General features: G+C 39.7%; 1 protein-coding gene across 1 annotated transcript; it reads left to right on the top strand.

Annotated features, from left to right (window-relative positions):
* The first annotated feature begins 32,964 nt into the window (after positions 1–32,964).
* Positions 32,965–48,968, top strand: sp6 (Sp6 transcription factor). The gene is made up of 2 exons (XM_061232447.1): positions 32,965–33,182; positions 44,770–48,968. Exon 2 carries the CDS (start codon positions 44,988–44,990, stop codon positions 45,882–45,884), a length of 897 nt encoding a protein of 298 aa, XP_061088431.1. The 5' UTR covers positions 32,965–33,182; positions 44,770–44,987; the 3' UTR covers positions 45,885–48,968.
* The last annotated feature ends 23,121 nt before the right edge of the window (positions 48,969–72,089 follow it).

The raw sequence follows: 72,089 nt of genomic DNA, 5'->3' as shown, positions 1-72,089 counted from the left end.
GGACATCGAATACCAGATTTGCATCACACCCTTCACTTCGAGACTGGGCTGGAAGTTCAGTAGAACTTACCAGGGCTCCAGGACGTTCGGAGTACTTGAGTTCGTCCCCGAGACACCTCCTCGTGGGGTACTGCTCGTGGGAACGTGAGGTCTGAGCTCGGCAAGGGGTCCGTGGCTCACGACACAGTGATGAGACAAAATACTAAAGAAAGAGAGGGGCTCTTAATCCCAGAGACAGACAGCGGGGTCTGTGGTATCTTGTCTGTGAGTGAAGGACCAATATTCACAGAAAAATTGTTAAATTCATTTGCTATTTCAAAAGAATCAGAGATTGATTTATTAACTCCTTTGAATTCACTCTGCACAATGCAATCCATTTTTTTATTAATTATTTCATTGATAATCTTCCATGTGTTTTTCATATTATTCTGAGAATCAGAGAATTTAATTTCATAAAACTTGCGTTTGGATGACAGGTTATTCAATTTATTTCTGTAAATTCAAAAATAATGGAGTGGGTTTAGTGAGGTAATCTCGATAGAATTTATGCTTCTTGGCAATAGAAGTTTCAGGCCATTAGTTAACCAAGATTTGCTTAGGTTAGTTGAATTATTTATCTTTCTTTGAAGTGGAAAAGCCTCATCAAAGATCTTGAAATATTTGGTGTGAAAGATATCATATGCCATTTGAGTGTCATTTTCAACTTCAACAGTAGAAGCAGCAGTCTATCAGTGAATTTACTCATATTGCTATTATTAAAATTTTGGAGGAAGACCTCATTAATAGAAGAATTTGCTTTAGCATTTGGGGACGCAAGATAAAACACAGGAAGATGGTCAGATAAGTCACAGAGGAGAATACCAGGTATCCCCACAACACAATAGGAATTGGTAAAAATATTGCCTATCAGTGTTTCATTTATAGTAGTAATTCTTGTAGCCCTTGTTATGAGGGGGAAGAAAGACAAGGTATTAATATCGTTCATAAATTGAGATGACTGATTGTTTAGGAGATTAATGTTGAAGTCACCCCATAATATAGCAGGTCTTTTTTTCTTTTTGTAATCTTACCGAGATTGGTATAAAAACAGTCAATGAAGCAATTGATATTAGAATTTGGTGGTCTATAAATACAGCCAACAATAATCTTATTAGAGAAAGGCTCAACAAGTTCTAGATAAACAGCCTCGGCTTCATCTCCCACTAAAGCAACAAGATTATTTTGAAGGGAGGATTTAATGTTCTCCTCAAAGAGAGACACACCCCCTCACAACGTTCTGATCTAAAACAGGGAAAGTGATTATAGCTACTGATGGAAAACATAGATAGTTTCTGGCTATTCAGCCAAGTTTCAGTCAAACCAATTACTGAAACATTAATAGGGAGCATACCAAGATAAGATTATCAAATTGTTTTGGTAGACTGCGAATATTAAGGTAAAACAAAGAAAAAGAATGATCATTTGCAATCTTTCTGAAACGAGGGAGCTTTACCACCACAGATCTAGGTCGACCTTCCGCATTGAACTTACTCGTCCTGTGGGCTCTCTCCAGCTTGATGAATGTGGGGTCCATCTTTAAATGTTTTGATATTAGTTTTTTCACCTTGGTCTCAGATACGTGCCATGTTTCAGTTTTGGTGTCAGGGATGCCGTCAATCAGAAGGTTGTTACGTCTGGTTTGGTTTTCTAAATAATCAATTTTGGATGTCAGGTTATCTAGAGAGGATTGAATGTTAGCCAGTTCACTGCTCGCCGCTTTGTGGCAATCCAGAGAGGTTTAATATCCAATCTTTAAATCCTGCAATTCCGCTTGAGAATATTCCAGGCTCTGAGTAATCCTACCAATGTCACTGCTTAAACTGTCCATTTGTTTGTTTGTGGTGTCCAGGATCAGCATGATAGCGTTTAATGATAGCCTTTGATAAGTGTCAGTGATAAGTTTCAGTGTAACCCTTGTCCGTGCACTGAGTACGCAAAACTGCTAAAGCGTCCCAGTTAACTGCAGGATTGGATTGTACTTTTGGGTGCTGTAACATCCAGCTAGCGGGTAAATGAAATGCAACAGTTTGAGTTAGCTACCCAAATGTGCACATATAGTATTCTTAGCAACCGCTAAGTCTTTTGTTTATGTGGAAACAAACCCACAAACCCATACTATCATTTACTGAAATTCTCTGTTTCAATACTTTTTCTCACCTAAAAATTGGGTGATCTGATACCAAAGGTGCTATGTTCTAAGCAGTTTAACATGTCTAAATACCAGGAAATAAAAACCGAGATTCTTAATTCTTGTCTTGTATTCACCTTTTCATCTCCCCAAATGCATTCAGCGTGTTGCAAAAACAAAGGAATTGGCCTTGCCTTTTCAATACTTTTGGTAGGTACAGTCGTATGCAGATATTTGAGCACCAGTGGTCAAAAAGCCTTTTACAATTAATATTCGTGAACAGAAGTGAACCTGACCTCTAAATGGTGCAAAGTTAAACATTATACATTTCTTCCTTTTTATTGAAATTTTTTTAAGTTAAAAAAAAAATTAAAAAAGGAAAAAGGCCCTGTGCAAAAGTTTGGGAACCCTATCAGTTATTACTTTGAAACTCCTCCTCGGGAAACTATTACAGTTTCAATTCTCACTTTTGGAATTTTCCCCCATTCTTCCTGGCAGAACACCTCTATCTCAGAAATATTATTTGGCCTCCTTGCATGTACGGCATGTTTGAGATCCCTCCACAGATTTTCAATAATATTCAAGTCTGGGGTCTGTAGTGGCTATTCCAAAACCTTCAGCTCTCTTTTCTGATTTTGAGGTATGCTTGGGATCACTGTCTTGATTGAATACCCAACCTCTCTTCAACTTCAATATCTGGACTGACCTTTGAACATTAGCCTCTTCCTTAATATTTGGTAGAATCCATTCTTCCTTCCACTCACACAATATTTCCTGTGCCCCCAGCTGGTACACAAACCCAGAGGAGATTGGATCCACCTCTGCTTAACAGTTGGCAAGGTGTTCTTCTCTACAAAGACTTCACCCTTTTTTCTCCAAAAGATAGCTTATTTGGTGGTGGCCAAAAAGTTACATTTTGGTTTTGTCAGTCCAAAACACATTGTTCCAAAAGGCTTCAGGCTTCTCAGTGTTTTCTGTTGCTGTTAATTTTGTGTTGAGGTCATAGAAAAGGCTTCTTTCTGGCATGTAGGTATTTGTTGTTTGAAGTATGTTGTATTGTTGTTGTGCTCCTGCTTCCCCTTTTTGCAGCTCTTTTACAGTGATGTGTGGATTCTTTTAAGCATTTCTGAGCAGATCTCGAGCATTCTATCTGAACATTTTCTGTCTTCCAGATTTTTCCTTGACTTCAACTGTTTCATTTATCTTCCATTTTCTAATTATGTTTCTGACAGTGGAAATGGGAAGTTTGAAACATTGAGTTTTCTGTAGCGTTCTCCTTCTTGGTGGAAATTACGGGTCATGAGTCAAGCGAACAGGGTACTGGAGATCAGGCATGCAGACAAAGGAGGACAGGCGAAGGTCGAAGCTGGGGGCTGGAGAAGGCTGAAGAAGGGTGCTGGAGGAGGGTCTGGGGCAGAGGAGGTCCAGGACGAGCAAGGGTCAGATGCAGGGCAAGGCAGAGGAGCAGGCAGGTGGCTGGACGGAAAACTAGAACAAGGGGAACAAGCATAGCAAGAAACAAAGCCAACTAGCAAAGAAATACGGAGCACGAACACAGAACCCAAATAGAAAATGGGGAAACAAGGAAAAAAGTTCATGACATTGACAAATTATGATTTGTTCTAGCAGAACCACTGGCTCATGACACCTGGTTATGGTTGCATGACAAACAATCTAAGGGTTGTGGGTAATCTTGTTACTAATGACTGCTGTTGGCGGGTGAAAAAAAATAAAGGAAGTCAACTGGGAATTTCATTTAAGGTACCATTTAAATTGTCATAACAATGATTATAAATCAAGAGGTGTGACAACTAATATTTTCCCAGCTGCAAAAGAACAAAGGTTTTTTCCCCAAATACAAATGATATCCCCGTTCCCCAGTATGTGGCGGGTCACTCCAAAATGCAATGCGGCTTCCCACTCCTGTCGGAACCTTGCAAACACTTCACTGTAAATAAAATAAATTAATAAAATAAGTGTCTACCTTCATCAGATTTTTTCAAGTCTCTGTGATGCTCACCTCAAGTTATTAAGCCTCAAAGTAGAACACTACAAAAATTGGGGAGGGTTTCCAGATTGGGAATCAGCATGAAGGGGTTAAACAAGTTCTGCAAGGTTTCAGGAAATTTTATCTCAAGGTATTATATCTATTGGGAATCCATTGTGAAATCTATCCACCTGGTAGGGCATCATGCCAAGCTTTAGTTTTGCTGAAATTATTTTTGTACCCAATACACCCAATTTATAATAAAAAAGTCACAACAGAATTCTAACATTATATAAAATAATAATTTTGCGAAGCCACAGTCTACAGAATGAAATGTGAAAATATAAATGTCATGTGTGCTGTCAGAATGAATTAAACATATTTTCAGAATTTGTAAAATGTCCCTTGTAATTTATGTGAATGTACAGTAATTAAATGTTATTTCAAGTTCTGTTTTGGTGTTTCAGATATTGTATCCACAAGGAAATATACCTGGCTTTTTAAAAGAGGTGGGTAAACATTATTTAGACTGTGTGTGGTCCTGACTCAGTAGCTTGATCCTTATTATGTGTATGCAGAACTGGGCAAGCAGAAATGCAAACACAGAATGGAACAATTCCTTGTGTCTCTCAGCACATTTACATGTAAATGTCATATGTTATCAGGGTTTTCTCTCATCTTGATCTCAATTAATTATATGCTCAATATAACTAACTTCAAACAACCAAACAGTAATCTCAAAGAATGTTTTATTCAAATTAACCTTTGAACCAAAGCTTGAGTAAAGCTTTTTATGCCAAGGGATGTTAATTTGCATTATATTATGGAGGGTCAAGCTCAAGAACATGCTTTTCTTTGGGGTTATTAAAAATCTTCTAGTTATTACTGTTTTATCCCTCAGCTTAATATCAACACAACATATTAAGTGTAACATATAGACACCTGTAGGTGGCACCAGTTAGAATGTGACCAAAATAGTAAAGGTGTATACATTTAGATACTTATTTCTACATTAAAATGAGGTTATTCTCTTGAGTTTGTGTTTGAAATTTCTGTATAATGTTATCTAATGTATGCACAAAGCAAAAAAAATAATGTAATGTGGGGTCTGTAAAAGAAATAAAATATCACATTTTCAAGTTCAGATTTAAAAACCACCAATAAACCCAGTAAAACTTCAGTTACCTTCCAGATACCTCTGTCCTCATGTTTCTCTGCTTTCTCTTTGAAAGGAAGTTTAAAGATGGATCCCCTAGCATGTTGTGACAAGCAAAGACTTAAAGGAGACAGGAAGAAAAAAACCAACTGTTTAGGAAACACAACTGGGCTGCACAGCAAATGCACTGACAATTACATTTCCTAACAAGGCTGAGATGAACAGTGGCACCAGAAATACTGTCATACCTCTCAATTTTACTGTGAGCAGAACCACATAAAATGTTATTTAAGAAGTTGTAGAAGGAATTTTATACAGTGACTACATCTAAATTCACTGTATTCTAGATGTTGGTCCTTATTGTAGTTGCAATCATATTATACAATTTATTCCAATAAGATGCACCATGAATTACAAGGTTCACTAATATTTCTACATAGTATATGGTCATCAGAATATCTTAAATAAGATCTGTAGAGGGAAAGCATGACATTACTTGTTAAATACATTGTTTGGGAGTTGGGCATACACTCATAAACATATCTTGCAGTCATTTCAAAGATTACATTTTTTCATATATGCCATAATGGCAAGCTAGGGTGTGAATTATGACAATTCTGTGAAAATTAAACTGTACAGGTCCATGTGACTTAATTTGGTACTGGTACCAAACTGGTACCAACAGTTATACCTCTTGTATTATATTTGTGTAATTGCGTTTTACACCCAGCCAAACAGTACAAAATGAGAATGCTAGTCTCTTCCCAGACACAATGTAAACCTGTTGTAAAGACTTGCTCCAATGTAGTGATCCTCAAAATCCTAAATTGACTACAAAGTGATGTCCAATTGGCAGATGATGGAATAGTCATGTTGTCAGGAGCTCTGCTCTGCCCACTATTAAAATCATCTGATTTGTACAAGTATGAACTTGATAGTTTGAACAACAAACAGCATAAAAAATATGGAGCCTAACAAGAACAAGCAAACTGACAGGCAACTGCCAATGATGAGGTCCTTACACCGAGGGTTTGCGAACTATATACATTTTTTTTGTTGTTATTTAAAAATAAATGTTAAGATAAAACACATTTGTGGTTCTTATTTTTATTAAGCCACTACATTCCACGGCATTGCAAAAAATCCTTCAAGTATTTCAGTTATGAGTATTCGGTTGATGAACAAGTCATTTTACAATTTGAGCAAAGCAGGAGCACAGTCATGCACCACTCTCCCCCTCTTAAAAAAACAATGTGCCGACAGTGATTGTAATAAAGTTATCAGTTTTTCTTGGTCAGAGCTCAGTGCTTATACCAAAATAGGCTATAGTTGTATAATTACCCCTTCTCTGTCATAATTTACATCTCTGTCATAAATTACAGACATGCAGGGCCATAGACATCCACTTTGCAGTTGGGAATGTGTAGCAGTGATGGTTGAATGACAATGCATTCAAGACATTCCCTATCTACCCGGCTATGAGCATCCCCCCATAGCCAGGTTTCTTTCGAGGTTTCTTCCCATCTGGGACTTTTTTTTCGCCACTAGGGAGTTTTTTCTTTTCCTTTATCCCTTCTGTTGCTCTGTGGGGTGTCTTTGTGAAATTGAATTGATGGGTTTTTATATTATATATTTATACTATTTATACGACTGTTTTTTTTTGTCTCTATTTTGTCATTTCAATTGTATGTTTTATCATTTTATTGATTTTATACTTTTATTTGATCAAAAGTAGTAACATGGTGGTTGGTCACACTTTCTAGGTTTGTATATGCAATTTGCACAAGAGAGCATTGAAGAAACATGATGAAATTATTAAATATGTCCATTCTTTAGTTTTGGAGAAGTAAGCTATTTAAATGTCAGGTTCTGTGTTTTTCTTTTCTGTTCTATGTCTAAGTCCATTTTTGCCTTTTGTTAACCCTTCCCTTAGTCTGTCTGTCTCCCCATTTATTCCTGTCATTCATTTCACCTGTGTTCCACTCCCTGATTATTACTCACCTGATTCTTGTTGCCTCTCGTTATCTCCCTATATATACGTGTCTGATTTGTTTGTTCAGGGCTAGTTTGTCTTTCTGTTATTCTGGTCCCTACCCTGGTTCTAGCTTCCTCAACCCCTTGCCTGTGCCCCCATTATTTTCTGTCTGGTTCTGCTCTGCTCTTGGATTTTCTGATGTTTGTATTCTCTGCCTGTTTTTGGACTCTATTTTGTATTTTTGTATTTGTACCTTTGCCTGTTTGGACTTTCTCCTGGTTTCGACCATTGCTTGTTTCTGGATTGCGTTTTGGATTTGCACCCTGTCAATAAAACCTGCCTTTCACATTACCCCTGAGTCTGCTCTTGGTTCCTCTGTCCTGAGTCCTGAAAAATGTATCTTCCTATTTTCAACTGGTTGATTGAGAATGTTCTCCTCGTAATGCGTCACACTCATCCCTCCCCCATAACTTGTGACCTGCAGTTTGCGCCGCTGGTCTACAGGAAAGTGGGGGCACGTCATAGCTAATTGACAGTTCTCATTACCATGCCCAGACAGTTTGGGTGGACTTTTATAGTGGGAAATTTAGGCTTAGAAAAATAAGTTTTTAAATATATTTAAATGACTGAATAATAAATAAATTAAAATGCACACTTGTTTTATTGTTGCCTAAAGACAACTGGCAAGTGTCACATTCAATCACCATGTTACTCCTTTAGGTATTCTATTGTTCTCTAAACGCAAGCTTCATTGCTAGCTTCAGAGAGACGAAATTACCTTTTTCTCTCCGGCATCCAGACTGTTAAAATAGAAAAATGTGTCTATTTGCGCCTGGGCTGGGGAACAATAATCTTTTTTGACCGTGTAACACTGTCATGAAGCTGTAGAAGCCATAACATGTTATAGCACATGTTAACATAACAGCTTATATTGCTTTCCATATTTAATTCCATATTAAAAAAGGCAGCGAGAGAAGCAAGCCAGTCCATTTGTTCCCATTTGTTTGTGCCTGAATAAATACTACACAAGTCACATGGTAATGAATTTTCACATTGTTAAGGGAAAGGCATCAGAATTCCAGAAGTTGCAATTCATTCACAAGTAAATACAACCTTGCTTCCTCTCGCATTTTTGACAGTTCTGTGTGTCGTTGTCAGGGTCAGCTAATTTGTAAGTGGCAGAAAACAAGCAATAATGTTCAAAAGTAGATTTACTATTGAAGAGCTAAAGAGGCTTCATTTGTCCATTTCAAGTCACTTCAGCGATATGCAGGAAGGCAATTGTTTGTTTTAGGCAAGCAGCTCCTAGCTTGCTAAAATGTTGAATTTGTTCACAATTTTGTCACAAAGTTGACTGAAATTAACACTTGACAGATTCACCTGTCACAGTGATTATCGCTTTGATTGCTATTTCTGTCACCTTAGGCAAGGTAACTAGCTAGCTGATTGTCGTTGTTGCACTTGAAAGTAAGCATAGCTTATAGATAAATGGTAACATTTCCAAGTCTACCAGTGCCTTGTGCTCGATTTCCAGAGCTGTTTCAGCTGAATCTACTCGCACATGTAAGCTACCTGTGTTCTGTTAACTAATCAGCCGAGTGCTAAATGTGTGCTCTGCCCAGCGCCAGCTCTAGAGTAAAATCATAAGAATCAGTCCACATCCACTACGGTGAGTGGCAATAATATCTCTCACGCGCATTCTCCCTTAACTCACTCAGAAATAAATAATACAGCAGATACCTTCCACAATAAGTTCTCTAGATAGAACAGAATTGAACACAAAAACTATGTTTAAAGTGAGAGATAATGTCATAATGGTTGGCAAAAGCCGAAAAAGACAGGAAATTCAACCCAAAAACTATGTTTATTATTAACTTATCATTATCTTGACCTATGCACTGACAAGGCTTCCAACTCACAATGCATTAATACCTGCTATGGGTACTGTAACTATGGTGGTCTACTTCAAACAACATGTACCACTGGGCAGGCTGCTGAGGATTCAATCAAATATTCTCTTTGAATCAATAACCAAATAGATTATTTTAAAGTTTGTTTTAAACCAGCTCTTCTTAATATTTTATATTGTTGGTTGGTTTAATACTGTTGCCAATGAAAAGTCGTTGTCCTACACCATGGGTCTCCAACACGTTGCTCTCAAGCTACCAGTCGCTTGCCACCCCCTTCTAAGTAGCTTGCCAAAGACTGAAGCAGTACACGTTTAAACACAATTGTTTGCCGCGAGGCATTCCAGCCTACGAATTTAATAAAAAGTAAATCAGGCAAAATAAAAAATGAACTCAATTTAGGCTACTTGGCTACGCAATAAGGTTTCCATGTATTTACAGCACAGCACACGTTCAATGAATGAATGAAAGCGCCTGCCTTGACTCGCAATAAACAGACGGGTGGAAATCCAGACACTCTTTCAACTACATAAAACTTAACAGTGAACCATCAAATACCCCCCAGATTTCAGTGCCCATCAGTCCGAACATTTAGCAATAGAATCAAACAGTCCAAAAGTAAATTAAATCCCAAACCAAAGCGAAAATCTTTTGATAGCCTACCGGTATGCTGCTCCAAACAAAACGCATGTCTCACAATAAAACGCACTTTAGGAAAAAAGATCCTTAACTTGCTGTTATCTACGCTAATTTGTTATTGTTCATGAAGGCGTGTCTGGCAAGTTGTTATTTTATGAAGACACATCTGTTCATTCATGGTTTAGCTATTCAAGTTGCGTTTCTGAATGGTTACAGGAAGTGTTGAACAGTGTTGGCCCACTTTAAGTGTAGCCTTTTACTTTATTTCTAACAATAAAATTCTACAACAGAAGCCTAATAAGAAATAAAGGCCTGCCTCGAATACAAGCCTGCCCCAAATAAAGGCCTGTGCTTTGTGCAGCCTAAGTAAATAAAAGACCCCGGCCACAATTTGAGGATTTATTGTCATGACACGTATTATGTTAGTCTAGTCTCGCCATGTTTTTATGTTTTATTTCTTGTTACTTTTCATTTTCATTTCATGTTACGTTTCATGTTTAGTTCTTGTTACGATGTATTTTCTAGTCTTGTCATGTGACGTTATATAGTTTATTCATGTCACAGTTTTGCAAACTTGTTATGTTATGTTTGTTTCATGTTATGTTGTTCTGTTCACTGATTAGCAAACACTTTTTTGTGTCTTTTCTTTTTGTGCCATTGTTTACCCGTTATGATCCAAGCCTGTTTACTGACCAAAGTTATTGACGTCTGTTTTGTTGAGCACTGCCTGCCTGTACCACAAACTTTCGCCTGCTGTCTTTGTGCTTTTGCCCCGCGGAGCAGACTTTGGTCTTGACTCTTGCACCGCCTTCGACTATAAGCCTACCTGCGTCCATCTGCATTACTGCCCCGCTGACAACTTTCCTGGTTACTGGACTATTTGCATGGTGTACCAATTACCAGACTGCCTTCTCCCTCGGTACTGTACTTTCTACTACGCTCATTGGACATTCCCTGAATAAAGCCCTGACAGGACTTTATTACATCTCTTGTCTGAGTCGTGCATTTTGGGTCCAACCCCCCACACACCCATCTCACATTGGGCCGGGGGGGTGCATTGTTTTGTTATTTAAATGCGTTGGTACGTAGTGGTTTTCATGATCATGTCTTAACAGGTGCTCCAGGACAATCTTAAAAAAATTAAAACCACCCACCATATTTAAAAATGCATCCATCTAATCCTACATCAGTTCACCCTTCTTCCCTCCATTGGAATTACATGGCACTGCATGTGGTGATGAACTTATGTAGGGTTGCGTGACCATATTAAGTTTTTTTTCTTTCCAGCTTGCCATAGCAACATTGAAATAAATAAAAAAACAGGGATAAAAACAAGAAAGTAAGACTTCTTCTCATTGTGATCGAAGGTCTGTTGTTTTCTTCATTTACTAACAGTTATGGTTAAGATTTGGGGAGCTCCATCACAAGATCATTTCAATAGCTGTTGACTACCCCGGATAGCTAAATATATGTTTGCTAGTTAGCCACGTGACCAACCAACCATAGGTGACAAATCTTGGCTAACTCTACTGTTCAAACTAGCTAACATTACAGCATGATCGAAGACAGTTGCCTCCAAACTGCGGAGAATCCGAGAGATGGTCCAGTTATCACCACTGCTGATGTTTCCTCTTAGACGAGAAACCTCAAACTCGGATTCTAGAGCATCAGTTCCAGATAAAGCCAAGATTGGCTGTAACTGCATGGCATCCAGAAAATGTTCACTACATGGATCAAGTGCTGATATAGCTTTGATCAGTTCACCATTCCTCTCTGAGGAATGCCTGCCTCAACTATAGATTTTTGTTCTGAATCTTTCTCTGTGTTTGTGACCTTTCAGCATTGCTCGCATGGCACTGTTCTAGAATGGTGGTGAACTCTGCCGCACTTCGAATGAGTCCAAGACCAGAGAGAAGATCAGTGTTATCTGCTTGTAATATTTTGTTGGGAGGATCACGCAACAAAAGGATGTTTTGCAGCATTCGTGCAATGAACTCAAAGCTGTGGTCAGTAATGGCCTTAATTAAATCCGTTTCCTCAATGCGCAAATCAGCTCCGTATTTGTAGCTGCTGTCAACTTCAGTCAATAATGAACACATATCCTCATATGATCGGAGTACAGCGGTTAATGTGGCCAAATGTCTTGTCCAACGCTGTTCAAGAAGTTGAGAAAGTTGTACATGTATTAGATTCTGCATTGTGTAATCTGTGTGATATTAAAGGAGAGACTGGACCATCGCTGAATGACTGCTCATTTATTCTGAATGGAATAAAAAGAATGAACCTATCACGTCTCTGGCTGGTTTCATGTGCCTCTGGACTGAGTGCCTGAGGCCTCTCTGTTGGCTGAGACCCACTGCTTTGCACGACCATGGAGAGAATTTCTGTGAAGGACAAATATAATTTATAATAATAATAAAAGAGAAAGGGAGAACGTGAATAATAATTATCATATTAATAACAGGAATACAGCTAGCTACTAATTGATCTTTTGTATGTCCTGTTGAAACTGCAGGATCCATTGATATGAATCAAATCTATGATCTTCTTCTGGAGCTTGGCATAGACGAGGTCCACATGTGGCATGATGTGGTGAAAAATTTGCAGAAAGAACTTAAAATCCTGATCATCCAGTAGCATAGCGAAGGATCCTGCTTCTCTGATGGTATTGTGGTCAAAGTCACCTGAGTCTCGTATGCTTTTCAAACCTTTGAATGAGGTCCTCTCTGTGCTCAAACAAGGTATTGATGGCATGGGTGTGAAAGTTCCATCAGACATTGCTGGATGTTGGCAGCCTATGGGCCACTACTTTATCAAGAACACCTGTCCGCTTGGGTGTTCTTAAGGGATCAGCCCCAGTATATATTCAATCCCATATCAAGACATACACCAACAAGACCCCTCCGTTCTGCCACTTTGTGCTGTCTGGCGCCTCCCCCTCGCCACACCTGCACTTCTCGCTCACGACTGCTGTCTGTGCTGGCCCCACGGTGGTGGAATGACCTCCCGGTGGATGTCAGAACGGCAGAGTCTCTGACCTCTTTCAAACGCAGACTGAAGACTCATCTCTTCAGGCTACACCTTTCCCTCCCTAACTCACCACCATGATTGGCCTTAGACTGTAATGGCACTTATGTATAGATTGTATAGATATTGTTACTTGTATAGATATTGTTGTTTTTTATTGGCTGTTGTATTGTTGTATTCAGGGTATTCTAGCTGCCAACTGTGGTATGCTAGTTTGGATTGTACTCTTCAAGGGTTCTGATTATCTGTATGTTTACACTAGGACTCGGAACTGTACTGTCCTCTCAGGTCCTCTTAGCACTCATACTTGTGTTTGATTTGCACTTCATTGTACGTCGCTCTGGATAAGAGCGTCTGCTAAATGCCATGTAATGTAATGTGATCTGGAAAAATGGTGTTGCATTATCAGGTTGAGCTGATGTGCGTTGCAGTGGATGTAGTGCGCATTTGGGTGCACAGCTTGTATTTTCCTCTGAACACCTGCAGTGGCTCATCACACTGGCTCTATCACATGCCTGGCAGATGAGCTTACTTTTCTGATCCTCAGGAAGGATGGCAGCCAGACACTCTTTTAGTGATGTAGCAATGGACTCGTCTGTAAACTAAAAAATTCTTTCCTGCACGTTGTTTTTATCATCAATGTAGCACTGCACAAGCAGGCACTGTGTGGCAATATCCGTTGTCTCATCTGCCTGGATTGATAAAAAAATCACTGCTCTAGGCTTCTTTGATGATGTGTTCCCGCACAATAGACAACACACAGGGGCCGCGGTGGGGCAACAAGCTAAGATGCAGCAGACTTGCGGTTGCAAGTTCTCGATTCCCGGTCCTGCCAAAAGCCAAGTTTGGCCAGCTCACATGGAGCAGCATAATTGGCTCGTTGCTCCAGATGGAGGGACTTGGCAGGGTTAGTAGATCGCTGCACAATAAAGAACCTCGGGGGCCTCAGAATCACGGTCACGAGCACGAGACGAGACAGCTTGAAGAAGGCGTGTCGCTCTCCTTCGGGCCACCGAGGGACGGGGTGTGGGCAGTGTATCTAATACTAGCTCTAATTGAATCAGACAGGGTACAATTGGCTACCAAATTGGGAGAAAAAGGGAAAAATCTGAAAGTTTTCAGTCTATTATTCTGGACAGGATGTGTCGATTTCTTGTCACCTCTTCGTTGTGTATTTTTCAGACAGATGTTTTAGGTCTTGTACCCCCGTTATTGTCCACAATGTTTCGGTGCCGACACTTTGAATTAGCAAACAGGGAAAGCAAGAAAAGGCACTTACACTACATCAAGCTAGCCAACTCCGTTCTGACCCTCAAACAAACAAACTGGGAATTTGCTCAAGGTGAGCTGAGCAGCCAAATCAACTCCCAAATCGTCCAGTGCAAAGCTGCCAGTTGGAGAGCTACTGTGAGGATTGTTTGAGGGAACATTGCCACTTTCCTCACTGTCAGCTATGGCTAATGATGGCTGTTGCTCCACTGTCCATGCCCCTGCTACTTCGGAAGCGGTTCCCTGTTGCTCCTCACTCCGTGGACTAGCCTCAGTAACTCCAGGTGCAGTTCCCTCTCCAGTAAGCAGTAGCTTCACTTCAATCATTTTGAGTTGGTAATTTGCTTTTGTCAACTTTGAAACATGTTCTCATAACCATTTTGACCAATTTGCGTGCAGCAAAAACAGTGTGCCGACTGAGCATAAACGGATATGATTTTGATTGGATAGCCGCCTAACATAAAAAAAATAATCTTTCCAAAATGTAATAAAAAAATTATTATTTGGTCACACAATTTCAATGTTGTTTGGGGGGGGGCTAAGCCTCACTACAGCGCCTCCTGGAGCCAGGCTTGCTCCTGCCTCTCCAGTCCCTATCCGGTTCTCTCTCTATCAAATTAACATGATGTAGGAGCAACATAAATGCATATTGCCAAAACATGCAAAATACAATAAACATAAAATAAATGTATTTTATATGTTTAAAGCATATTAACCGCTAAAGTGTGAGTTTTTGTGGTGGTGCAACTTTAGGTTAAAGATATACCATTTGAAAACTTTAAGACTCACGGTTCTATTTCTATAACCTATTTTAACATTTAGCAACAACATTTCCATATTTTGTAACGCGGGTGGCAAAACGGGCGTGGGTGGTCCTCGTCTTCCCTGCAGTTTGGAAATCCACATACTTCAAGGAATAAGGTGAAGTCCGTGTCCTTTTCACAGCAAGGGTCCAGTGAACTAAATGAATAATAGATTCTTGCTGATGGGGGCTGGGTATTTTACAAAACTTAAATCAATGGACCTCAATCAATATGTTATTATTATGATTATTGTACTTTTTTAAAAAACAATATTCTTAACCTGCACAAGGAGAAGGAGGTTGAGAGGGAGAGGGTGAACACTTTTTTTTCAGGATAAAACGTGCTATATAATTTAGTAAGCAAAATACCGTATTTTACACCTTATAGGACATCATAATATAATTTAGTTTCCATGTTTCCTTTTTGGAAAGCTGCCTAGACATAGGCAGTAAGCTTAGAAAAAGAACAGAATGTTCATTTCTGGTGATATTGTCATCAAATATGAAAGGAGATTTGCCCAGTGTTTTGGCTGTGGCTCCATTGTGTTTCTAAGCGTTCCAGGCACCGCCACAATAATCTGCATCCACTGTGTTTGAGCTTGTGTAACTCTGATTTAGTAACACTTAGAGTGACTGTGACTCTTGGAAAACAAGCCAAAAAGATTACCTTTCAGAATAGGCCAGGATTATACCTGTAGTAAAAAAGTTCAAGTAATTTTCGAGCTAGTGTTCATAAGAGAGGCGATATTTGAGGGGTTATTTGATAGTGTCCTCCTAAGTGGCCTGCTTATTCGTCATTGATTTGAGATGTTCCCCTATGTATATACACTCAGTGAGTACTTTATTAGGCAGACCTGTACACCAGCTTGTCAACAGTATTTAATCAGCCAATCATGTGCCTGATTTATGTATTTTATGCAACTAATGCATAAAAGCATGCAGAGTCGGTAACTTTTTTTCAGACCAAATTTCAGAATGGAGAAGAAATGTGATCTATGTGACTTGGACCGTGGAAAGATTGTTTCTGCCAGACAGGGTGGTGTGAGTATCTCAGAAACTGCTGATCTCCTGGGATTTTCACACAAAACAGTCTCTAGAGTTGCAGAGTAATGTGCGAAAAATAAAAAAAACAAACAAGCACTTCTACAGGAACAAACACATTTTTAATGAGAGAGATAAGAGGAGAAGGGCCAGACTGGTTGAAGCAGACAGAAAGTTGACAGTAATGCAAATAACTATATAGTACAACAGTGGTACGTAATTCTGAATACACAATGCATCAAACTTCTAAGTGGATAGGCTACAGCGGCAGAAGACTTATGTATGGCACTGAGGACCCAAAAGCAGACCAAGGGTTAATCCAAAATGTTGTTTATTCAGTCCTAGGTTCAGAGCCAAGAGATCATCAGACAATCCCCAAATCAGAATTCAAAAGAATAGTAAAAAAAAAGGAGGGGAGTCTGAGTTGTACAGCTGTGGGGCTAAGGATTTTGGTGATGGGGAAGGGGCCTATGTATCTGGGGGCTAGCTTATGTGTCGCGACACATAATGGGATGTCTCTGGTGGTTAAGAAAACTTTCTGTCTGATGCCGTAGATGGGTGCCTTGGACCGCTGACGGTTGGCAGTTACCTTCACCCAGGCACTGGCTTGCTGCAGGTTGAGACGGGTGGCTTGATGCAGGGCCAGATGAAGGCTTCCGCTAACAGAACTCTCACCTCCTCCTCTTGACTGGGAAACAGGGGAGGTTGATAACCTAGGCAACACTCGAAAGGGGAAACTTGGAGGCAGATGAGGTATGGGAGTTAACAGCATATTCGGCCCAAGGCAACAGTTGGCTCCAAGAGGATCCATTCCTCTCATATAGGCATATCAGGACAGTTTCTATTACCTGGTTGGCCCGCTCGGTCTGACCGTTGGTCTGGGGGTGGAAACCGGAAGAAAGACTAGAAGTGGAACCGATTAATGTGCAAAAAGCCTTCCAAAAGCGTGCAGTAACTGGGGACCCCTATCAGTGACTATATCGGATGGAATACCATGAAGACGAATGACATGTAAATGAGCTGTTTCCTTGGCAGATTGGAGTATGGTGAGGGGGACAAAGTGCACATTACATTTACATTTTACATTTTAGTCATTTGGCAGACGCTTTTAATCCAAAGCGACTTACAAGTGCATAGGTTCTACCATAAGTCAGAGCATCACATCCAGAAACTAGCAAAAAACACAGGAAATGCTGTTCTAAACATAGTTGTCATCAGAAGTATTTTTTTTATTTATTTATTTATTTTATTTTTTTGGGGGGGGGTTAGACAAGGATAGGGATATCAGAAAGGAGGGGCAGGGGAAATCAGGAGGGAGGACTAAGGTAGAGTTTGAAAAGGTGGGTTTTGAGTCTGCGTCGAAATAGGGGGAGGGATTCTGCTGTTCTGACAGTGGTAGGCAGGTCATTCCACCACTGAGGAACCAGAACGGAAAACAGGCGTGAACGTGCAGCTCGACCGCCAGGTGCACGTAAAGAGGGAACCGTAAGGCGACCAGAGCTGGCAGACCGGAGTGGTCTAGCTGGGGAGTAGGGAGTGATCAGGGATTGTATGTAAGGTGGGGCAGTCCCCTTAGCAGCCTGAAATGCCAACACTAGGGCCTTGAAACGGATGCGTGCGGCAATGGGAAGCCAGTGGAGGCTAATGAGAAGCGGGGTGACATGAGCCGACCTGGGCTGATTGGTGATCAGGCGGGCTGCAGCATTCTGGACCAGCTGGAGGGGCTTGATGGCACACGCTGGGAGACCGGCTAGGAGGGAGTTGCAGTAATCCAGGCGGGAAATGACGAGCGCCTGGACTAGGAGCTGGGTGGCTTTCTCAGTCAGGAGATGACGGATACGGCGTATATTATACAGAAAGAACCTGCAGGTTCTGGCAGTGGAGGATACTTGTGGAGGCAGTTATCAAGAGTCACCCCAAGATACTTTGCCGTACAGGAGGAGGAAACTACAAAGTCCTCAACAGTCAATGAGAGGTCGATTGACGGAGAGGACTTAGCAGGGATGTAGAGAAGCTCAGTTTTGGCAAGGTTGAGCTTCAGGTGATGGGAAGTCATCCACGCAGAGATATCAGCCAAGCAGGCAGAGATCCGTGTGGTGATTTGGGTGTCGGGGGGGAAGGAAATGAAGAGTTGGGTGTCATCAGAGTAGGAGTGATAAGAAAAGCCGTGGGAAGAGATAACAGAACCAAGAGACATGGTGTATAGCGAGAAGAGGAGAGGCCCAAGAACCGAGCCCTGCGGGACTCCAGTTCGTAGGGGTTGAGGGTCGGAGACTGCGCCCCTCCAAGTCACCTGGTAGGAGCGACCAGCACTGCTTTAAAAAACCTATAAATGTTGTTGTGCATGAGACCCCGGGATGGCAGGAGAGGAGAGAGGAGTGTCCCCATTGCAGGACCTGTGACCTGACTAACGGAGCAACGTGAAGGCGATTCTCCGGGCAGTTACTGGGACCTGCTTCTTCATCCTGGGTGTTACGCAGGATGTCCTCAATCTCTAACTGGACAGTGTTGACAAAGTAGTTAGATGGTAGGATGGTGTCGGGGGATCATCTCGGCTGGAGGGTTCGTAACGTTTGGATAGAGCGTCCAGTTTGACATTCTTAGATCTTGGGCCGTAGGCGAGCGTAAAATTGAACCAGGAGAAGAAAAGTGCCCACCGGGCTTGGCATGAGTTAAGTCTTTTGGAAGTCTGCAGGTACTCAAGATTCTTATGATCTGTCCACACCAGGTACGGAACTTGAGCTCCCTCCAGCCAGTGTCTCCACTCCTCCAGAGTGAACTTTGTTGTCCTTGATGGATCGTTGTGACAGGACAGCCCCTACCCCGATGTTGGGTTGTGTTGTGTACATGGTTGTGTGTCTACCTCAACGATGAATTGCCTGGTGGAGTCCGGGTGTATGAGGATAGGGGCTGTGGTGAATCGGTTCTTCAGTGCTAGGAATGCCTGGTTGGCCTTTTCGTTCCATGTTAAGAATCATTTTGCTGGAGGTGAGGGCAGCGAGGAGGCGATGGTGCTGTCATTGCGAATGAATCGGCGGTAGAAGTTAGCGAACCCCAAGAAGCGTTGTAGGCCCTTGCGATTGGAGGCCATTCGACCATAGCATTGACCATTTTGGGGTCCATGCGGATGTTGCTCGCCGATATTATGTAGCCCAGGAATTAAGTGGTGGAACAGTGGAATACACATTTCTAGGGTTTGAAGCGATTTTCTAACAGACGTTGAAGAACCTTGCGGACAAGTATCGTGTGTTCTTCCTGGGTCTTGGAATGTATGAGTATATCGTCTAAGTAGACGAACACAAATTTATTTATCATGTCCCCCAGCACGTTATTGACTAGATTCTGGAATTCTGTCTTGTACATACCTCTGGTAGGAAGTATAGTCACTGGGTGTTCCTGACCGAACCTTGTCAGGTATATGTTCGATGGTTGCTATGGATATGTGTCTCGACAAATTCAACAATTTGTTCCAAACCGTGAAGCAGCGTATAGCCTGGCTGGATGAACGCACTTCTTCCCTCGGGCTCCATTTGCAAAATTTAAATAATTTATTTGTCCATTTGACAAAACATGAACGAAACATAGTTATAAATTAGACATTGTATTTTAACTGAACGAAAAACATATTACAATCAAGGTAGCGTGGTCAAAATTGTCTTTTTAACCAAACTAGAGCAAACTCCATCTGCTTTTGACCCCAGCCATTCAACTTCCTGTATGTCATATAGGCCTATAGCCTTTGCCCTCTCGCGTCATTGTAAATGTGGCCCAAAAACACATCATTAGGCACATGAAACAAATATAGGCCTACTTCACAGCCATTAGCCCTAATTATAATATAATGTATAATGTATTATATAGACACACCCCTAACATTTAAAAGCATAAATGGCAGCACTTTGTATGGAGTAAGCTTTCTACCTGGATCAGACTTACTGCATCCGGCCGGGGTTGGAAATCACTTGTAAGTACAGTGTTTTAATGATCGTGACAATGAATACATTGGCTCCTAAAATGGTGAAGTAGCTGAATTTTATTGTACTGTTTACTGTAACATTAGGTGGTGGTTGGTAGCCAAGCTTGCTACAAATGGAAGGCTAAAGTCACACAGTATTTTGCCTTTAGAAAAGCCAAAGTAGTACCTTATAAGTGTACTACCATCCCCAGAATGGAGCAAGCAGTAACAGTCTTAGATGTACGACTGGATCACAAGCTGAAAACAGAGTTGCAGTTCTCATTAACAAAATCCATCTTCTGGTCAGACAGCCTAACAGTTCCGCAATAAATTGCAAACACAACCAAAACATTTAAGACATATGTTGCAAATCGAATCTCAGTTCTCAGATCTTCAGTGCAATACATGGATCAGTGGGCCAGAGTTATTTCACAAACACTCTCAATGGCCAGGACCACTTAGAGAGACATACAGTCAGGTCCATAAATATTGGGACATCGACACAATTCTCCTCTTTTTGGCTCTATACACCACCACAATGGATTTGAAATGAAACAAAAGGATATGCTTTAACTGCAGACTTTCAGCTTTAATTTGAGGGTATTTACATCCAAATCAGGTGAACGGTGTAGGAATTACAACAGTTTCTATATGTGTCTCCCACTTTTTAAGGGACCAAAAGTAATGGGACAATTGGCTGCTCAGCTGTTCCATGGCCAGGTGTGTGTTATTCCCTCATTATCTCATTTACAAGGAGCAGATATAAGGTCTAGAGTTAATTTCAAGTGTGCTATTTGCATTTGGAATCTATTGCTGTCAACTCTCAATATGAGATCCAAAAAGCTGTCACTATCAGTGAAGCAAGCCATCATTAGGCAGAAAAATCTAAAGACAGATAGCAAAAACATTAGGTGTGGCCAAATCAACTGTTTGGAACATTCTTAAAAAGAAAGAACGCACCAGTGAGTTCAGCAACACCAAAAGACCCGGAAGACCATGGAAAACAACTGTGGTGGATGACAGAAGAATTCTTTCCCTGGTGAAGAAAAACCCCTTCACAACAGTTGGCCAGATCAAGAAGGTGTATGTGTGTCAAAGTCAACAATCAAGATAAGACTTCACCAGAGTGAATACAGAGGGTTCACCACAAGATGTAAACCATTGGTGAGCCTCAAAAACAGGAAGACCAGATTAGAGTTTGCCAAACAACATCTAAGAAAGCCTTTACAGTTCTGGAACAACATCCTATGGACAGATTGAGACAAAGATCAACTTGTAACAGAATGATGGCAAGAGAAGAGTATGGAGAAGGGAAGGAACTGCTCATGATCCAAAACATACCACCTCATCAGTGAAGTATGGTGGTGGTAGTGTCATGGCGTGGGCATGTATGGCTGCCAATGGAACTGGTTCCCTTGTATTTATTTATGATGTGACTGCTGACAAAAGCAGCAGGATGAATTCTGAAGTGTTTCAGGCAATATTATCTGCTCATATTCAGCCAAATGCTTCAGAACTCATTGGACGGCGCTTCACAGTGCAGATGGACAATGACTCGAAGGATACTGCGAAAGCAACCAAAGAGTTTTTTAAGGCAAAGAAGTGGAATGTTTTGCAATGGCCAAGTCAATCACCTGACCTGAATCCGATTGAACATGCATTTCACTTGCTGAAGACAAAACTGAAGGGAAAATGCCCCAAGAACAAGCAGGAATTGAAGACAGTTGCAGTAGAGGCCTGGCAGAGCATCACCAGGGATATGAAACCCAGCATCTGGTGATGTCTATGCGTTCCAGACTTCAGGCTGTAATTCACTGCAAAGGATTTGCAACCAAGTATTAAAAAGTGAAAGTTTGATTTATGATTGTTCGTTTGTCCCATTACTTTTGGTCCCTTGAAAAGTGGGAGGCACATATAGAAACTGTTGTAATTCCTACACCGTTCACCTGATTTGGATGTAAATACCCTCAAATTAAAGCTGAAAGTCTGCAGTTAAAGGACATCTTGTTCGTTTTATGTCAAATCCATTGTGGTGGTGTATAGAGCCAAAAAGAAGAGAATTGTGTCGATGTCCCAATATTTATGGACCTGACTGTATGTGATTTTGCATAGGGACCCTGAGATAAAGCAAGAACCTTCTGTCATATCTGTGCCAAGGGAAGGGTCTTGTCCCAACAACAAGCTCCTTTCATACTTTTCCAAATGGACAGACCTGAAACGAGCAGTGGTATGGCTTTTCAAGTTGAAAGACACATTTAAATAGAGGTGTGATGAAAGGAAAAAGACAAATAATACACATTCTGACAATAACGCCATATTAGATGTCAAACCCAAAGTCAAACCCAGACCGAAAAGAAAGAGTTGACTCACAAACTTTCATTGTAGGATCTTGATAAAGCTGAGAAAACAATAGTCAGTTTTGTGCAAAAGCAGCATTTTCCTTAGGAAATCTCAAATCTCTTGATCCTGTGATGTTGATGGCCTCCAAAGAGTAGGTGGACGGTTGAGCAAATCAGTGTTACCTGAAGAGGCAAAACATCCTGCCATCCTGCCAAAGAGTAGTAACATCTCAGAGCTCATTCTCCGCTGTATGCTTGAAAAGGATAGTTTTGGATTCCTCATGCCAATTAATTGGCTAGAAGGGTCATCCGAGAATACATGACATGCCGCCGACTACATCAAAAACCTGGAGAACAGAAGATGTCTGACCTCCCATCTGACACACTTTTAATGGACCTCCCTCCCTTCACTCTGGTCAGAATGGATTACTTTGGACCTATTGCGGTAAGAAGAGGAAGGAATACAATTCATTCAACAGCTGCAGAGGGAAGGTTGACCTATTTCATCTCATGATTCCTGATAGCAACATTGACCGGTGAGGAACTTGGGTTTGCTGGATCCAGAGAAAATAAAATATAACCCTGAAAGCTGATAAAGACAATGGAAAATGTCTTGAAGTAATGTCAAGTGCGGGACAGCAAACAAGACTGCCATCTTCTGCCTGTTTGCATTATACTAGTGTCACATGCCATGACACACCCCTGAGAGGATAGATGAGCTGGACACAGGGATATATATCAAAAGTCCAGATTGCACACAGGAGCAGGGAAGGGAGAGGGAGCAAACTAAAAATAAACAAAAAATCTTCTCCCTCCTCCCTCACAGGGTTTGGGATAAAAAAAAAACTAAAATAATAAAGGCCAAATAAACCAAACCAAACTGTGGATTTTCAGCTCCATAGTTTTTCCAGTCTTTAACACACACAGCTCTGCCTCCCGTACAGCTGTTCCCTGGTCTCAGACACCTACTGTGGAAAGAGCACACATTTTAAAAAGCCTTGATTAATTCACAACATAGTCCAGGTGTGTGCTGACCATTAGGCATGGTCCTCAGATTTCCCTGCTTCCCGCAAACCACGCCCTTGCACAAATATATATATATATATTTACAATTATATTTCAATATTTTAGTCTGATGCCTTTTTATTAGAACACTGTGTGATGTGTCAGTGCATGCTCACTTGTGTAGTGTAGGAAATCATACCTGGGCCTGTAAGATGGCTGGCAGAGAAAGTGACTTGTAGAAGATAAAATACAGATCTTGTTGCATACATTGGTCACACTATACAATATGATTACATGAATAGGCATTAACTTAGGTAGTTGAATGAATTTAGAGTTGTTCCGATACCGGTACCAGTATCAGAAAAAGACCTCCGATACAGCCCAAACTGCTGGATTGGGTATCGGCGAGTACGCAAGTCTATGTACTGATCGGATACCACGTAATTTAATATGTGACGATAGCTCATTTACGCTACTCAAACAACAACACAAGAATGTAAATGCTGAAATGGTAACCTCAGTTTAAAATAAATGCGCGTTCACCGTATTATTGCGGTTTATATTCTAAACCATCAACAAGCTACAGTAGTTCTAGCAAGCAATGCCCATTTCAGGGGGTTTAAAATTCAGCCAAACACAGAAGATCTGTGTTTATTTGTTGACACGCAAATTCAAACTGCCGGCAAACTGAACACAGCTTTCCACTATGCAGTATCTACATGAAAATAAACAATACATCTTTGAAAAAAATGCTGCACACAATATTGCAATATGCTGTAATACCCTTCCATTCTCAACTAGCAATCGACAAGCTACAGTAGTCGCCTACTAGCAAGCAATCTGCTGCCATTTCAGAGTGTTGTGAATGCAAACACCGCAGGGAATTGAATGCTACAGTAGTTATCAAAGAATTCCAGTGTGTTTTAAATCTGTAGCTGTTGGTTTACTTACGTTTTTTCATCCGTATTTATCGTTCACACGCAAATTCAAACTACTGGCAAACTATGCAGTATCTACATAAAAATAAAGGAATACATTATCATAAGGCTATTTATCTATCGGATATTAAAAGCAAAAATTCCCTGCTTTCAGTGAAAAATAGATCTTACCACCAATATTTTCCAGAGTCATACAAAATGCATTGGCAAAGTTTTACCGTTACATAAAAAACTAATTGTCCAGAGACCTGTATTGGCATAAAAGTAAAATCATTAGACCAGTCACCTATGGTAAAATAGACTCGGTGGTATCATATGATATCAGGCAGATATTGACTGACCACAAAATTTTGTGTGCACAACTCTTATTCTTAACAGCAGCATATTTACAGATTACATGCAAATCAAGTCTGCCAGGCAGAAGCCATAGGGAAGAGGGATGCAACATGAAGAATTATCATTTTAACCATCCATCCATCCATCCATCCATTATCTGAACCCGCTTATCCTGAACAGGGTCGCAGGGGGGCTGGAGCCTATCCCAGAATACATTGGACGAAAGGCAGGAATACACCCTGGACAGGTCGCCAGTCCATCGCAGGGCACACACACCATTCACTCACACACTCATACCTACGGGCAATTTAGACTCTCCAATCAGCCTAACATGCATGTCTTTGGACTGTGGACTGTGGGAGGAAACCGGAGTACCCGGAGGAAACCCACGCAGACACGGGGAGAACATGCAAACTCCACACAGAGAGGCCCCGGCCGACGGGGATTCGAACCCAGGACCTCCTTGCTGTGAGGCGGCAGTGCTACCCACTGCACCATTTGTTTGTTTTATAGCTTGTATGCTTGTTCCCTTTAGTTCTAGCCTCTGTGTCCCTGCCGACTATCCCTACCTATTATCTAGCTAAACCACAGCCAAGGGAATGGGCTTGGTGGAATCAGCGGGGAAATAAGACCGTGTTGAGCTTGACTCAAGTCTGGCTAGAGACATGAGTGAAGAGACATGAGAGGTGTAGAATAAATGGGAAGCCTTGGTCGCCGGTGAAATACCACTTGTTTTTTTCACTTACCCGGCGAGGAGGCAAGCCCTGAACAGGCTCTCACTTTTGCCGTCAAGCGCCTCGCTCCGGGAATAGTGGCAGGTGGGGAGTTTGACTGGGGCAGTACACTTATCTAACGGTAATGCAGGTGTCCTAAGGCTAGTTCAAGGAAGACAGAAACCTTGCGTGGCGCAGAATAAACCTTGCATGGAGCAGAAGGGCAAAAGCTCTCCTGATCTTGATTGATGAATACAGACCGTGAAAGTGGGGCCTCACGATCCTTTTGTCTTTTTGGGTTTTAAGCAGGAGGTGTCAGAAAGGTTACCACAGGGATAACTGGCTTGTGACGGCCAAGCATTCATCCTTCGATGTTGGCACTTCCTATCATTGTGAAGCAGAATTCACCAAGCATTGGATTGTTCACCCACCAATATGGAATGTGTGCTGGGTTTAGACCATCATGAGACAGGTTACCCTACTGATGATGTTACAATAGTAATCGTGCTCAGTAGTGGAATCACAGGTTCAGATATTTGGGGTATGTGCTTGGCTGCGGAGCCAATGGTGCGAAGCTGCCATCTGTGGGATTATGACTGAATGCGCCAAGTCAGAATCCCCATAAACTTGGAGGAAGGAAAAGAGGTGAACAAGTAGATGCTGCTTTGCTCTGTTACTCATAGTATAGGCATTCTCTGGGATAGTGCAGGAAAAAACAGGACGGCCAGTTATGAGAAGATGCTAATAGTCAGTAAAACCCTACCAAGAGAAAAGAGAGGCATAGAGTGGAGAGATTTTTGTTTTGATGCGGATTCCCTAAACATCTTAGAATCATGTTGTTAAAACCATTTAGGTACTTAGAAATTGCACCTGGATCTCTCATTGTGGCAGGTGTGTGCTGACTGCGGCAGAAACACAGTTTGTTAGACGTGAAGGGAAGTAAAGCAGGAGACTGCTACTGCTCAAATACCAACAATAATGGATCGCTGTTCCCCTGCCCCAGAGAATATCGGAAATGCAGTTGGCGCATTAGGGAGTGCTGTAAGCTCTACAATGGCTTGGCTGCATGACGTCTTCGGACCTTGGGGGTCTGCAATAGCGCAGGCTATGATCCCGGTACTCATAATAATAGGTTTGTCTTATGTTTATGCACAGTAATTCTGCTGTGTGCCAAAGCTATGATGACTAAGTATCTGGGAACAGTGCTGGGGGAAGCGAGAATGATGGCACAGAGTGGAGAACGAGTATGAGATGGTGGTACTCATTGGCAGGGGGCCCTGAGGAGAAAGAAAATATCCATCATGCAATGTCATTGTGGACCATCCAGTTAAAATCAAAAGAACGATAATGGCAAATGAGCAGCACCTAGGCGCTATGAAGGAGTGTGATGCAGTCCACCAAATGGCTGATAGGTCTTACATGAACGAATACGGAGTTAAATGCAATGAGAAGGGAGGGCCACTGAACTGTCCATATGGAAATCCTAACTGTGAACGGGGAGTGAGGCCAGGAGTGGGATGGGCCTGTGTGAAAGTATGGAAGCATACCGGAAGAGTTCTGGGTGAGGTATTTCCTGTGGGACACTGATGACGAGCACAAGGTGTATGAGGTATAGGAGGTGGGTTGGACACATATGCTGACTGAAGTACAGAAAGATGAGGACTCACAAAGGGAGACATAAGACAGCCCTAGCTGACTAAAGGCCCATTAGGATGATGCATTATTCATACACATAAATAAATTAAAAGAAGTGCCGAGTAGAGAGGAGGTGCTCGAGTGATGTGCTAGTAACCCCTCCTCACAAGTGTAATCAGGATTATGGATGGGCATTTCCTTTTAACGGGACAATAGGCAATAAAGTTACCAGGGCTGGCGCAGTACAACCGCAACTTTATCATCCACACATCTCTGTCTCTCTCATTTAGATAAATGGGGAACAATTGACTTGCATGAATTTGGTGCAGAAGGAGTAACTAGAGGTCGGTAACTGGAACGTGGAGTGAGTGGCTTGAAGTGGGTCGGTCTACATGGTGCCTGCCTTTCAGCCCATGTCTCCCGCAAACAAGAATCCACCCAGATAACTAAGTCGATAATACCGTCTAGCGTCTGAGGAAGTTCACAGGTAGTGAGTTTGTCCTTTTATCTGTTCAGAAAGTCCCTTTAGAAACATGTCATCACAATAAGGAGCCCCAGAGTCCCAAAAAACTGATCCCCACTCACGTGCCTTCCCAGCCAGCAATGTTATAGCATAAGGAACATTTTCTAGGAAACAAAGAAGGCTGCAGCCAGCCCACCACTGCGAGAGGAAGGACCGACATGGAACCCGGCTCGCCAGCATAATGCTTCGGAAGAGGAAGACATGGTTTGGAGTAGCTTCGGGTGAGAAATGTCACACGCCGTGTAGACTAGAGCAGCCTTTCTCAAACTTTTTTGTGCTGGGGCCCAGTCATATTTGACTTTGGCGTTTCAAGGCCCAGTAGATGACCCCTGTGAGAAAAGGCAGTCTCGCACAGATACATGGAGTGGAAAGGCAACAATACCTTCACTGCCACTTTGCTGAGCTGCGGGTATTCAGCAGCACATGACAGCCAGATAGTTCCAAAAGTTTATCCTGTATCACAGGGGGCAGATCACTATTTTCGGGATTGGCGAATGGACCTCGGACCCATTGTTTCTCTGAGAGATGTGATTTTGAAGGAAAGTACTTCTCGAAATGATGCAGAGTTTCGGTAAGGTGTTGAACAATGATAGCTGTCACCGGCCCCAGACAGACACCTTCAACATCAGCTAGGGATGATAGACAGTCGAACATGTCGTAAACACCCTGGTTGACCCTGTCGCTCCAGACTGACAGTTTTTTTTTTAAAGGCCATGATTTTATCATTGGCCTGGAAGGCATTGCATAATTTCCCTTGGATAGACAAGTTGAGGGCATTTAAATGCTGCAAAATGTCAGAGAGGTAAGCTTACTTAACTACCCAGGACTCATTACGCAAATGCTCAGCCAGACTAGATTTTTTACTATCCAAGAATGCCCCAATCTCATGCCTCAACTCGAACACTCGGCTTACCACCTTACCCCGAGACAGCCAGCGGACCTCGGCATGCAGGAGGAGATGCGTGTGTTTGGCACCCATCTCTTCACATAGAGATGTGAACATCCTGGAGTTAGATGCATGGGCTCTAATGTAGTTCAAGCATCGGACCACTTGATCCAAGACCTCATGCAGCTCTGGGGATAGACGCTTTGAGGCAAGCACCTCTCGGTGTATTATGCAGTGCGTTGCCTGGACCGAAGGTGCTACTGCTTTCACCCAAGTAACAACGCCGTTGTGCCTCCCTGTCATAGCTGCAGCCCCGTCAGTGCATACCCCGACACAACGATCCCACAGCAACCTATAGCCTCTGATATACTCATCCAGCACACGGAAGATTTCCCCAGCAGTTGTATTTAATGGTAACTCTTTACAACCCAGAAAATCTTCATGGAAGCGCCCCCCATGAGCATATCTGATGTACACCAGAAGCACAGCCAGATTGGAGATGTCGGTGCTCTCGTCTAGCTGCAGAGCGAACCAGTCTGACAATCTAACCCTCTCGACAATCTGGGCTTCAAGGTCCTCTGCCATGTCACCAATTCTCCGCGAGACAGTGTCATTTGAGAGGGGGATCTCTTTGACTTTGGCTGCAGCAGCTGGACCTAAGACCTCAGCACAAGCACTGACTAAGGATGGCATAACTAGCTTCTCCCCCATCGTAAACGGTGCCTGACATTTTGAGATGTGTGAAAGTAAGTAAGACGCTTTTGTTAACTTTTCATTTGCAGTGAAATTTGGGAACATCAGGTGTAGCATTAGTAGGTGTATCAGGTTGCCTTTTAAAGAAACCCTTGATGCTAGCTTGCTTTGAGCAGGGCATATTGAGCTCGTAGACGTAGTATGCATGTGTATGCCTGCGATTGAACGTTCAGAGTGACAGTGACAGAGATAGAACAGAGCACGTAACCTCTCGCGGGTGGGAAAGCTTCACGTTAGAGAATGTTGGACGGGTGACGTAGGGACGGGGGCGTGCCGAGCAGAGTCGCGATCATAGACAGTAAAAGAAATTGAATTTTGAGTGGAGGAAGGGCAGGATTCAGGGGACCGGCAGTGACCTCTCCACGGACCGGCACCGGTCCGCAGCCCAAAAATTGAGAAACGATGGACTACAGCAGGGGTGTTAAACTGAATCCCCAGGGGGCCACAGTGTCTGCGGGTTTTTGTGGTTTCCTTTCAATCAGCTGCCAATTAAGGCCAATGAAAGCCAATTAAGAACTGAGAACAAGGCGTGTGGATACTTTAACCAATCAATGACTTGAATGAACCCAGAACACCCCAAAAACCAGCAGACACTACGGCCCTCCAGGACTGGAGTTTGACACCTGTGGACTAGAGGGACTGATGGATGGATCTGGTGTTGTCCCAACCTTTGACCCACGAGTCGGATAGCTGCTTGGGTGATTCCCAATTCCAATTCTGGCCAGATTGTGCTGTAAGGTGACAGGACAGCATAACCAACAGCAACCCGGATAGAGGCAGAATAAGTGTCTTTATTCATCAAAAGGCAGGTCAGGCAGGCGATGGCCAAACACAGGCCGACTGATTCAGATTATGCAGGTAATCAAAATCGTAGTCGAGGTCACAAGCAAAAGTGGGCAGAATGGGAAACGGTACAGACCATGATCAAGTATAACAAGGGTAATCTGAATCGAGGTCAAGGTCACAGGTGAAAGTCCTGAAAGTCCGGTAGCAAGTGATCAATAATAGAAAAGAAGGATGAGTTAGCTGACCCTCTCTTCAAAAGTCGTATTAAACTTTTTTAGTTTACCTATATGTTACATTGTAAATGTGTGGTGCAGAGTGGACCTGGTCTGAACTGCAATGTATTCGGAACTAGCGTTATAGAAACATGGATGTTGTTAACATTAGCTCATCAGTACAAACATTAACTTAATATTAAAATAAACAAATGTTTGTTATACAACTTAGCTGATGTTAGCTTTCCCTGTTGGTTCATCTCTGACCAGCTCGAGATACCAGCTACCCAGCTGTTTCAAAACCTAGTTTAAACTGTTTTTTTCAGCAGGGGATAATATTTGCTTTCAAAGATGGACAGGGGTGTAACATTACAAGTGACCAGGAAATAATAATTGTTTTTGTTTTTTGCTGTGGGTTTAACTTGTGGGGGAAAAAGTGAGTTTTCAGATCACTTAATTGTCTTCACCCACCCCACCCCTGCCAGAGGGAGTGCTTATATGTGTTTGGCCCGCTATTCAGCTGAATCACTGTAGATTTCAATGTTTGTGATAAGGTGAAACTTAAGTTGATGTGTGTCTTTTGTTCAAGAAAAAAAAAATCCTGACTTCTTGTAAGATAGAGAAAAAAGATAGGGATTCATTCATTCACATTGCACATACAAGTTAACAAGCAACATGGAGGTTAGCCAAGGGATTTGGCAAAAATCCAGCAGTATACACTTTTCTTACTTATATTAATTAAATTTGGCCTTACTCCATTTCATGGATGTGAACTACAAATGTAGCATTGAATAATCTTGGATAACTGCACGGGCAAGTGTTTAACCTCACAGGAACGCAATGCAAATATTTATTTGTTCATGATTATGCACTGTTGCCTATGTTGCATTTATGTATGAAATGAGAAGACAAATAAAGTGTATTGTATTAATCACTGGAGGTAAACAATTCCCTCAAAACTAAATTGGCCAAATCATAAAGATAACATGAAAAGGTCTTGTCATTCTGAAAAAAAAAGTTTCCTTCTAAATACTCTTCTCATAAAGATGGCTTGTTTGTTATCAATAAGCTCGCTTACAACTAATTTCTGCTGTCTGAGTGTGATTTCACCTGGTGGTTTATATAGGCTACATACAGTCACCGAGCACTTTATTAGGAACATTTTTACTTTATTACACCTACTTATTCATGCGATTATCTAATAAGCCAAGTGTGTGGCAGCAGTGCAATGCATACAATCATGTAGATACAGGTCAGGAGCTTCAGTTAATGTTCACATCAATCATCCGAATGGGGGAAAATGTGATCTTACTGACTTTGACCATGGAATGATTGTTAGTGACAGAGCTAAGTTTAAGCTGATTAAGCTGAGACCCAGAAACAGCTGATTTTTACGCACACTATTCTCTAGAGTTTGCAAAACACTGTTGACCCAGAAGCAAGCCTGTTTGGATGTCCACAGAAATTGCACCCCTTACAAAGAAATCCGTGTTTATAAATGTTTATCTGAGTTGTGTATAAATAGAAACAAAACATAATCATGGTTCAAATCTCTGTTTCCCTCTGGCAAGTATTTTGGTACTGTATTTACTTCTGGAAACAGACTTTTCAGCTCTTTCATGATAATGCAAGCTCATAATGAAAAAGGGCACTGCTGCCCCCCTACTGTCGGAACCTGCAAATATGTCAGACCACTGTGGATTAGACTGACATATCTAACATATGCCAACTGTTGGTGGTTGTGCTAACAACAAGTAATTACTGTGGAAAAAACTAAAACATCTCCAGAGGCAGAAGTGGCAAATGAAATAAAACCTCACAAAATTACAATGTATTTCTTTACAGTATTTTACAAAGTCTTTACCACAGCATGGTTTACAGCATGCCCTAAACCTCCCCCCCAAAACAGGAGCATGGGAAATTCAAGAAACCAAACCACCCTTCAAAAGCCTGTCCATAAAAAAGTGATCACACCTGTTAATGGGTGACAGTAAGGAATGTTTATCACCCCACAATACACTGCTGCTGCACTGTCTAGCTCTGTCTAGACTATAACTGATTATAGGCTTGACTGTAAAGGTGTGCTTTTTATCTCGACTTAAATATTGAGACTGGGTCCAATTCCCTTACAAGTTTTTGAATGGTTATTCCGTTGTAAATGAGCTCTATAGGAAAAAGATCTACCACCCATAGGTTTCTTTGAAATTTGTGTGGCTATTAGTTATAATTGACATGTGGTTTTCATCTCAGAATTTCATATCCATTAACTTAAGCTGCCATTTATGGTGACAGTTCCTACATGTCTATATATGAATGTGATCTCCAGATATAGCCAATTGAATTGGCTGTCAAATAAGACAGATCACAGATTTATGTTAAGACAAAACATAAAATAACATGTTGAAATAACATGTTTTCCCAAAATGCTAAAAAAAATATGCCCTAATACTCTAGCCAATTTAAAGGTAAAAACGTCTGCTTTCAAATGTGAGTCCTATCACAAAAGGCATTCCGAGAATAGCACATTGACAGAATGCAGACTGCAACCTTAATGTTTAACAGAAATTTTGTTTTACTTGTAGTCTATTGCTCTTCCCCAGTAAGGAATAATGAATACTTTTGTAAAATCATTTTCACAATTAACACATGTGGCCAAAATATACCCAAAATCAAAGTTAGGATGAAAGACCGTTAAAAAGAACCATGTTGTTATTCTGTGATTTTGAATATATGAATTGGAGATGGCCACGCGGAATGAAGCGATAACCAATAATACTATATAAAGCAACAATAGCCTACACCTTGTCTCTGACTCTAAAAAGGTGGAGTTCTGGGGGAGGTACAGTAGCCTACAGGCCGGTTATGAATTTAGTCACAACACCCAGTGACTCGTCAATCTGAGATCTCGAGTTCCCAACCTGTACCCTGGATTGTGTGTGCAGAGGAACTTCGGGACTTTCGAAGGATAGTTTCCCGTTCAAGCGGGTTGACTTCAAAAGTTTAGCTTTGTGTCTCATTTTAATTAATTTATATTCTTTCATCCTCTCATCTATTTTGATTCAACGAATAAAAGCATTCGAAACTCCGGATTCAAGAACGCTCCATACGTAAAGTTGGATTAACGTATCCAGGTAAAACAAATGCATGTTTTCTTTCTTAATATTAGTTAAAAGGGCTATTAGTTAAAATTATTTTACCGTTTCAGCTACGACTACAATTTTCAGCACGTTCCTGAAATCAAGAAGATTAAAGCTAAAATGGAAAAGCCTCGATGATTCAAAATGGAAATATCTGCAAAGTGCCTATAGACGTGCGCATACAGTGGTTTCACTGCGAACGGAATATTTTTTGGTTTTTCTTTGAATAAATCTGAATTTTCGCGGACCGGCATTGCTATTTTGTACGAACAGTATGTCAAATATATATCCTACGTTAAATACTGTTCAACTATTTGTTTAATAGTAATACTTTTTTAACCACAGTATTGCCTTAAGGTTTCCTGTGTGGGAAGCTATGTACATGTGCACGCAATGAAGTCTTTAGTCGAAACCATAAATAAAGGAAGGAAATAAAGTTGACTCTTGTCTCCGTTTAGTGCAGGCTACACCTGCAGTAGGCTACACTTCGCTAGTTAACGCGTTAACGTCTTCCAACTTAATGTCGATATTCCAGAATGTGATATATTCAAACCTTCTAAACTGTAGCCTAATTATTCCCACCAAACACTGGAATAATACTGCTCAATGCAATTGGATCTGACCACCTACAAACTTTAAATATATTTTTTTCCAGGCTCATCAATGGGGTATCCCTACACTCTTAAAAGGCAATTTATTTGTTGATAATGGAAACAATTTTTTTTGAAACCTTGACATGAATTTTTACTTTTACAACTGTACAATGCTTAAGGAATATGGCATAGTGTAGCATAGTAACCTTGCATACATAATATTACTAACATACAGTAGTTTTTAATTAATTATATTTATTTTAAAATACAACTTTTCATTAAATATAATTTTACAGTATATGTTAAACTGTACAATACACAGTAATTTCTGTAAATTTGCACTGATACACTGTCTGTCAGTGCAGGCTGTGCCCCATTATGGGATTTTATGTAATATGTGCTGGCACATCGACAGCAATTGGGACTATGGTGTTTGCGCCATCTATGCTACTTGACTCACACATGAATCATGCAAAAACAGGCCACACTTGCAAAATTTATTTGATTGCACTGATAAAGTTCTTACTGGGATTACTTGGTAATTTCAACATGCTGAGTGATGCAGCCAGCAGAGAGATAAAATTGGACTACCGTAGTGCATCACTCAGGATAGGCAGTGAGGATTTTAGTGCTCTTCTGGTTGAGCTACCATGAATTATAGGGAGAGTTTCTGTTACAGCATGTGGTGAATTAGATATTTCTGAGAGCACTAAGTCAAGGGAAATGAAAATCACTTTCTAAGCCATGTACACTGATATACACTCAGTGACCACTTTATTAGGTAGAGCTGTACACAAGCTTGTTAGTGCAAATATTTAATCAACCTATCATGTGGCAGCAACAGAATGCATAAAAGCATGTAGATCTGGTCAAGAGGTTCAGCTGTTGTTCAGATTAAATTTCAGAATGGGGAAGAAATGTGATCTAAGTGACTTTGACCGTGGAATAACTGTTGGTGTCAGACAGGGTGCTTTATTTCATGCACAACAGTCTCTACAGAGAATGGTGCGAAAAACAAAGGAAATTCAGTGAGCAGCAGTTCTGTCGGCAAAAACACATTGTTAATGAGAGAGGTTAGAGGAGAAGGGCCAGACTGGTCGAAGCTGACAGGAAGGCGACAGTAATGCAAATAACCACACATTACAACAGTGGTATGCAGAAGAGCATCTCTGAATGCATCAAATGCATCAAACGTAATGCGTCAAACCTCTGAAGTGGACAGGCTACAGCAACAAAAAACCAGTAAGTCGAAAAAATAAGTCTAATAAATACCTAATAAAGTTCTCACTGAGTGTATATTTGTAGATTTTACATAGCAGGTATAATAAGCTATACTATATAGTCGTTGTTATTGGTATTGTTTCCTAACTCATACCAGTGAGTTGATTGAACGTTTTGGAGAACGTTTATGATAATCTTTCAAGAAGGCTGCTGACAATATCTGTACCAAGGTCAGGAGACTGACCCGTAAAATGTTGCTATTAAATGAAGGAGGGGAGGGGGAAAATGTTTTATTAAATTAATTTCATCATTCAAAATGTTATCATTTCATATCAACACTATACTGAGTAACACTACATGTGCGTTAGATATTCAGTCAGGCCCAGGATTATTGGCACCCTTGATAATATTCACAAAAATACTGTAAACTAAGAAATAATACCATTATTGACATACACTTTTTTATTTTCCAACATGTGCAAAGTAGTGTACTCTTTGAATTATTCAATGGAAACAACCAACCAAGTCTTACCTTTTTCAAGTAAAACAAATATTTCACAATTATTGGCAACCCTGGTTTAAGAATTTGTGCAACTAAGAGACTTTTCCTATAATTTGTGATAAGTTTAGAGAACATCACTATATGGTTAAAGTTAAAGGTGAACCATGTAGGAATTACATCCATTTTTATACATAGCCCCAAATTTTAGGGGGCCTGGACTGGAAAAACCTGGCTGATTTGCAACGTAGTCCAGGTGTGTGCCTACTTAATCAGTAGGTGTCGTCCACGGATTGCCCTGCTTCGTTCCTGCCAACCATGCCCTAGCCCCAGTAATTACTTGTATTTGTACCAGGTGGCATATGTGAACAGTCTAATCCACAGTGGTCTGAAATACTTGCAGGTTCCGACAGTAGGGGGCAGCAGTGCCCTTTTTCATGTGGAGCTTGCATTATCAATATAGAGCTGAAAAGTCTATTTCCGGAAGTACAGTGCCAGAATACTCACCAGAAGGAAACAGACATTTGAATCATGGTTATGTTTTGTTCTCATTTATACACAGATAAGAAGTTTTAAACATGGATTTCTTTGACAAAAATGTGAAACCACAACTCATCTAATCTAGCAATAGACTAAAAATAAACAATACCACACCTAGAAATTGTCCCGCACATACTTCAGAATTGTGACGTCAACGTTTTTTTGTTTAACCAAACTTTCTCTGATCACCTCAAACATAATGTGACTTACTACAGACAAATGTACACTTTCTGAAGTGACATTTCACATCTTTTAATTACATACCTTCAAGTAATTGGGTAAGAAGTGAAAAATGTTATGATTGTGCCGGTTAACCCAAAAGATATCTTTACCATTTCACAAATGCCTTTTTTACTTTAGGCTATCTGCAAGATGGTTTTACCATTTATTGTGTCCATTAAATAGTTGCTTTTTTACAGATTCAGAGTCTCTTGACTTCATATGCACTCACACTGTAAACACTCCCCTCCTCCTCACACCTTTCCTGACGACAATGGGAATTAACAAAGCTCGACAGAGACAGCATATAGGTCTAACAGACTCACCGTGTTCCAAATGCCAAGTTAGCTCACAATGTTTCGAACAGTGCAAATCTCATGACAAATAAGAAATTACTTCCAGATCAGCTTTGGTTCTTGTGTGTGTATAAAGTCTAATTCCTTTCTAATTCCCTTTTCATAAAAACTTGGTACAAGTCACATACGTGATCCATTTCAGCATACAGTGACACAGTAATGGTGTTCTCCTGTGACAGTGTAGTGGAAGCTATTGCTAACGACAGACTACCAACCCAGGCAGGCTTATACGGCTCAGCCAAAAGTGTTCCTCGTAAAATTGTTCATGCACGTACACACATTGTTTTATATAGATGGTATCAGTTTTTAATTAATGTTAAGATTAACCAGATAGATATTTAATAGAGATCTGCCTGCATAACAGAGTGCAAAACTGTAGTAGTTGTGCTTCAGGTGCTGTTCGGAACGTCATGAATAGGTGTTCGGAACATTGTGAGCTGACCAGGTCTTCTGAACACAGGGAAGTTGTGTAGTTATTTGTTGTTTTCGCTATAATTATTGTTCCAATACAATAATACCAATGCACATGAATCCAAGTGTTTTAGTGTCTGGGATCGCCAAAAAGCAACCATAACCATAAACCACATTCCTCAGGAGAAAAAGTACCATTGAACGGACTTTAATTTCTGGTGGAGGCAGCTGCTTCTCCGTGTTCTGTTCGGAAAACAGTGAGTCTATCTTAAATTTACTTGTGTTTTCTAAGCGGGTATAATGAACGCATTGTCACAGTGTGAAATGGACATTGTTTCCAGATGTAGGCTACAATAATTATCGTAGTCCTATTCGCACCATAATTTCATCCTCTATTCAATGTAGCTACAACGAATGACAATAAATTGCGCAAATGTAGACCTTTGCCATTTCACAAATAGCTTTTGTACTGAATGTGGTGAGATGGGTTTACCATTTACTGTGTCATTTATATGCTTTTTTACAAAATCTCATGACCTCATATTGTGGCGAGTGGCAGTAGCTAACAGCCAAATAAGGGACTGAAAACACAGCACTTGCTTTGCTAGCAAACTGGCCCGGTTTTATTCCCTGCCAAAGATGGCTCACAGCTAACCTGAGGTTGAGAATGAGAGCTTCTGTTTACAACTCGGCCCCGGCCTGAACTGCCTGTGCCCTAAAATTTCCCCCCTGCAACCTCTCCAGACACAAAATGACCCACCCACATAGCATAACTAATAGCACTTTCTCTAGCCTACTGTTCTGTAATGGCTATGCATGTTTTAAGACTACAAAAAAAACTGTTTCCAGTGCTGTGGTTTGATAACTACATAGGCAATACTGTAATAACTGGTCAACCAGCTGCCAGCTTGAGCTGTTTTTTTCAGCAGGGTACCTATTTTATATTGTTTGCGTTGCATTTTTGCATGTATGTACATTCCAACAAATATATACCTCTGTTTATTTATTTATTTTACTTTCAAGGTAAAATAGGTAAGATTTTTGTGTTACTGTATTGTTACAAGACTATTGTAAATCCCTTCCGATCATTGAAAAAGGCTCACTGACATGTTGACTCACCCTCTGCCTGTGTTTATAGTCCTTAAATATGGGTTTCAAAATATAAAGTTGACAACCTGACACTCTGTACCAAAACATTGTATAAATGTACAGTAATTCAAGCACATTGGTTGAAAATTGTTTTCAATGTCAGGATGTTTACAGAGAAGGGTTAGGGATAAACTGTGGTATGAAGGTATTTGTTGCTGCTATTCCTTTCTTGAGCGTTAGGAGTCCGGAATTACCTATCGTACCTTAATTCTATGCGCTTGTGCTTACCTTAGCGAAATAATAAAATAAATGTGACACAGTACTCAGTTTCAATCACTAGTAGAATGTACTGTAGGCTAGAATTGACAAGAAGTGAGATATGTGCATGAGGCTGCACTCTGCTCAATCAATTGGCTCTACCCGGCAGGGAGAGCAAAACTGGGCGAATGGGTCAGCCGTTTGTAATTATTTTGGGCCCCCTGGAAGGTTAATTCACTGGGCCCCTTGCCTCACAACCTGCCACAACATTAAAACTTAGATTACGATTAATTAACACGATATGAAATAAATATTTGTGATATAAATGAAGAAGCTAGCAAACGTTAGCAACAGCAAGTTAAAAAATAGCTAGCTAGTTAATATTTACAATATATTTCCTGTAATCCTTGCTACGTCTATCACAACTGCCAGTTTGGTGGCACTCAAACTTTGGTTTAATTTAATGAGTCAACTTTCAGTATTCTAAAAGTACTTTTTGAAGTATTACTTAATCAATGTATGGACAATAGGACTACAAGTCCCTGCATTCCACAGAACTTTCCCTTTTTCCACACCACAACTCCTCCGGAAACCAGAATGTATCTGATGAGGAAATCAAACGGGAGGACTCAAGTAAGGCTGTAACTCTGGGAATATAGCTAGCTTAACCTCGCAACTGTAACTCTTGCGACTGAATGTACATAGCTGCTTTAATATTCATTGTATTGTATGGTCACTGAACACTCTGTTTTCACATTTTCTTTTGGTTGGCTCCAAGCCATCTGCCGCGCTATGTTAGATTTAATACATTATGCATAGATAGGATCTTGCATGTGGGCTATTTAAATTCTAAAGAGATCATAACAGGGCATTACTGATCTCGACACATGCTTACCAAGGTTACCCTTGGTCTGTTTGGTGAACTTGATACGTCATAGTTTTCTCACTAGCTCCAGCTAGTTTCAAACCTCCCTCCATTATAGCTTCATTGTTCTCCTTGAGCACATGTCCATGGTGCGCAGGCAGGCCTGTATAACTGCACACATTCAGGAGAACATACAACCTTCCCACATGCTTGTGCGCCCCAATGCTAACATGCTCACGCATATGCACACACATGCACTCACACATATTTTGTTGTACATCACTGTAGTAAAACGTCCTTTGTACTTTGTGTACAGTAAACTTTGCTATATTTTCCAACATTGTTTGTATTAATATTACTCCTGTATTGAATGAAGTCAGCCTCTGCTAATTTAAAGAACTCCCAAATGCCTTCACCTTTTTATCATTTATATTAGTTCAAGTGATTGTGTAGTATTTTGATTTAGTTAAGATGAACTATAAATGCGTAATTTTAATAATTATTATTTTAATTATTAATTGAAATAGCCAATTATTTCGGATTATTAAGGACGGAAACATCTTGATTATCAATCCTCGCAACTCTACACATAGTGTGTAGGGGCATATCCCTGACACCAATAACATATTCAAATTAAGAATAATTTTAGTAACTCTGACAGATTTATATATGTAACCAAAATAAATGGTAGAATTGTATAGGTCCACCCCCCTACTTATGGCGCCCTTTGGGAGCCAATAAAATGGTTTCATACAAAACATATAATCTAACTATTATTAAAGATGAATGGTACTGACAGTTAAAAGGTCGGCCAAAATGTATTAATATTAATATTCTATTAAAAAATATACAGTACTGTGCAGAAGTCTTAGGCACCCTAGACTTTATTATATATATGTTAATTTTTTGTGTGTGTTAGTATAAAAGAACACATTTGAGATTTTCAAATATTCATTTTCCGAAAGATTTAATTTTACAGAGACATTTTTGTATTTAATAATAAATAAAAAAACATATTACTGTAAGCAATTGACTACTTTTTTCATAAAAACTTGTTCAAGGCTGTCTGAGATCAGAAGCAAGGAGCCAACCAAAGTCTGCAGAAGAACTGTGGCAAGTTCTCCAACATGCTTGGAACAACTTCCCTGCTGATTGTCTTATAGAACTGCAGGACAGCGTTGGCTGTCTCAGAAAAGTGATCCAGTTTTAACGACGAAGGGTGGTCACAAAAAATATTGATTTGACTCAGTTTTTTAACTAGTCTGCGAAATTACTCAAATGTAATGTTAAATGTATAGTACGTTTATTTAGGACCTTTCATTGAATTATTTTTGAAAGAATCTTATCTGTACAGAGTGTTATACAGGTGCCTAAGACTTTTGCACAGTACTGTATATTGATATCCCCTTTTTTCCCCAAATAGCTCTGGTTTGGAGATAAGTGTGCCTCTGTATGTGGCGCATCAGCCCAAGATGCAACACGGCTTTCGCAACCTTGCAAGTATTTTTTCCAGGCCAGTGGCATTCTTGTCGCAGATATACCAAATGAAACACGAAACCACTGTATTCGTTTTTATTGCCCAGGTGGAAAATCCAGCTATTACCATCGTAAAATTACCTGCTACCACCAACTGATTGAAAACCTTGTCTTTTTCAGCAGGGGTCACCTTTATTTTGTGTATGTTTTTCTCACAACTAGCCAGTTCCTTTCTTTCACAGTCTCTGCTATGTTTTTGCTGGATTAACGTTATTGATCAGAATCACCAGTCTGTGGGATAAAATGTTAATAATGTTATCATGATTTTTCAGAGAATTGTCCCATTATGGGATTCTATAAGGGTTCTAGAATCCTCTGCTCTGAGCAAGTGGACATGCTATTTTTTTAAACAAGAATTATAATTGCAATTATTTCACAAGGAGGGGCACATTTAGTTTCTGTTCATAATTAATGTTTTGTTTTGCATTTATGTGTGTCCTTTATTTTACAGAAGAGACGACACACCCTTATATGAGCACTCAGTCATATTATATTTCCCTCTTTGAATATCCAAAAAATATACAGTTAAGCAGGTGTGAAAAAATGCTGTAAAATAAGAATGCTTTCAAAAATAGAAATGTTAATAGTTTATTTTTATCAATTAACAAAATGCATGAACAGAAGAAGTGAATGAAATCTAAATCAAATCAATATTTGGTGTGACCACCCTTTGCCTTCAAAACAGCATCAATTCTTCTAGGTATACTTGCACATAGTTTTTTAAGGAACTCGGCAGGTAGGTTGTTCCAAATATCTTGGAGAACTAGCCACAGTTCTTCTGTGGATTTAGGCAGCCTCAAATGCTTCTGTCTCTTCATGTACTCCCAGACACTCGATGATGTTGAGATCAGGGTCCATACCATCACTTCTTGTTGTTCTTTACGCTGAAGATAGTTCTTAATGACATTGGCTGTATGTTTGGGGTCGTTGCCCTGCTGCAGAAAAAATTTCGGGCCAATCAGATGCCTCCCTGATGGTATTGCATGATGGATAAGTTTGTAGCTTGTACTTCTCAGCATTGAGGAGACCATTAATTCTGAGGAAATCCCCAACTCCATTTGCAGAAATGCAGCCCCAAACATGCAAGGAACCTCCACCATGCTTCACTGTTGCCTGCAGACACTCATTCTTGTACCACTCTCCAGCCCTTCAGCAAACAAACTGCCTTCTGCTACAGCCAAATATTTCAAATTTGCTGCCATTTTTCTGCACCCCAGTTCCTGTGTTTTCATGCACAGTTGAGTCGCTTGGCCGGAGGTATGGCTTTTTGGCCACAATTCTTCCATGAAGACCACTTCTGACCAGACTTCTCCGCATACTAGGTGGGTGTACCTGGGTCCCACTGGTTTCTGCCAATTCTGAGCAGATGACACTGCTGGACATCTTCCGATTGCAAAGGGAAGTAAGCATGATGTGTCTTTCATCTGCTGCACTAAGTTTCCTTGGCCAACCACTGCGTCTACGGTCCTCAACGTTACCCATTTCTTTGTGCTTCTTCAACAGAGCTTGGACAGCACATCTGGAAACCCCTGTCTGCCTTGACATTTCTGCCTGAGAGAGACCTTGCTGATGCAGTATAACTACCTTGTGTCTTGTTGCTGCGATCAGTCTTTCCATGGTGTATGACTTCTGACATTTATCTGTCTTCAGCAACCTCACCTTGATAGCAGAGTTTGGCTGTTCCTCACCCAATTTTAACGAAACAGCTGTTTCTGTTTCAGTTAATGATTGTGTTTCAACCTACATATTAAATTGATGATCATTAGCTCCAGTTTGGTATAATTGGTTAATCACACCCCTGACTATATGCCTACAAAATCCCTGACTTTGTACAAGTGTACCTAGAAGAATTGATGCTGGTTTGAAGGCAAAGGCTGGTCACACCAAAGAGTGATTTGATTTAGATTTTTCTTCTGTTTACTCACTTTGCATTTTGTTAATTGATAAAGAATAAACTACTATCATTTCTATTTTTGAAAGCATTCTTACTTTACAGCATTTTTTCAAACCTGCCTAAAACGTTTGCACAGTACTATATATTGAATTCCCCAAGAGAGTACTCTTTAGTTCGCATAGAGATGGTTTTGGGGCTAATGGTTGCTCTGGATAGATTTCTTGTATTAGACACTTGATAATTTTTGGAACTATTTAGAATTACTGTACTTCACAATCTGCTAAAACAAGCATTTGTTTTAGGACACTGTTGTTTATGACAGCCATTTAGGTAAATTTATAGGGAGCATTTAATGATTTGTGAGTTGTCATTGTCAACTTCCATGATGAACACATACTGTTTCACTTTGAACACTTTCATCACGACAACCCTCTTTCTCTATTTTTGTCTGGAATAAAGAAAAGTTCTGGTTGAACTTACACACTTATTCCATTCTACACAACCAATTAAAACCCAAACAACTCAGGGCTCCACTGTGCTACGAGTAAACACGGTTTACTATCAAAAACATTGTCATTCCATACCTCCCTCAGCTTTGACCGCAGTCGCCTCAGGCATTTGCACCACCTGTTTCTTTCAGGAGTTTGGAGAGAGGCTGCAGTGAGGATGTTCTGGGAGTGAGGGAAGATTCTGCAATGCATTTATGCCAGTGTCAGAGCAGAGTGGAATGGGCTGTCTTAGCATATGTCTGTCTTGCATTCCCTGGTAATTACAGAGCTGGCAGAGTAGCTCCAGGGACTCTTACAATAAATCAGTGTGCCCTTTTTCTCTGGTTTCAAAGTTTCAACAAATCCTTTTTTAATTTCATTACCGCTACATACATGAAGGTTCCAAGGATAACTTTTAGTGAAATTACCAGTTCATAAACATTGGTATATCCATGTTCAAATATATATGTTGAGCACAATAAAAAAATAAATACATTAATAAAATGTTCCTTTAAGAAGAGTAAAGAGGGAGAGACAACGCTTTCTTGGAAGTGGCATCTATAAAGAACAGCTGACCAGGAAACCCCTATATTAAAAAACAGCAAAAAGTAAATAAATGAATGCTTTCTCTTCCTTGCAAACATCAGTCCACCTAAGAGAGAAGAGTGAAGGAACTCAAACTCTCAGCAATTCAACAGAAAACGAATAATTACTGTAATATAGCAGACTGGCTAAGAGACATACCACTCAGGGCCTTTTTATTTAGCAAGCTATCAATGCATCACTTCACATAATGTTGATGAATACGTGCCAAGCCACAAAGCAATTATAGGGACAACACTGCAATATTACAATAAAAACAAAAGGAGCTTAGTGAATAAATAGCATTTTCCTTCAACACAGCATGACAAATGCAGTTTATTTTGCCAGTTTATTGTGGGCATAATGCGTGATCAATTTAATCAATTATCAACTATTGACTGAGCTATACAATGGAAATGAAAGTGCTTTGAAATTTATTATGGCTGTAAACCTCGACCCATAACCTACAAAATCACTTGTTTCCCTACAGTTCCAATGATGCTCTTTCTAGTTATATTATGCTTGTCCATAACTATTTTGAGAATGTCTAAACTGTTTAGAGGAAATGAGAGAAATGCTTTCCATCCAGCTCTGTTACTGCCTGCCCATACTCTCCTTCACAAACTACTAGCAGAGGTGTTTTCTTTTCTCTACCCCTCCCCCATATGGGAAGTACCTGGCACTGGATGTGTCTTGCTGGTTTCCGCCTCAACATGTTTTTTTCTTGCCACAGCAGTCCCCAAGGAAACAGTCTATGTTTGGTAGTATGGCTTAGAATCTGTGTGGTTGGGAGATTTGAATTCAAGTGTTTGCATGTTTGTGCAATTTTATAGTGCATTTGAACCTCAAGGTTAGCATAATTTATGCTAAAGCAAAACAATTAATTTGTTTACAAATCAGTTTTTTTCTGCTGTTATTTTGATACTTCAGATTGCTCACATTGATTTCAGTACTCATTTCTGTCCTGATTTCAGAGCTCTGTGTTAACGTCTGATGTCAAGTCTGATCACTTTCTCCTTGTGTGTCTTAGGGATCAGCTATTGCTTTCTGGGGGCTGCAGAAAGGTCTTCGTCCCAGTGAACCTACAGTGAACGGTCACTCTGAGCCACTCCATCAGACTCCTTATCAGGTGCTATCCATAGAAATGCACTGCTCCAAATAACTGCATCAACAAGAAGTCCTGTCCACACACCAGACTGTCCCTGCCTCTAACAGCAGCTGTACATACAGCATTCACCTGTTGATCCCATGGCCCACCCTTATGAGCCGTGGTTTCGGCCAGCACCACCCGGAGGCAGTAGTGAGGATATGAACATGCCATCCTGGTGGGATATTCATGCAGGTACAGGGAGTTGGATGGACCTACAGGGGGGGACAGGGAGTCTTCAAGGTGTGGGACAAGGGAGTGCAATACAGTCTGCTCTGGGACCCTATACCTCGGAGCCCCAAGTGTGCAGCCCACCCCCAACCCAAATGGCCTCATCCTCGCACCCCATGCAACTCTTTCCACAGGACAGCTATAAAATTGACCCATTGGTTCCAGAACTGCAACCACAACCACTTTCTCTGGAAGAGCCTTTGGACAACACCACAGCCACTCGTCCCAAGGCACAGCGTCGCTCTGCCTCCAGGGGCTCAGGCCAAGCTGTGTGTCGCTGCCCCAACTGTGTAGATGCTGAGCGGCTGGGCCACTGTCCCGATGGCACCAAAAAGAAACACTTGCACAACTGCCACATCCCTGGCTGTGGCAAGGCATATGCCAAGACCTCCCACCTAAAGGCCCATCTTCGTTGGCATAGTGGTGATCGGCCCTTTGTCTGCAACTGGTTGTTCTGTGGCAAACGCTTCACTCGGTCTGATGAACTGCAACGCCACCTGCAAACACACACTGGTGCAAAGAAGTTCAGCTGCACTGTATGTAACCGAGTCTTCATGCGCAGTGACCACCTGGCAAAGCACATGCGCACCCATGAGCCAGCCCGGGGTGAGGAGGAGAAGAGTGGACCAGGTAGAGTGGGGAAATGCTATGAAACCCCCCAGACCCTGACCCTCAATACTACTACTGCCTGCACCTTGGAAGCCCCCCTTAAGCCCAAATGTGAGCCAGAGCCCAGTGGACCCACATTGGGTGCACAGCCAAACTAAGGGTGTGCCATTAGGTCCAATCCAGGCAGAGTGATGTAGATTACTATACCCTCTGAGTGAAACACAACATGATTTTACCAGTAGAGAGAGATGGCCTAGCATAGTGATTATAAACAATACATGTCTTTAGTTATGACTTCAGCAACTGAGCTTGATCAGTGGGGTAATTAACAAAGGTCCAGTACTGACCCACAGTCTCACTTGTTAATAGGCCCCACAGCTAAGAAGGTGCCTTTTGACCAGAATAGTACAGCATGTAGTAGTTGCAGAAATAAATATCTCCCTTAACATACTTGCATGTGAAGCTAATGCTGGAAGGAATTGAAAGAAGTAAATGCTCTGTTGTTTTTCTGAAGGCACTTTGCTCTGTTGTTTTTCTGAAGGCACTTACATTAGGTTTTTTCTCATATCTAATTTACAATTTGCATTTTGTGAGAAGTGTAAATGGTTACTGAGCCATGATCATAGTTCACTGCTTGTATTGCTTGTGAGCTGTTGTGTGAAATACATTATATTTTCAACTTTTACACCTCAAACAGTCCAAATAACATCTCAGAGCCAATTGACACTTTCATTTTAGAGAATCAATGCTGCTCAAGCACTTTTCTGAACTCATAACGTTCTTCCCCTCACAAAAATTTGACTTTCCAATAATCCAAATTTCACATATGAATTCATTTTAATTAATTTTATTCATTTTTGCATGTGAAAAGAAAATAGATCACATAATTTGCATCTTCATATTTTCACATGTCCCTGACTTTTTAAATTGTGAATTTTATCACTTTTAAAACTTCTACATGTTGAAACAAAACATGTCACTTGAAATAGCATAGGTTACCTTTTTCTGCTCACTTATAAGTGGGATTATTTTTATAGTTCATGTGTGCTTCAAATGTTGGGTGTTCACATGTTTATGAGTACAGGATTTTCTTGTCAGGGTCACCTTTACATGAGTACCCATTCGTACTCAAGTAATACTCAAGATATTTGAATGCAACAGGAATAAAAGTTCTTCAGAACTTCTTAATGATGGAACTGATTGAAATTGCAGCTTAAGTGTGAACTTCACCAAAAACTCTTCCAGTTTACTGCTTGAAATGATTACTTACAATAGTGTAGCCTCATTATATGCTATTAAAATGTATTCCCATTATGTAGCAAAAACCTTGGTATGAATGCAAAAAACAATTAGTGAATAAGGATCTTGTTGGAACATTCATTATATTTTCTGCATTGGTATGTCAATTTTCTGGAGTATTTGTGATAGCATCTGCAGTCAGTATCTGAGTTTTTAATGTCATCCATCAGAATCTTTCAATTTATATTAAGCAAGTGTGTACGTATGTATCTATATAAACATAGAGCAAAAGAGATTAATCATTGTTGTTACATCTTGCCACTACTTTCAAACACATTTATGTGTCAATAAATAATGCAAAGACATAACAAGCAGTAAATATAGAAGGGAATGATTCCTGATTATATATGTATTGTGATGGTAGTGGGTGGGAGACCTTCAGGGTGACATGATTGGGCATTGTGTCATTCTGGGGGAGTGCTTTTAGTCAGAAAAATGGTACCTACCAACTTGCTCGATAGAGATTCATTTGGTTTGGCATAATTTTGGTGATCTGTTTGCACCAGTGATTCAGTCCTCTGGTACAAGAGATGGGATGGCTCAGACTGTGGATTACAGTGTGAAAAATAAGCATTTGACGGACTTTGTGTGAGGAAGCATGTGATAATATACAGTCCCCTCGAAAGGTATTGTAACAGCAAGGTCAATTACTTTGTTTTTGCTATCAATTGAAGACAATTGACTTGAGGTCAAAATATGTACATGATGAGATGACAAATCTGAATTTCAGCTTTTATTTCCTGGTATTTTTTATCTAGATGAGTTAAGCAACTTGGAACATATCACCTTTTGTATCAGACCTCCACATTTTTAGGTGAGCAAAAGTATTGGAACATGTGACTGACAGGTGTTTCTTGTTGCCCAGATTTGTCCTATTCGATTGATTGGTCAAACAATAAATAGTTATAAATGTCTTTTCTTGGTTTTAGCCTTGGGTTTTGACTGTGAAGACTGCATTTGTGTTAGAAAAGGTAAATCAACATAAAGACCAGAGAGCTGTCTTTGGGGGAAAACAAGCTTAGAAAAGAGGGGAAATCGATCAGAGCCATTGCCAAAGCATTGGGGATAGCTTGTACAACAACTTGGAATGTCTTGAAAAAGAAATAAACCGCTGGCGTACTGAGCAACAGACACCGAACAGGTCACCCAAGGAAAACAACAGCAGTTGATGACAGAAACATTGTGAGAACCCTAAAAAATCAGTCAGTGACATCCCAAACAATCTCCACAGGGCAGGGGTGAAGGTTTCTCAATCAGCCATTCGAAGAAGACTTAGAGAGCAGAAATATAGAGGCTCTACCACAAGATGCAAACCATTCATCAAGTGTAAGAATCAGAAGGCTATATTACAGTTTGCAAAGAAGTACAGAGATGACTCACTAATCTTTATTGATGATGCAACTCATGATGGTAGCAGCAGGATGAATTCAGATGTCTCCAAAAACATTCTGTCTGCCATCTTACGGAGGAATGCATCCAGACTAATTGGGAGGAACTTCATCATGCAGCAAGCCAATGACCCAAAACACATTGCAAGCACAACAAAGGACTTCATTAGGGAGAAAAAGTGGAAGGTTGGAACTGGCCAAAGTGGAACTGGCCAAGTCAATTACCAGACCTTAACCCAGTTGAGCATGCATTTCACCTCCTGAAGAATTGAATGAACAACAATTGAAAGAGACTGCAGTAAAATGGATCACCAATGGATCGCAGGCTTGATGCAGTTATTGCGAGCAAGGGATATGCTACCAAATGTTACGTGTTATTTACTTTCATTTACTTCAATACTCTCTCTTCCAATACATTTGCTCACCCAGAGATTTGGAGGACTGATAACAAAGGTGCTATTCGTTAAGTAGTTTAACACATCTAGATGTAAATACGAGGAAATAAATGCTGAAATTTTTAACCTTGCCTTGCTGTTCCAATACTTCTGGAGGAGACTGTACATCCCCCACCCCAATTGAAATAGGACAATGAAGTTATGGAATTAACCTTAAATTGCATAGATGCACAAACTATTTGTTACTTTAAGAATTTGGACAAATAAAATCTGTGGTGTCTATTAGTCAATTATCACACAAAATGTGAGTTTCGTTTGGATATTTTCTTTTCAGCCATTCAGAGAAATTCTTTATATTCTAATAGTGATTCCTTAATAATGATATAATTGAAATAAAGAACAATACATCACATTTGACAACATTGACGTGAATGTCATGACTGCAGCGAACAACATGGTTTTTCGTATCCATATGCAAAGGTTTGGGGGGAGACTGAGAGACATGTCACCCCCAATATTATCATATGAATTCATTCCTGTACTAGCTAGTATATTTGTGAACCTACGTAGACAAGCAAAAACATTATCAAATATTTCAAAGCTCATAGCATATACGGAATTTCTTTCTATATATAGCGTAGCTAATATAGTGAGAACTTTATTAGGTATTTATTAGATTTATTGGTCTTCTGCTGCTGTAGCCTATTCACTTAGAGGTCTGAAACATTGTGTGTTCAGAGATGCTCTTCTGCATACCATTTTTGTAATATGTGGTTATTTGCGTTACTGTGTTACTGTCACCTTCCTGTCAGCTTCGACCAGTCTGGCCCTTCTCTGACTTCTTTCATTGACAATACGTTTTTGCCCGCAGAACTGCTGCGCACTGCTTTTTGTTATTCGCACCATTCTTTACAAACCCTTGAGACTATTGTGCATGAAAATCCCAGAGCAGTTTCTGATACTCAAACCACCCTATCTGTCACCAACAATCATTCAATGGTCCAAGTCACTTAGATAACATTTCTTCCCCATTCTGGCATTTGGTCTGAACAACAGCTGGACCTGTTGACCTGCATGCTTTTATGCATTTAGTTGCTGCCTCAAGATTGGCTGATTAAATATTTGCATTAACAAGTGTGCAGGTCTACCTATTAAATTGCTCACTGAATGTACATGTACACACTTTATACAACTAAATACGTTGTCCCTCGAACATTGGGTTACATATGACACATGAAATATTCCACATCTTATTTTGGTGCAATTCCTTATCTTGTACAAATCTGAGAACTCATTTCAAAAGGAAAATTCAGAATTCTAAATCACTCTGCATATGTAATAAGAAGAAATTGTATTGTATTGTATTGTTAAATAATATGGCTATTATTTTCGGTCAGGCAACTGCTCATTCTTTCAAATACAAAGACCAGAAGAGGGTCATTTCAATAATAACCTTTCTAATCATTAAAGTGTAGCTTCACCAATACTCAAAATTTCATATTTTTTCACAATTTAGTAGGCAAAGAAGTTCAGCCGCACTGTGTGTAACCGTTAGGAGTTGTGGATTAGTCACGTGACTTGGATTTGAGTCTGACTCTCATCACAAATTCCACAGCTTGGAAATGAGTTTTTAAAAGCGTTAATTTGGTCCAATTATATAATAAATTGCGGCCGATCTTGCGATTTGTTTTTGAGCAGACTGCAAGACCAGTTGGGGAAAAACAAGATCCCAGCCATCTGATTGGACCATCCGGCTTTGCATGTGTTGTACCCATGTGGAGTTGACCTGGGACTTGCCCAAGAAAGTCCCAGGTCTGTAAGAATATGGTTCCACCTCTGTTTCTCAGTATGCATATTTATTAGCAGGAAAGTTCATAGCAAAGAATTCTCCACAGGAACAATAATTTTATTGTGTATAGCATTTCCATTCCCTATAGAATTAACAAATTAAATTGTTATTTAATAAAAAAAACTAAATGTATTTAATAAAATACATTGCCCGTTGGCATTATTACAACACAGATTAAATTAATTCCCATTTGGTAAAATAGAAAACAAGTCCTAAAAGATTACTGTATCTCTAAAATGTAGGAAAACAAGTTTAGGTAAAAGTCAAAGTAAAGAACGAGCAATGTCAATTTCGGAGAGAAGGGGAAAGGGGTGATTTAATAAATTTCGGTTTCATATTGAGGCTAAGAGAAGGAGGTTATGAAACTACCAAAGGATTTCAGAATAAGTTGTATTCTTTATTATTATTAGAAATGTAACAAAATTGTTTTTCAATGTGGATATTTAGCTTCTTCTTATTATTATTATTATTATTATTATTATTATTATTAGAAAGATAATGAGCAATATATTAGGTTAGAGTTTTTCAATTAAGGCCAGGCTCAGAGACAGGTGCCAAGGCCCCATAAATGTGCTGCTTTGTCCCTCAGATTATTTTTTTTCATGTTTGTTTTTAAACTCATATACATATCATTGGAACAGGATATGGAAAGTGAACACTTGAAATCAAATTGAATGAAAAATAACTTAACAGTAACTAGAAAATAGATAGGCACACTGTCCATTATAGTCTACAATTGTACAATCAAAAGTCAAGAAAGACACTGTATAGCCTAATCAAAACAGTTTATGGCGTTGCATCTATCAAAGTCTGTCAAACTTAACTAAAATGGAGTGCAAGAATTGGTGTATGCAAATGAAAGTATTGTCACCTTAAATTACAAAAGCAAATTAATACAAAAGAAGAACACCAAAAAATGGTTTTACTGTCATTGTAATTAATTGATGCCTCAAAAATGTCTCAATATAACAATGTGTAGATCAATACATTGATATTTTATGATATCCCTAATATTCCTACTGAAACTGTATAAAACACAAGGCCACAAACAAATTCCATAAAAAAACAAGTAAATTGTATGAGGTGAATCGATAGGCTCCTGATTGTTGAAAATGTGGACACATGACCACAAAAACCTTAACCTTAATGGAGAACAAAAAGACAAACCAAATGATAAAGAGCCCTACCTGCATTGTGTTAATAACTAGAAATAATAAGCACATTTTTTTCAAAGCCTAGGAGCTATTGATCAATATTGGGAGGTTGGGACCATTGTTGAAATAGACGTATACAGGAAAAGGTTTCATTAATTTGTATAAACATAAATGCAGACTGAACAAAATGAAATGATTATGAGTAATTGGACTTTGATATTTCAAACAAGGATTTCTGACATATTAATCCCATCCACTCTGCCACCTTGTGGTTGAGTTGTTGACATTTCAAATTATTCTTGCATTCATATTTATATCATACAAAAAACTGTGACATAATAAAATTGCAAAACGGCAATGCCAGATTGTTAAAAAGACTCTAGCGAGAACAGCAGCATAGATTCTTATGAGCCTTTTATTTGCAATGCAGTGCAATAAAACAGCAGGCTCCCCCATACCATGCTTAGGATAACAACCCTGACCTCGTCACAGACAATAAAAGCCATATTCTAACAATCCTTGATACCATTTCTCTACCTCAAAAATTGTGTTTCAAGTTCCATGAATAAATAAATCGTTCTTTTTTTTTTTCTCACTTTTATTCCATGTCCGGCCAACATATTTCTGGTTTGGTAGAAATACAAGTTATTAAATACAGACATATTTATGGAACCAACTTAATTTATATCCCAACTGGTTATGAAGCTATTTATTACATAATCCATTCAACCATTTTTGAGCAAACTCTGTTTTTGCCCGGTTAGACAAGGATAGGGATATCAGAAAGGAGGGGTAGGGGAAATCAGGAGGGAGGACTAAGGTAGAGTTTGAAAAGGTGGGTTTTGAGTCTGCGTCGAAATAGGGGGAGGGATTCTGCTGTTCTGACAGTGGTAGGCAAGTCATTCCACCACTGAGGAACCAGAACGGAAAACAGGCGTGAACGTGCAGCTCGACCGCTAGGTGCACGTAGAGAGGGAACCATAAGGCGACCAGAGCTGGCAGACCGGAGTGGTCTAGCTGGGGAGTAGGGAGTGATCAGGGATTGTATGTAAGGTGGGGCAGTCCCCTTAGCAGCCTGAAATGCCAACACTAGGGCCTTGAAACGGATGCGTGAGGCAATAGGAAGCCAGTGGAGGCCGATGAGAAGCGGAATGAGTATACAGATGTGTGTAACTAGGATTTCAACTTGCTATAAATGTAAACCTGTAATCATACTGGCTAATGGCTCTGATTAACCTCATCAAGTTCCATTTTAAATGTGATGCAGATTTGTTAGAAGGCGTTATGTTGAGTAATCCTTTTTGAAGAGCTTTTTGGACTTTGGGCATGCTTTATAAAAACAAACTCTCATATATGTGAATAAAACACACATGAAGGTTACTTGTCTTTACATTTTGTAAAAAATGAAATCTGTTTTAATAGAACAGATTTCAGAGCATTCATGTGTCTGGACAAAAAGATATGCAGATGTATTTGGAGAGATTTGTGGACACTTGAGGACATCTGTGGACATCTTAGAATACCTTTTAAGGACTATTAGCCTATTTCTGGTTATATTCATTTAGCTAGCTAGCTAGTTTGCTTTCATAAGGACGTTATAGTTGTGCTTTTATCTTAACTTGGCTTGCTAGCTAGCAAACATTATTATTGGATAAGTCCTTGCCTTAGCTATCGATAGTTGACATACTTGTGAAAATTTAGTCTTCTAAGATGAGCGCGTATCATGGAGGTAGCTATGGTAACAAAGAAAAATGTGTGGAAAGTGGGGGCATGGTCGTCAATCATAGCTAATTTTCAGTTCTCATTTTATAGTGGGAAATTTATGCTTGGAAAAATACGTTTTAAAATACATTTAAATGACCGAATAGTAAAAACATTATAAACATTTGTTTTATTGCCTAAAAACAACTGGCAAGTGTCACATTCAACCACCATGTTACTCCTTTAATTCAGAGCTGCCTAACCCTGTTCCTGCCATATTATACATTCATTTTGCACCTACAAATTAGCAGCTCAATGATATCTCTAGCTGTTGAATGAGGTGTGCTTTCTTCAGGTTGGAGTGAAAAGCTACTGGACAGTATATCCCCATGAACATAGTTGGGCAGCCCCGTCTTAACTCATGATACAACAAGTCAACCAACACCACAGAATTTTGAAACAGGTACTTGTAGAAAAATTGTCATTTCAGTATGGTGATGTCCATGTATAAGAAGTGCAATTTGATTCTTACAACAGTCAGTGGAAGATCCAGCCATCCTCATAAATTAGGCAGCCAAGAACTTGGTTATGAATATTAATTTTATTAATATTAATATTTAACTAGTGTATTATACTATTATATATATCTGTTATACATCTCTGAGTCCTCTCAATGAAAAAGAAGCAATTAGTGCTAAAGCATCATCTTAAATCTTATACGGACTTTGTAGAAATATAGAAAATTATACTCATGACATGTCGCAGAAGGTTGTGACGAGATACGATGAATAGAAAAATATTTTTTGGCAGGCTGAATACAGCAAACATTATTATATTTGTATTTTATTTGAGATTCATTAGTCTTTGTTTGGGGGCGGGGGGGGGGGGGTGGCATCAGGGCAAATATTTTTTTTTCACAGTTTGCTGACAATGTTAATGGCAATTGTGCATTATGCAATTTTACTCAAAACTACTCAAAATATTCACAAGGTGTCAACCTCTTATTCAGCAGAACTTTCAAAACATTTTTTTGAAAACCTCTGTCAGAACACATCACATTACATTACATACCGCAGAGCAGCAGAAGATGCTAATGAATTTTTGTTGCCATTACAAAAGGTAATGGAGTTGCAGTTTGTGGTGTTGGACAGATCCAAAATTCTGCACTCAGACCATTTTGCACTCAGACCATTTTACTCGTGTGCTTGAGTAACCTGTTTTTTAGCCTTTTGTTGGCAACGTATAACTATTACTTAACAATAATAAAACCAAAAGAGAAAACTAATCATAAATGCTCAAAATTGCAGCTTTCGACAGCATATATTCTCTGTCTGGATCTCACTCTACATTCAGAAAGGAGGTGTTTCCATACACAATACCCCATTTATCAGGAGTAATCTGTTTATGCAAGTGTTTAGATTATTTATATACACATGTATATAAGTAATGTGATTACTCAAATAGCTACTTCTTTCCATAATTGGCTTATGCTCAATGGACACAGCAAGTCATGCTTGTTTTCATCTGGGATCTTTGACTTCAACCTGAAATGCTCAGTTTCAAAAAGCTGAAATAAATCAGTGAGACGTTTATGTGCACCAAAAAAACGAAAGATTAAGAAAACAGGTGTTCAATATGATCATGATAATCTGATGAAGGTGTTTACACACATTGCTATAATCGGGGAAGTGTGCATATATACACACCCAGGCTCTTCTTCCTTTTTTCAAAAGTGCTGCAGCCCCCTTTTCATTTTTAGTATAGAGCTCCACTATGTCTGCCACTCATTGGGTCCCAATATTTTGTTTTTGTTTTTGTGAACAATGGCTTTACATTTTTTAGGGTTTTGTGTTTACATTATTTTTAGTTTATTAAAGTGGCAATCTATGATTTTTTCATATTTTTCACTGGCATTTCTCATTTGATACCATTTGCATTGTTTCATTCAATTTAAGTTAGCGGAGTTATACTTCTGCCCTGTATGGAAAGGTGTGCCCAGAAACCACGGAAGCCTATGGAAGAAACGAGTGTTGCGAGTTTGAGTACAGTTTTCTTTGTTTGCAGTAACTTTACAACTGTGGATGAAAGTACAAGTTGTAACGTGACGTGAATCACAAGAAGGACAACGTGTCAGAAGGCTGTATGCGGGGAACTGTGGGAATGTAAGTGTAGAATAGACCTATTATGCCCACCAGTCACCATGGGTGCACCAAAAAATCTTAGATTGTCACTTTAATATGAAAAAATGATTGGAGTTTGTTTATGATTGTTTGGAGTTCATAATGTTGCAACCCAATGTATATGTGTATTATGTACCATATTATCTTGATTTCATTAATGGTCAAATTGCGAGAGCCATAAATTCTTGAGCCTTGTGATATATGGTGCCCCACTGATGCTATAGTTGCACATTTTCTAGGTACATTTTTGTGTGATCCTTAGTTGAAATAAATTGTTGTTGTTCCATTTCTGTTCAAGCAAAATAGCATTGTGACAGAAGAACTTAAGTAGCAAATAAACACTTTATTGTTTAACAAGTTATTGACTTGCACCAGAAGATTTTAAATAAAGGGTTTGTGTAGTTAGCACATGTGTAATGTGTGATTTGTGTTCAAGTCAATAGCACTGTTAATCTACCTATTGTGTATATTTTGGGAAATCTTACACATTTTAGAATTGCTCATGAACATGTAACCTTTTGTGGTCTTGACTCCAAAACTGATTTGATAGTTCAAAGATCATAGATCTGGTCAACTGAACATGGTTTGAACCAAGATGTATTTACCTTTTAAAGTTTGTTGTAGACATGAGGACTGATGAAAATGAGTATTAAATGAGTGACTTCAGTTTGGTAGTCAGAAGCAGCCTAATTGTCAGCAGACCATGCACCCATTTCAGTGTTCTCTAATTTATGTCTCAATACCTGTATATAGTCTTAGATTTCATAAAGTGCCTTTGTGTTTTTGCTAGGAATTGTTTGTATTGTTTATTTCAACTACAGATAAGTTATTTTAACGCTGCATGCATGAATTTAATCACAAACACTCTTAAATATGGAAAAATCACAGTAAATTGGGAGCTTATATCACAAGAACAAATTATTCAGTATTGTGGCTGTCTGGTACAATTGAGAGACAGCCACAACACTGGACAAATCCTGTTTAAAATTTGATGACAATATCACCAAATATTTTCATTCTGCATTGTTTTTCCTAAGCCATGTCCAGGCAGGTTTACAAAAAGTTGGAGACTTTCCAAAAAGTTGGAAATTATATTATGGGTCTTATATAACATCTTGTATAGACATCGATTGAATAAGGTTTTTGTCAAATACCCAACCCTCGCTTGTCCCTTATGGTTAAGCATACTGAATAGTAATAAAATATATAGAGAAATTATTTAGATAATTTCATATATTTTTTGTAAAACGTCAACCTTTTTGGCATAAATCTGAAGAACAGTTTGCCAATACATAACAGCATGTTTATTGAAAATGCTACAGGTTCGTTACACAGGAGAAAAAATGCTGTGCTGTCTTATGCAAGCCGAACACACTCTGCCGTTAGAAACATAATGTCATTTTGAAAAGTGCTTCTTAGTCGTCGCATCAATGCCATTTTAGTGTTTCTACCACTGAAGGTTCAGCATCACAATTTAAAATTGTCAGAAATAATAGGGACTTGATCTCATATACATTCTATAAACTTATTACATTCAATGTCATTAAAATTTGAATTATATAAAAAAAATCTGAAATTACCTTAGGATCCTTAAAGAAGTTACAGTGAATATTTAAGGCACCTAGATTTTCTCTAACAATTCATATTTACATTGAAAAAAGGTTTTTTTTCACTCTCCTCGGCCCACTTTGCTCTAGATCTAGGATGGCCTGTAGCGTAGTGGTTAAGGTACATGACTGGCAAGGTTGGTGGTTCCATCCTGGCGTAGGATCCAGGAGCTCATCTGCTTAGTCTAATTAACTGTAAATTGCTTTGGATGAAAGCATCAGCCAAATGATATGTAATGTAATCTAATAAAGGCCCCTTTCAATATACAGTGGGGTGCAAAAATTTGGGCACCCTGTTTTAAATGTCTGTTACAATGAATCTGTACGTGATCGAAAGCAAACCTCAACTCTAAATTGTACAGAGTTAAACAAGAGACCTTTCTGCAATTTTGAAAGCAAGATTGTTATAAAGGGCCTTGTGCAAAAGTCTGGGAACACTTTTAGATTATTATTTGTTAGCTTTTAAAAAGATGACTACTAAGGTATATAATCCCAGGGCTGAACTTTTTATTCTGATGTAACTCCATGCCTTCTAAAGTATCCAACTGCAGTGACTGTTCTGTCTGGTGTTAACAACCATGGGTTAACAACCTATTTCCACTGTCAGAAACATTATGGGAAATGGGAAGATAAATGGAACAGTTGAATGCAAGGTCTGGAGGACCAAGAGGCAAGAACTGGTGAGAAATGCTCAGGAGAACCCACACATCACTGCAAAAGAGATGCAAAAAAGAGTATCAGACACAGGTCTAGCTGTTCACAGGACAATAATAAAACATACTTTAAACAGCGAAGACCTACATGGCAGAGTTTCCAGAAAGAATGACCTCAACACAAAATCGAGTGTCAAAAGTATGCAAAACACTGAGAAGCCTGGAATCTTTTGGAACAATGTGCTTTGGGCTGACAAAACCAAAACTCAACTTTTTGGCCGGAAAAAAGAGTGAAGCCTTGCCATCTGTTTGTCAGGTTTCAGAACAATGGAAACAGTAGCAAACACACAGTCTTTATTGAGAAACGGGCAGGTCAAACAGGCAAAGATTGGATGCTGGCAAACAGGAATGCAGAAGGTAATACAGTTTGTAATCAATAGTCCAGGCAAAAGTTTGGTAACGGGACTAACAGACATAGAAAAGGAAATCCAAAATGTAATCATGGTCACAGGCAAAAGTTTGATGTCAAGTAGGCAGTCCGAACAGGCAGATAAACAAAAACGAACTCCAAAGTCACAAACCAGAATCCAAACAAAGTCCAAACATTTTTGTTACAAAATAATTTGTTGTAGCTAGTGAAGCGAAAAAAGCCAATTTCAGTTTTTCATATTTCAAAAATGTTCGGAATTTAGCAACACAATAAATCACTTTTGTTCACTTTCACACAAAAGCCCCCCAAAAAAGCAAAACAAAACGTGAAATATAGATGTTACTGAGAAATCCTGTTACTTGGTTTTAGATACTATGGCAGGAACTGGACCCCTTCAATGATGGACACCTACATTAAGTGTTCTCCACTTTATGGCTGTTGGCCAATAAACAGTCATTCAGAGTGTAGCTGACAGATTTGACATGAGCAAGGGCAGCTTTCATCCACAACTTTCTTCAAGTTCTGGATGAAAATAATCTATTTGGTTGCTGATTCAAAGAGAACATTTGATTGAATCCTCAGCAGCCTGCCCAGTGGTACATGTTGTTTAAAGTAGACCACCATAGTTACAGTACCCAAAGCAGATATTAATGCATTGTGTGTTGGAAGCCCCGTCAGTGCATAGGTCAAGATAATGTTTTTGGTGTTTCTGAGAATTTCCTGTCTTTTTTACTTTTGCCAATCATCATCTCTTCTTTAAAACATAATTTCCAGACTTTTTTTTACAAGGTAATGTAATCATGTAATCTATATAAACAGTGGTTGCCCTGACTGATGATATTTTGTGTTTTCAGAAAATAAACCATTTCAAAATTTGCGTTTTACAATATTCCACTTGCGTTCAGAATAAACGTAGCTAATTTTTCCATTATGACTAATATAATTTGTATTTGACCATTTAAAAAGAAAAGGGAACCGTAAGTAGTTTTAGACTGTTAACTATCAAATACATAATGGCCCTTACATGTGAACCACTTTCTTTTCCGCCTTTTCTGGAGTAAAATATGAAATAGTTGAAGTTACGGTAATTGTCCGGAAGCATTGCGATGGCTGATTTTGCAAAACATTCAGCTACCGTTTGGCTTGTGCCATTGCAGGTGGACTTTTAAACATTTGTTTTAAACTAACTACTTAGCTATATCACTAAACTAGCGCAGAAAGAGAGGAGATGAATGAGATGCATGCACTTTACTTACTATAACTTTCTACCCAGGACCATGTCAATATAATGGGTCAGTCATAGTTGCTGAAGCTTCTCAAATCAGCACCTTTTAATACGACAGTTAACCTAAATATTTGCTTGTTTGGAATGCAAGATACATTTTAATCAGCTTTTTTTCCTTGTGTAAATAATACAGAATACTGCATTAGTGTGACCACTGATATAAATGTCTGCAATCAGTAAATATAGTGTGTTATATACACCAATCAGCCACAACATTAAACCTACCTGCTGAAATAAGTTTTTTCATGATTAAAAATGTCTATAAACTTTATAATATGATATGTGTACTTATATAACATAATGATAAGTGAATTCCATTCAAAAGTTTACATACTGGTGTTCATGATCACATCTTAACAGGTGCTCCAGGACATGTAGAATCTGGCTAATGTTTCACCCTTCTTCCCTCAATTGGAATTACATGGCACTGCATGTGATGAAACTTCTGTAGGGTTGTATGAGCATATTAAATATTCCAGCTTGCTGTAGCAACATTGCCCGAAGTTAAAAAGGATAAAAAACAAGAAAGGCAGACTTATTTTCATTGTGATTGAGGGTCTGTTGTAGGGCTGCAACTAATGAATATTTTGTTATTGATTAATCTCTTGATTATTTTTTATTGATTAATCTAAATGATTAATTTACCAAGGGAAAAAGACAATTGATTCAATTTGCAATTGAAAAAAAACATTTATTGACATGTTTTTGAAAATATTCACCAATGTCCATCCATTACGGTGAATTAAATTGAAGAAACATTCACATTTTATGTGAAATGAGTTGAATACTAAATATAAATAAATTCCTCCAATTAGAGGCCAATTAAGACAGGTGGGAATCTCCCTCTGGAACTATAGGCTGACAACCTAACATAAAAAAATAATATAATGAATGTATTTAATTAAAATAATATGAATAAAATTATACATTTTAAAAAGTGCAAAAAATGTTTAGAAGGTTCTTTGGTAAATGTTCGTTCCCCACTAGTCCAAACTACAAGAGCTCAACATTGCAATGGAGGAAGGTAAGCATATCCACATGCTCTGCAGTCAGGCTGGCTCTTTTCTTTGTGACGATGTTCCCAGCTGCTGAAAACAGGCACTCAGATGGAGTCGATGTCGCAGGAACACACAAGAATGATTTGGCCACCATAGCCAGTGTAGGAAACCTTGGTTCATTTGCCTTCCACCACTTGACTGGGTTCTTCTTGTGATGGGCTGTTCTCCAAAGTATATTAGTACCTCGTTCCTTGTTCCTTGGGCGATGAAATCCTCATGATCTCCATTGTCATCCTCACTGTTTGGGTCTGAATCAGACCCAAGCAAAGAGTCCAGTAGAGATGGATGCTTCTCAGAAACACTGGCTCGCTTTTCAGGTACAGGTATCGCTTCCCTTGCTGTGTCAGCAAAATCATTTTCCAGGACATTTCCCGGACATTTTTCTGATAAAACTGTAGTGGCATGCATGTGCTCTCCAACATGCGCATTCACACATGCATACACACACACACACACACAAAGGTTTTTCAAAGGTTTATTGTAAAGTAAGCCAGAATTTTAAGATTTTATCTTATTCTCGTTGGAAGTAGTTAAGCCTAGCTTTGTGTCTACTCAACAGAAATTATATTTCAAAACAAATTTGTACTAGGCTAGACTAGCCAGTGCTTTTTCACGCAAGTAAATAAAATAAATGTTTTTAAAGGCTATTTATGTTTTCCCCTACCCTGCCTCAAAATTGTAAAAAGGTCCATTGTCCCCAACTTTTTACTTGAACATTTTGACTCTCTCATTTAAATCTGAGAGGCTGGAGTCAAGATCAATGACCTCGGCTTTTTTCTCTGCCACACTCTTTCTGTATGCGTTTGACTTGCTGAGGAGTGTGAAGTGTTGTGACTTTTCAGCCTTCTCTGCCATTTCATCAGCTTCTTTTTCCATGTGTGGATGCAGTGCAAGATCTTCTGCTTCTTCCTCTTGACTTCATCAATTTGTGTTTCAACCTCTTTTCTTTTCCGATAATTTTCTGACTCTTCCTTCTTCTTCTTTTCATCCTCCAAGTGCTGGAAGTAACGCATCCTTGCAGACTTCACATGCTAGACAAGAGCCTTTGGGATTACATCAATCATGTTGTCTCCCACCAACATATTCCTGAACTGTGCGCAGTGCAATGAGAGTCTGTTCTTTGAGGTTCTCCACTAACATGTCCTTATTAACAATATACCCTCTCTCCACAGCTGCCTGTCCATGTGAGAGTGTCAACAGGTTCTTTACCAGATTCCAGAGGTTTTTAAACTCCGGTCTTCCACCTACATATGTCCCAAAGAATTCATCCAATCCGACACCTTGAGCTTTGTGGTCAAAACTGGTAAATTCTGCTTTGTGGCTCTGGCTCATCTCTGAGATAAAAAGCTTGTATTCAGCAAACACCTTGTCACAATATGCAGTGGAGTGCCAGTGAGCATTGAGGAGAAGCTTCAGTGGGTTCTCAAACTTCATAGTTTTTTTCATTGCCAACCATCAAGGTAGGATCAAGGGCAGCCATATGTCTGACAGCAGGGTATTGGAGAGGGCTTCTTTCAAGAAGCTTCTTGCATATAGCAGCAAGAAAGGTGAGACACTCCTTCTTGAACTCTTTTACTCTCAGGTCATTGTCTGAAGACTCAGGGATGCTTTCTCCCGTGCTCGCCATGTTGCAAATCCACTGTCAAGGTGTTTGTCTGGCACATGCACAGTGTTGTCCATTGGGTCAATTTTCAGTAGTTTGAGAGTTGAGCCAGAAAGGCCCTTAACCCTGTCCATGGTCTATCTGAATCTGCTCCAACATTATGGGGACCCTTTCCACACCAGGAACACAGTTTTGTCTCTTGGTTTGAGTTGCCACGCATATTGTCACTCCTTTGTGCGGGCCTGTTTGGTTCACTTTGATTATTTGGGGATGGTTTCTGCCGTGCAAAATGCTGTGGTGGAGCTCTTGAGTGTGCTATAGCCTCTACCATTTGTCCTGGATCACTGTCATCACCTAGCAGACTTTGCTGTTTCTTTATTGTTTCTTTTTGAATAGCCAGCATTTTTGCTTTCTCTAAAGTGAGCTCTGCGTCCATCTGAATTTTCTCTGACAATGAACTGTCAACAGGCCAACGACAATTCTGTCCCGTATTTGCTGCTCATGCAGTTGTCCATAGTCACAGCGTGCACTGAGCTCATGTAGTGCAACGCTTTCTTGGATTCTCTTGTTGAATCTGGCCCTTTCAAAGATTACATTACGTTTTGGGACAAAGTCATCATTAAGCGCCTTTGTGACTGTGCCGTAGACTTTTAGTTGGTCTGCCGTCAGATTTGTAGAACATACGATAGCCTCTGCCTCAGCACCCATGGAGTACAGTAATGTATTCACTTGCCTTTCGTGAGGTTGCTTGTCTAAGCCGGATGCTTGTCTGAAGCACTCAAAGCATTCTTCTGGGTGAGTAAAGTCAAATTCCGATGGGGGATTTATTTGGAACAGTGGTTGCTATTTGGCTGTGCCATCTTCTTGCTTCTCCTATGCAGGTTTTGTTTTGATGTGTGTTTCGTTAGCTAGCCATGACCTAGCCTACTAGGTAACTGTGTTAGCTTAGCTAGCTACCGTTGTCACTTAGCTACTTGGTTCAAACTATCAAACTAGACACAAAACGCTCAGGAGTGGGGTTATTTGCTGGCAAGATGTTACCAAAACCTGACCACTTCTTCCGGTTGTATTCACACGTTTTGTTGTCGTCCACTTCTGACACCATGTTAAGTTATATAGAGAGACACTCTGACACCGTGACTTCAGGTACATACTCATTATTCCGCCCCTCGTGCCCCCCTTTCCCTGGGGGATAAACCACTCCCACAACACTTACCATGGCGCTCCGTCCTGTGCTTCGAGTTGGCGGGTCACAACTCTGGGATGCTTTCTCTTTAGGTGTTCATGCTGTCGTGCTGCTCTGACATGCCATTTCTGCTAAGCACCATACTATTTGGTTTTTGTTGAAAAGAATCCCACACTTTCGATGCTCTGGGTTGTTTTTTATTCGAAGAACTCTCTCCCACACTCTCAGCTGGTTTTGCTGCCGCCATGTTGAAAACAGTACAACGCGTCGGTTATGAATATTCGTATCAACGAAATTACATTGCTGACGTCAATCGTTGCAGCCCTAGTCTGTTGTTATTCTGCAGCAGGACAACGACCCCAAACATACAGCCAATGTCATTAAGAATTATCTTCAGCGTAAAGAACAACAAGCAGTGATGGTATGGCCCCTGATCTCAACATCATCGAGTCTGTCTGGGATTACATGAAGAGACAGAAGCATTTGAGGCTGCCTAAATCCACCGAAGAACTGTGGCTAGTTCTCCAAGATATTTGGAACAATCTACCTGCCGAGTTCCTTCAAAAACTATGTGCAAGTATACCTAGAAGAATTGATGCTGTTTTGAAGGCAATGGGTGATCACACCAAAGATTGATTTGATTTAGATTTTTCTTGTTCATTCACTTCTTCTGTTCACACATTTTGTTAATTGATAAAAAGAAACTATTAACATTTCGGAATGGCGGAATGGAAATGACATCACTCCAGCAAAGAACTTCACTGCTCTGCTGCCTCCTGACGTCCAGGAATGTGAATAGCAGGCAGTGTTTTCTAATCCCAGAATCGAAATGTGTCCAATCTGAACTGTAACAGTTTTATGTTCTTGGCTATTGTCAGTAGCATCTCACATACGCTAATTTAGAAACATTTCTGTTCATTAGTGAAACGTAGCCTATGCTATATGGTGCTTTATATGTCAGTTATCGCGAGTATTCGCATTCATAAACAATTATTTTCCACTGTACCATCTGTAACAAATGTATTGGTAATAAATATGCTATTTGGAAATGGTAGGTCGGCTAAGTACTATAAATTCCATTTACTTATTGTTAAGGTTAGGATTTGGGGAGGGAAATCCGATCCTATGGGGCAACTTCACCCCAGAGCGCAACAACAGAAAAAAAACATGACAGCTCAATAGAGATAATTTCAATAGCTGTTGACTACACAGGTTAGGTAAATATATGTTTGCTAGCTAGCTACGTGACCAACCAACCATAGGAAATGAAGTTTGGCCAACTTTACTGTTCAAACTAGCTAACCTTCAGCATGAGGTTAGCTAGTAATGTTTATGGCTAGAATACCTACAGACTAACCAGAGATGCTGTTTTTTTGTTTTATAAAGTATGAGTATGTAAAGACATAATGTTACTTAGTTATTTGGGGAAATTAGATCCTAGAGTAGGGTTGCCACACCTTCTGGTTTTCCCGGGATTGTTCACTTTTTTCTGCAACTGCCCCAGAAAATGATTATTCTTTCCCGGGACACAAATTGTTTTTTGTAGGCTACTTCTAAATGTCAAAGTTCCAAATAAAACCGGATTCTTCTACTGCTATTTAGTTTTTTCCTCTTAACGTTTTGACATCCAATCCCGCGTCTGTAAACAGGTAAAAATGCTTAAACAGAGCGACGATTTGGCATATGCCTATACTTATTTTAAATTGGTAGCGGAAATACGAAAGTTTACCTTCTCACCTAGCAACTGCTGAACAAGCTGTCAGTCTGGCATGTGCATTCACTTCAACAACCCCACCATAGGAAAGTTCAGCTAGCGACTAGCCTAGAGGTAATCTTTTATTTATCTGATTTATTTTTTATTTATTTTTTGGTTTTATAAAATGGGGGGAGAGACGGACGAGGAGGACAAGAGTACAAAATCAGACAAGCAACCAGCAGCAACCCTATCCTAGAGCAGCTGGGCAACTTAAACCAGAAGTATAGATAGATAGCTAGCTCGGTAAATAACACATTAGTTAGGGTAACACATATATAGTTATATTTCATAGTTATGCCAACGGCACACAATTGTATCTCTGTTGAGGCAAATGATGCAAGTGCTTTATGCTTCCTAACTACCTGTTTGTCTGCAATCATTCAATGGCTGAATAATACAAAAAATTCAATTAAAATGAGGATAAGACGGAAATTCTTCTCGTTGGCCCTAAAGCAAAAAAGGATGCCTTTTCAATTAGGCTTGGAAATCTAGCCCATCAGATTAAACCAGAAGTGACTAGCCTTGGTGTAATTTTAGACTCCGACCTAAGTTTTAAAAAGCACAAGGTGACTAAAGTAGCATTTTTTCATGTAAGAAATATTGCCAAAGTGTGGCCATTTTTAACCCAGCATGATGTAGAAAAGTTAATTCATGCTTTTGTTTCAAGTCGATTAGATTATTGTAATGTTCTTTTTACTGGTCTGCCAAAAAAATAAATAGAGAAATTACAGATCATTCAAAGCCAGACTTTTAACAAAAACACAGAAGAAATCACTCCTGTTCTAGCTGCACTACATTGGCTCCCTGTCTCTTAGAATCGATTTCAAAGTTCTTTTACTTGTGTATAAGGCCGTAAATGATTTAGCACCATTTTATATCACAGAGTCTCTGCTGTTTTACATCCCCTCGAGAACACTTAGGTCCACGGAAGCGAGTCTTAAGTACCCCACAGAAAAATTTTTACGCACTGAAAATGTGGAACACTCTACCTAAAGAAATCAGAGAGGTGGGCTCAGTGGACCTTTTTAAACAGCGTTTGAAAACATATCTTTTTAACCTGGCTTTTAACTGTAATTAGTAATGCCTTTTGTTTTAACCATTTTTATTTGTATTATGTTACTATTTTTGTTTATGTTACTAATTTGTTTTATTATTTGTGCTCTGTAATCTGTCTACTGTGTCCTACATTTTTTTTTTTTTCTGTCTTATTGTCAAAGCACCTTGAGCTGCTTCCCATTGCACGAAAAGTGCTTTATAAATAAAGTTTATTATTATTATTATTATTATTATTATTATTATTATTATTATTTAAGTTGAATAGCTTAATTATAACTTTGTACTGTTGTATCGCTAGCTACTAGTAACTACCAAGCTACCTAGCTATCAATAGAAAATGTTAGCTGAGCTAACTGCCATCTTGAAAGAGGTCAGAAATAACCTGTCATGACAATGGGTGCGTCCCATTAGCTGGAAATTGCACACTCCTTAAATCCACTACCTCCACTCCATGACCTGGAAATCGATCTTTGTGGACTCCCTCCCTCCATTGTCCAATTTTTCGAAGTGTAGGAATAAAACGGCTAAAACTCTGCCCTCCTCAACTCCCCCAGTGTAGTGTACAACGATGTATGTTTCAGCGTAAGGATTTTTCACATTCCTGGGTGACTTCATCATGCATACACCCACATAGGCTACTATGTAAACCCAACCCACAAAATCTGGCACTGTCCAGATCCAGAAAGGGGAGATGGCAGGGAACTTGAAATCCCCCAATTAGGCCATGCAAAAATATTTAGCCAAATGTTTGTGCCGTTATTATCATGCATATCATCCTACACAGATTGTGAAATGTCAGTTTGTTTTTGTGGGTCACTTACAACAAACAAATTTGGCAATTTGGAAGTGGGTTCATGTATTTGGTTGTAGCCACTGGCATAGCGGACACCCCCTCAGCCCCCACTGTGCAATTCTTTTCTTTTTTCTACCTTTATTTAACCAGGAATACCCAATTGTGGTCAAAAATCTCTTTTGCAAGGGGACCTGAAAATGGGTCAATTTGAAAATTCAAGCACTTGCTAGCCTACTGTTGCTACAGTTATGCGTGTTGTTATTGTTAATTATGTGCATGAGATCTGATCATTTTATTCTATTAAAAAAACTGATTTCTTTGCGTGACTACTATTAATGATCAGTAATCTCACTAATCCATCATATTTCCCTCTTAAAATTAACCAGAAATGAACATTTCCTAGCTGTTCTTTTAAAAATGCATGGATGAATTTATTCAACCTACCATTTCCAAATGGCATATTTATTACCAATACATTTGTTACAGATGGTACAGTGGAAAATAATTGTTTATCAATGCGAACACTCACGATAACTGACATATAAATTGCCATATTACATAGGCTACGTTTCACTAATGTACAGAAATGTTTTTAAATTAGCTTATGTAAGATGCAACTGACAATAGCCACGAACATAAAACTGTTACAGTTCAGATTGGACACATTGCGATTCTGGGATTAGAAAACACTGCCTGCTATTCACATTCCTGGACGTCAGGAGGCAGCAGAGCAGTGAAGTTCTTTGCTGGAGTGATGTCACTTCCATTCTGCCATTGTGGCTCCATATGCAATGTACAATCGTATGTTCCGTGAGTCATGTGGCTTGCAGTTGCACCATACCTTACATTATAGTCTCTGGTTAACAGACAAGCCATCGTTCACCATTCATGCAAGTGTGGTTCGGACATTATCGACCGTGCCTCTGTCAGTACTGTGCAAAAGTTTTAGGCAGGTATGAAAAGATGCTGCAAAATAAGAATAAAAATTAGAAATGTTAATAGTTTATTTTTTATCAATTAACAAAATGTGTGAACAGAAGAAGTGAATGAACAAGAAAAATCTAAATCAAATCAATATTTGGTGTGATCACCCATTGCCTTCAAAACAGCATCAATTCTTCTAGGTATACTTGCACATAGTTTTTGAAGGAACTCGGCAGGTAGGTTGTTCCAAATATCTTGGAGAACTAGCCACAGTTCTTCAGTGGATTTAGGCAGCCTCAAATGCTTCTGTCTCTTCATGTACTCCCAGACACTCGATGATGTTGAGATCAGGGGCCATACCATCACTTCTTGTTGTTCTTTACGCTGAAGATAGTTCTTAATGACATTGGCTGTATGTTTGGGGTCATTGACCTGCTGCAGAATAAATTTGGGGCCAATCAGATGCCTCCCTGATGGTATTGCATGATGGATAAGTATCTGCTTATACTTCTCAGCATTGAGGAGGCCATTAATTCTGACCAAATCCCCAAACTTGCAAGGAACCTCCACCATGCTTCACTGTTGCCTGCAGACACTCATTCTTGTACTGTTCTCCAGCCCTTTGGCAAACAATCTGCCTTCTGCTACAGCCAAATATTTCTAATTTTGAAATATCGCACCCTGCTGACTATGGGGCTGCGTAGCTGCTGACCAGTCAGATCAGTCCAGAGAACCTGCTGCCATTTTTCTGCACCCCATTTCCTGTGTTTTCATGCATAGTAGAGTCACTTGGCCTTGTTTCCACGTCGGAGGTATGGCTATTTGGCCACAATTCTTCCTTCTGACCAGACATCTCCACACAGTAGATGGGTGTACCTGGGTCCCACTGGTTTCTGCCAGTTCTGAGCTGATGACACTGCTGGACGTCTTCCATTTGTGAAGGGAAGTAAGCATGATGTGTCTTATATATATATTTATACATTCCCATGTTTAGTTGGAAGAGAGATGTTCAGCATAATTTAATTAAATGTATGTAAAATAGGTTTATTTAAATCATGTTTAACATGTTTAACTCTCTTCCAAGTAAATATTGGAATAGTGGAAACATGCCAGACATGCTTTTTGTTATGGTCATGCATTGATATTTTTTAGCCTAATGTTATACAACGTTATTATGTTATAATGTTATAAAGGGTCACAATTCTTAAGTCTGTAATGCTTGTCTGGATCTAAAATCTGTCTGTGGGCATCTGAACTGTGCAGAATTTCCATCCATCCATCCATTATCTTAACCCGCTTATCCTGAACAGGGTCGCAGGGGGGCTGGAGCCTATCCCAGCATACATTGGGCGAAAGGCAGGAATACACCCTGGACAGGTCGCCAGTCCATCGCAGGGCACACGCACCATTCACTCACACACACACACACACACACACACACACACACACACACACACACACACACACACACACATACCTACGGGCAATTTAGACTCTCCAATCAGCCTAACCTGCATGTCTTTGGACAGCGGGAGGAAACCGGAGTTCCCGGAGGAAACCCACGCAGACAAGGGGAGAACATGCAAACTCCACAGAGAGGCCCCGGCCGACGGGGATTCGAACCCAGGACCTCCTTGCTGTGAGGCGGCAGTGCTACCCACTGCACCATCCGTGCCGCCCCTGTGCAGAATTTGCATGGCTTTATTCAGTTACATAGTCGAGGTGTGAGCTAAACTAAATATACAAAGTGACAGAACAAGTTCTGTTCATCTCTATGATGAAAGCAGATATGTAAATCGAGTCGATTCTGAAATTGAATACCGCCAGTGTCCATCTAATCTGATAAACGCACTGTTTTACCTCAGTTCAGTTTAGCCAGTTCAATCCGCAAGTCGGATGAATCAGACCAACTACCAACTACTACAAAACGATGATAATGTTAAGTATAGTACTATACTATAACATTACTGCTGTGCTACAATGACAAAAATATTGCTAGCTAGTAACTTAACTTGCTTTGGTCGATGAAAGCGAACAATAAACATCAACTCATAACTAGTTAGTCTGAATATAGTTAGCTAAAGTTAACATAGCTCATTCAGAAAGGTAAGCAAGTTCTGAAAGGACTAGTTTGGTTTAAAAAAAATGGGATTAAAAACAATTTAAGGACAAATACTGTATTGAATAAAGTGAACTATAACAGAAAAAATATTATCAACTCACTTGTTCTCTCTGCATCTACATATGAATCTACATTCTCCACATCTTCATGAATAAAATCTCTTGTGTTCACATTCAAAATCCTAAACTATCCACACTGACTCCTCACATGGGCAAACAATTTTTCAATTAGCAATCAGAGCTTTAGCAATAATAGGGCCACATGCATAGCAAGAGGAGGAGGACAAGGAGGTCTGGTCTAACAATGAGGGAGGCTGGGTAGAGAGCTCCACCAAACTTGAGCAGGGTCACAGTAGCGTCCATCTTCCCGACTTTCCGAAATGAAAGGTAAGAAATCTACTCTCATTGTAGTATTATAATACTGCATATCAATACAGAACTCAATGATTACAATATTGCAAGTGGACTGTAATACTGTAAACAGAAAGTATGTCTCATGTATGTATGAGATTTGGAACTGTATTCCTACACAGTATTTGCAGTATTTTGCTTTATTTGTATCCTTTGCAGAACTAAAATATTACCAAAACAAGGTGGTAGGGAACGAATTCTGTCTCAACAAGAGATCAAAATAATCAACTTGCAACATTGTTCTAGAAACACCATACAGCAAATACAAAGCAAAATCATAGAAAACAATGACATTTTCCAAAATATTGACAGTGAGTTTATCAACACTGGACCATGTCAAATGCCAAAACCAGATGAGGATGAAACAGCTTTGAAATGGTAAAAGAATTATACAATGACTATGTGCAAGTAAGTCCTATACATTCCCACAAATGATGTATACTATCAGCACTGTATAGACAGATTGCAGTATTGTAATCGCAATGTTTTGTACTTCACAATATCGACCACTCTAGGTCTGCACCTGCAGAGGAGCATGAATTAATCTTCATCGATGAGGTTGCTAAGACGAGGAAGGGGAAGGAATGTCATCAGGCAGGGTCCCATTGTCAAAGTCCCTGGCCATTGAGGAGGGAACATCACTATGTGCCATTAACCACCACGGTGCCGTCCATTACCATGCCACCCTTGGCAACACTGCCCAAAACACTGCCCATCTCATCACATTCCTGGACACACTACACAACATGCTCATTCCACCAGACCAGATAGATGGCCCAGAGTAACTCAGGACAATGGCTTCCACCTGTCTGCTGTGGTTCTCAACTGGTTTATTAACCAACCACACTTTTCAGTAGTTTATCTCCCACCATATTCTCCATTTCTCAATCCGATTAAGGAGCTTTCTGTCTAGAGATCCTCAATAGGTGTATACCCGTTCTGCAAGCTATGGAAGATGCATGTGCAGATATAGCTGTATAAGCTTTTCAGGGCTGGAATTGCCACGCTTGGCGATACTTTCCCTGCTGCTTGGCCAAGGAGACCATTGCCTGCCACGTTGATAAGGTGCTGTGGACCCAAACAGAAGGTTAGGATGCAGCCTCATTTTTTTTTAATACTGTATACAGTACATTTTTCTATTATTTGTTCTGTATGTAGAACACATTACACATCCAACTTTGTGTTAGTTGGGATTGTCAGGAAAGCGAGGATTAATGTAAAATGCGTTTAAAACAGCAATGACTGAAAAAACAGCAGTTTTAACCATCAACACCCTGGTTTAACCCTCCTATTGCTCAAATTGAGCCCAAATATGAAAAATCATCTAATTTTAGAGCCTAAGGAACAGTAAGTGAAAGTTTGGCACCTGTATGGGAAAGTGCCACTGGAATCATTCACAAAGAAACCTGAGAAAAAATTTTTTAATGGTTGTATATTTCTTACATTTTATACAGTGACAGATCAAAATAACACTGCACAACACGTGTATGCAAAGTTGATATAGGACTTTATAC

This window comes from Conger conger, chromosome 2, assembly GCF_963514075.1.
Source record: "Conger conger chromosome 2, fConCon1.1, whole genome shotgun sequence".
In the NCBI taxonomy this organism is placed as follows: Eukaryota; Metazoa; Chordata; class Actinopteri; order Anguilliformes; family Congridae; genus Conger; species Conger conger.
The sequence above is the reverse complement of the archived record's forward strand: the minus strand, read 5'-3'. Positions and strand labels throughout refer to the sequence as shown.

What these genes read in the sequence shown, in the direction of transcription:
- sp6 (XM_061232447.1), top strand. Translation starts at nt 44,988, where the DNA reads ATGGCCCACCCTTATGAGCCGTGGTTTCGGCCAGCACCACCCGGAGGC.